The sequence below is a fragment of the Monodelphis domestica genome, chromosome X (genome assembly GCF_027887165.1).
Source record: "Monodelphis domestica isolate mMonDom1 chromosome X, mMonDom1.pri, whole genome shotgun sequence".
Lineage (NCBI taxonomy): Eukaryota > Metazoa > Chordata > Mammalia > Didelphimorphia > Didelphidae > Monodelphis > Monodelphis domestica.
In genome coordinates this window covers 73,126,656-73,198,110 of record NC_077235.1, presented here as the reverse complement: position 1 = coordinate 73,198,110, position 71,455 = coordinate 73,126,656, and the positions used below count along the sequence as shown (strand labels likewise).

Here is a 71,455-nt window from a genome sequence, read left to right as displayed (position 1 = left end):
AGTTGGGTACAGAGAGGGTGGAATGGAGTCAGGTCCTGAAGAACTAACTGTGGTAGCCATTTCCTGAGAGCTCCATCTTTTGCCATCCTTTTCATTTCAAATCACTCGATGCTTTCCCTGACTCTCATGGTTTGTCACTGTTTCACACAAAGAGGTGGTCTTTCCTTTTGTCAAGGTTGACACTGTTACATGCACAAATGACACCATTCAAACTGGTCTTCTTCAGCAGATTGCCCCTCCCATAATCCCCCTTCTCACTGATCTTCTGGCCCTACTTCCTACAAAAGCACTCATGTCTCCTCCATCTTCAAAACCCCTCACTTGATCAATCCATCCTTCCCTGATAGCTGTTGTCTCCTTTCTCTCCTCCCCTTTGTGTCTAGGTGCCTTGAGAAGGCCATCGACAATCTACGAGTGTCCCTATTTCCTTTTCTCCCATTCTCTTCCAACCCCACTGCAGTCTGGGTTTCATCCTCATTATTCAACTGGTATTACTCTCTGCAAAGTTGCCATTAATCTCTTAATTGGCAAATCCCATCTTTCCTCAGTCCCCATCCTTTTGGACATATTGACGGCTTTTGACACTGTCAATCACCATCTTCTCTTGGATACTCTTTGCTCTAGCTTTTCACGACACTGTTTTTCTCCCGAGGCTCCTCCTACTTCTATCCCAGCCTTCCTCTCTTCCCCCTTTATGCTATTTCACTTGGTGATCTCATCAGCTCCCATGGATTCAATTATTATCTCTCTGCTAATGGTTCTCAGATCTACTTATCCGGCTCTAAACTAACCTAATCTCCAGTCTCCCATCTCCAACTGCCTCTCAGATGTCTTGAACTCAATGTCCTGTAGACATCTGAAACTCAACATACCCCAAACGGAACTCATTATCTTCCTCCTTCCATCCCCGCCCCCTTAGCCTTCTGTCTTCCCAACTTTTCTCTTTCTGTGCTGGGGACTGCCATTCTCCCAGTCAACTAGGCTTATGGCACGAGTGTCATCCTCGAATCCTCTCAGGCCCCCCTGCCCTATATCTCATTAGGTGCCAAGTCCTGTTTATCTTGGTCACATCTGTGGCACAGTCCTCTCTTCCCTCCTGGGTTTCCGTCATTACCCATCACTCTCATCACATCATGCCTGGACTTTTGCGATAGCCTGCTGATTGTTTTCCCTGTCATAGATCTCCAACCTCCATTTGGCTATCAAAGTGACCTTCCTAACGTATGTGCCACTCCCCTACTTGATGAATGCCAGGGACTCACTATTTGGTATCCAAAGCCTTTCAGAACCTGTACCCTCCTCTTCTCACCCCCTGCGTACTCTGGGATCCAGTGACACTGGCTTCCTTCTTGTTCCTTGAATGAGATGCTCCATGCTCTGTCGTGAGCCATTTTTACTGACTATCCATGCATGGAAAACTCTCCCTCTTCATCCCTGCCTCCCTCCCAGCTTCCCTGACTTCTTTCAAGTCCTCCCTCAAATCTCAACTTCTCCAGGAAGTCTTTCCCAACCTGTCTTCATTCTCTCTGTTGGGTTCCCCTCTCCCCCCATTTATCTTGTATACACCTTGTTTGTCCATAATTATTTAACATTGTGTTGTCTTTCTAATTAGACTGTGAGCTTCTTGAGGGTAGAAGTTGGTCTTTTCCATTTCTTTGTATCCCCAGGGTTTAGCATAGGACTTGACAGAGAGTAGGTGCTTAATAAATGTTTGTTTTTTAAAAAGTCTTACCATCTTTCTTAGAATCCATACTAAGTATCCATTCCAAGTTAAGTGACTTGCCCAGGATCATATAGCTAGGAAATGTCTGAGGCCAGATTTGAACCCAGGACCACCCTTCTCCAGGCCTGCTTCTCTTCACTGAGCCACATAGCTGCCCCTTTACTCAATATTTATTGGCTGGCTATGGGTCACCCCATTCCTTCTCAGTGTCCTTTGCTGACTCTTCATAGGTTGTGTCTACTAACCATGGGTGTCTCCCAAGGCTCTGTCCAGAGAGCCCTTTTCTCTATCCTATTTTGCTTTCACTTCAAAGGCATATGACAAAGGCAGTCATACAAACATTTCTCCCCAGTGCCTTGGGCCCATAACACTCCCCTCTCCCCACCTTGGTCTCTGGGGATGGGAGAATTCAGCTTGTCTCATTTCCTTCATAGCGCAAGTCCCACCAAACTCAAGCATAAAGTCCATCCTGGCCCCCTGTCCTGGACTATCACATCAAGCCTGGAATCCTGGGCTCTTGGATCCCCATGGCTCACGCCCCGTATCCAGGACTCCACTCCCTCTCTGCACCTAGACTTGGAAAGGACAAACAGAGCAGACTAAAACTCAAGCCCTTTTCTTGGGGCCACCTGATCCAGAAGGACTTTCAGGGCCTCTTTGGGTGAGTGAGTTGTTCCCTAGCCCTGGCCTAGGCCAGAAGAGAGAGAGAGAGACCATATTTTTAAAGACTATGAGAGTACTGGCTCTACAGCCAGTAGAGAGGGAGAGGCTGAGCCCACCATCCAGTAGATGCCCATTTTGGACCAGTCTTTGCATCTCCCCAAAGCAGGTCTCTGGGGTCTCCCATGTCCTTTTTTTAAAACCCTTCCCTTCTGTCTTGGAATCAATACTGTGGTAAGAAGAAGTGATAAGGGCTAGGCAATGGGGGTTGAGTGGGGGGTCACACAGCTGGGAAGTGTCTGAGGCCACATTTGAACCCAGGACCTCCCGTCTCTAGGCCTGACTCTCAATCCACTGAGCCACCCAGCTGCTGTGGGTGGTCCTTTTGCAGGTGATTTGGGCCTGTGACAAAGCTAGGTTCACTTGGGGCTAGAATTCCTTATTTCTGGCTGCTTGCAGTATTTTGATTTTCCCTGGAAGCTTTGGGTTTGAGCTCTGCCATCCCTGGGAGTTTTTATTTAGAGCTTTCTTCCAGAAGGTGATCAATGCATTCTTTCTATTTTCACTTCTCCAGCTTGTTCTGATACGGCTGGGAGATTTGCTTTCATGATTTATTAATTATGGTAGTCAGGCTATTTTTGGGGGGGTCATAGCTTTTAAGTAGTCCATTGATTCTTTTTTTTAAACCTAACCTTCTGTCCAAGAACCAACTCTAAGATAGAAGGGCAAGGGCTAGGCAGTCAGGGTTGTGACTTGTCTAGGGACACACAGCTAGAAATTGTTTGAGAACACATCTGAACCCAGAACTTCTATCCCCAAGGCCTGGCACTCTGTCCACTGAGTCACCTAGGTGCTTATGGGAGTTTTGGAATTATTCTCCTTTTCTAGGTTGATGTCTTGGGATTCTTGACATCATAAAAGCATATATATACATATACATTTATTTTTGTTTACTCATTCTTGGTGATTGGGCCTGTGGCTCCCCTCCATACTTGAAGGATGAGTCTCCGATCCCTTCTCCTCTGGGGACTGAGATGGGAGCTACAGCACCTAGGCCTGTTCCTCACCTGGGGCCAAGGTCCAGATTTTCTCCACTAAGGACCAGGATCAGAATGACCACCATGAGGCCCTATCCTTTGCCCGAGGGGAAGTCATAGATGTCCCCTTCTCTGGAGATTATGATCAGAGCTGAGGCCAGTCCTTGTCTGAGAGATGAGTCCTAGATCTCCCTGGAGTCCAGTCTTGGATCTCCCTTCCTGCCTCCCTGCTGAATTCCGGCTTCTCTTCTTGGGGGATTGGGATCAGCATGGGAGTGACTGCTGTCCTCAGGGGACCAGGCTCAGTCGAGGAGTTACCTTGCTACTCTCTAGGGGGATCAGGATGGCCCCACCAGTACCGAAGCTCCAATCTTCACCTGGGTGGGGGGTGAATCCTCACTGGATCTCTCTTCTGGGCATGTGATAAGAGGACTATTGAGTCCCCACTTCTTCCTGGGGTCAAGTCAAGGATCTCTCCTACTATAGGACCTCCTCTAGGATCAGACCTTGCTCCCCCACCCCAGGGGACCACAAGGAGCTTCTGCTCCCAAGATCTTACTTCTCACCTGGGGGTGATTTTGAGGATCCGGAATTGGGGCTATTTCAGCTGCTGCCACTGGATCCCTCCTCTCTGCTTGGGGATTGCGATTGTGAACTGGGTGGGAAAAGAGCAGCCTTGCTATGGTCCTTTTTTTCTTCTTGAGGGGCTGAAGCTGTCCCTCAGGGGTGGGAATCCCAGCATTATAGACTTGTGAGGTGAGTAGGGGGGAGGCAGCCAGGCCACACTGCTTCCTTCTACTCTCCCACCTTGCTGGTCCTTGTGGAGGAGTTTTGAAAACATGGTCCACATCCCCAATTGGGAATAGTCCTTTGGGGTCTTTGGCGAGACAGAAATCTCGTCCTTTCCCTTGCTTCCCCAGGGCCATGTAGGAGGCTCACACAGCCAATGTAGCATGGTCTTTTGTAGTTCCACATGTCCAAATAAGAATCACAATTATCCATCCCCCAATACAAAGCTTTTTAGATGCCATGATCAAGGGACAAAATTTGCCAGAGATGACTAACTTTGCTTTGTACTCAGCAGATGCCTGATGATACCAGAATGGCTTTCATCATCTCCAAATCAAAAAAGCAAAGAAAATCAGCCTTCTACCTTGAAAAGATCCATATGAAGTTTCTCAGACCACATGGAACTCTCTCCACAGGCATTTAGGACCTGGGGCCATCTGTAAAACACCCTCTCAGTCTCCCTCAAGAAATCAGTGGTCAGGGACAGCTGGGTAGCTCAGTGGATTGAGAGCCAAGTCTAGAGACGGGAGGTTCTAGGTTCAAATCTGGCCTCAGACACTTCCCAGCTGTGTGATCCTGGGCAAGTCACTTGACCCCCATTGCCTAGCCCTTACCACTCTTCTGCCTTGGAGCCAATACACAGTATTGACTTCAAGACGGAAGATAAGGGTTTAAATATTAAAAAAAAATCAGTGGTCCTGGGGGCAGCCAGGTGGCCCAGTGGATTGAGAGCCAGGAGGTCCTGGGTGCAAATTTGATGTCAACACTTCCTAGCTGTGTGACCCTGGGCAAGTCACTTGACCCCCATTGTCTAGCCCTTCCTGCTCTTCTGCCCTGGAATTAAAACACAGTATTGATTAAAAGATTGAAGGGAATTCTCATGAAATCAAGAATTTCAAAAATCACAAAATGACTGGCTTGTGAGGAAATAAACCGTGGAAAAAAGAACTGTAGAAAATTATAGCTTCCTTTATTTTTTGCCAATTTCTCAAGAATCCTATAGACGACTAGGGCAGTAATGGCGAACTTTTTAGAGACCTTAGAGACCTAGTGCCCAAACTGCGACCCTCATGCCACATGTGAGCCCCCTTCCCACCTTCCCCATGCCTTGCAAGGGAGGGAGGAAGTGTTCCCATTGTACTGCTGAGCAGAGGGGTGGGTGATGGGAGAAATGTCCTCAGGCATGCGTGGAGAGGGGGAAGGGCGTGGCCCCCTCCGGCATGTGTGCTGTAGGTTTGCCAACATGGCACTAGGGGTAGCCCAAATTTGAAATCCTAGCTAGAGAATCTCTCCAGAAGTCTCCACAAATCCAGAGAGTCCTGTTTTATGCCAAGGTTCTCAGGTCCCCTGTGGGATTTGTACATGGTGTCTCTTTCTCCCTGATGATGGTCTGAGCTCACATCATCTGGGCACCCTCCTTGTCAGGGGACTAGTGATCAGTAGTTCTCTGGTGCCATTTACCTACTTAACACCGATTGGCTTTTAAAGGGATATTTACTTCACAGACAGAGCAAGAACAAGTGGACAAATATTTTTTCTGATCCCTCGGAGACACAATTCCCCATGTTCAATCTCAGTCTCTAAGGTCTTAACTGAGTCTCTTAATTTAGTTCCCATGCAGCATTGGTCCCCACCAAGCTCACATCCAAAGCTGGCCTCATTGCCAGTTTCTGCTGGGCTGGAGTCCTGCCCCCTTGTTTCTCAGGGGATTGATGCTAGGCTGACTGATCCAGCCTAGATTCTTGGATCTCTGGGGCTCATTCATCTGGATCAGATTGAAGATTCCACTCCGTGCAACTAGAACAGAAAATAGTAGCCAAGAACCAAGCCTTGTTTGTCAGGGGTGGAACTGGAGGTGGTGGGGAAAGGCCCCTCGGCCTTTCTGACAGGGTGATTTGTTTACTGGAAGCCATTAGAGAAGGAGGCACTTTGCCTCCTCAGATCTGAACACAGCAAAGATAAGAGACAATCATAGGCCAGAGCAGAAAGCCTGCTCCTCTTAGTTCAGGTTTGATGGAAGAATGAAATGAGGCACCGGAGCAAACATTTACAAAGGAGCAGGCTTACTTTGTGCGCACAACAAAGATCTACGGTATACTATTATGGTGGTCTCTGGCTGGAGGGGCCAAAGAGGGAAAGGGGGACCTCATCGCCAACTGGAACAGCGACTCTTGTGGTCTCCAGCACCTGTGAACTCTGAGAGGCCCTGAACCTACTTGGCTTTGGCCTTCTATTGGCCCTCCCAAGGCCAGGAAGTTAGGTCAGAGGAGCTGGGGCCAACTGAGTTTTGGGAAGAAAGTAAGCTTCAGCAGGGAGTCTGCTAGGGAAGCTGGAGTGGAAGGAAGTTGTCCAGGGGTTGTGTGTGGGGAGAAAATTGTGTCCAGCAGAGTTACATCAGGGAACTGTTCTCCTACCACCTGAGTTCCAAGTTACAGTCCAGTTTCAGAGCCAATGAAAAAAGAAAGGCTCCTTCCATTCATTGGGGTTGGCCAGCTAGAAACAGTCACGGAATGTCTACACCATTCACATTCCATTCTGTATCTCCAAGATACTTATCTTACACAGCATCACGATGCTCGCTAGCATCCTCCATGTGGGAGAAGGCAGCTTAGCAAAATGATGGGTCCTCACACAGGTTCGATCCTCATTACTTTTGCATTATTAATGTGTCTTATTTGGAGTCTTCCTTATTTTGGACCAAGTCTGCATTCCCGGTATAACTTGAACCCGGCCGTTCTAAGATGCCGTAGCTTATTTGCTATATTTCTATTTTATTTAATTTTTTGACATCACTATTCATCCAGAGAGGTTGGTCCTTAGCTTCTTTCTCCCACTCTGTCTCAGAACCCCATTTGTAGCATAAAAAGAGGCTAAAAGACTTCTTTTCTTAGTAGTGCCAACAATTTATGTGATACTGGAACTAATTGTTCTTTGAATGTTTTTTAGAATTCATTTGTAAATCCATCTGATCGTGGAGTTTTGTTCTTTGAGAGTTATTTTATGGTTTGTTAATTTCTTTTGCTCAACTGGCTTATTTAAATAGCCCAATTCTTCTTTGGCTAATCTGGGCATTTTATATTTTATACGTATTCATCCATTTTCTCTAAGTTATCAATTATGTTAGTATATAATTAGACAAAATCATTTTTGATAATTTCCTTTTTTCCTCTTCGGCTGTCACAAATACTCCTTTTCTATTTTTCATATGAACAATTTAGTTTTCCTCTCTCCTTAAAGTCCAATTAGCTGTTTATCTGCCTTATTAGTTTGTTTAAAAAATGTGAGCTCCCAGTTTATTTACCAATTTAACATTCTGGCTTCTAGTTTTATTCATCTGTTTAATTTTTACAATTTCTACTTTGTTACTTAATTGAAGGCTTTTGATTAGTTGCCATTTGAGTATTTTTAGTTGAGTGCCCATTTTACTGATTCTTGCTTTTATTATGAAAGCGAGATATCTCCTGCTTTTGCTCCATTTCATAAGTTTTGGTATATTGTCTCATTATTGTATTCTCTTTGATGAAATTGTTCATTGTTTCTATAATTTGTTTTTTAGAATTATGTTATTTAGTCTTTTTTTTCAAACTCTCACCTTCTGTCTTAGAATCACTACTGTGTATTGTTCCCAGCTAGGAAGTATCTGAGGCCAAATTGGAACCCAGGACCTCCCATCTCTAGGCCTGGCTCTCTATCCACTGAACCACCCAGCAGCCCCCTAGTCTTTTTTTCTTTTATGCCAAATTTGAACCCAAGACCTCTTGTCTCTAGGCTTGGCTCTCTATCCACTAAGTCATTTAATTGTCTCCATCTTTTTTACTAAATCCTCACCTTCTGTCTTAGAAGCAAGACTGTGTTTTGGTTCTAAGGCAGAAGAGTGGTAAGGATTAGGCAATGGGAGTCAAGTGATTTGCCCAGGGTCACCCAGCTAAGAAATGTCTGAGGCCAGATTTGAACCTGGGACCTCCTATATCTAGCCCTGGCTCTCTATCCATTGAGCCAACTAGCTGCCCACTCCCCTGTTACTTTTTAATTCATTCTTTAAGGGCACTTTATTGAATATAATTTGTATTGCATTGTCTGTGCTGAGTATTTCTGATTCTCTGAATTTTTTAGTGAGGTCTGTATCTCAGACGGTCAATTTTTGTGAAGGTGCTTGTATGGTCGGAAGAAGTCTGTAGATTCCTGGAAACGCGGGAAGGGATCAGGTTTTGAGGGTCTTGGAGCATTAAACAGGATTCCATTGGATCCTGGCCCCTGGAGTTTGTTGAGTAGGAGCTGGGGGTGATATGGTTGGATATTCGCTTTAGAGAGAGCACTCTGCCAGCTGCTGAGTGTGGCATGGACCCATGGACTGGAGTGCAGAGATTTATGGCAGGGAGACGTGCCAGCAGGGTATTGCAGTAGTCTAGGCATGAGATGCTAGGCCTGTCCCAGGGCAGAGAAGAGAAGAGGGGAATGCCTGACAGATGTACATGACAATGAATGGGATATGAGGATGGGGTGAGGGATGGGTTGAGTGAAGATTTGGGAGTTGTAAGCCCAGGGGGTCTCCTTGACAGCTATAGGGAGAATGGGAAGTTTGGAGGGGAGAGAACGAGCTCCATTTGGGACATGTCAAGTTGAAGATGTCTGTGTGACACAGCCAGTTGGAGATGTGAGCCCGAAGATTAGGTTAGGTTAGAGTTAGACCATTAGCAGAGAGGTGCTAATTGAATCCATGGTGGCTGATGAGATCACCAAATGAAATCACATAAAAGGAGAAGAGGGCTTAGATCAGAGGTAGGAGGAGATTAAGGGGAGAGCAACTCAGAGAGAAAACTCAGAGGGAACAGAGAGGGTCCTGGAGAAGAGGGCGATTGACAAAGGGTCAAAAGCTTTAGGATGAAGACTGAAAAAAGCCATTGGATTGGGCCATGTAGAGGTCAACGAGAATTTGGGGAGCGAATGGTTTTTATTTGAATGATGAGGTTGGAAGCCTAATGTAGGGGGAGAGAGAGAGAGAGAGAGAGAGAGAGAGAGAGAGAGAGAGAGAGAGAGAGAGAGAGAGAGAGAGAGAGAGAGAGAGAGAGGGAGAGAGAGAGAGAGGGAGAGGGAGGGAGAGAGAGAGAGAGAGGGAGGGAGAGAGAGAGAGAGAGGGAGAGGGAGAGGGAGGGAGAGAGAGAGAGAGAGAGAGAGAGAGAGAGAGAGGGAGGGAGAGAGAGAGACAGAGAGACAGAGAGAGAGACAGAGAGACAGAGAGACAGAGAGACAGAGACAGAGAGACAGAGAGAGAGAGGGAGAGGGAGGGAGAGAGAGGGAGAGAGAGAGGGAGGAAGGGAGAGAAGGAAAGAGAGAGGGAGAGATAGAGGAAGATGGAGAGAGAGGAAGAGGGAGAGAGAGAGAAAGAGAGAGGAAACAAAAAGTGGAGAAATTTGTAGCTTGTAGATGGCTTTCTCAAGGAGCTTAATGACAAAAGGGAGCACACACACAGAATAAAAGGGAAATTTGGAAGGCGGTGGGTTTCTGGGGAAAGATAATAAGTTCAGTTTGGACATGATGATTTAAGATGTCTATGAGACATCCTTGTTTGAAATGTCCAGTGGGAGGTTGAAAAGAGACTGGAGATTAGGGCTAGCCAAGGGGATCTGAGAATCAGCATAGAGAAATCATTGAATCCATGGAAACGGATGCAAACTCTAAGTGAAACAGCCCAGAGAAGAGAAACTCCTTATCATGGCTCCTTGCTTTCTACCCCAAGTTGTTTTATAATCCTCCTGGCCAGAATACCTTTTCCAAGGCTTTATGGCTTTACTTGGACTTGTGGTGTCACCTTCTTCCCAGGGGTATCCTATATGGGTTCTTCCACCCAAGGGATCTCCTTATGGTTTGTTCATTTCAGCTGTCTCAGTGTCTAGGTTGAGGAGCCTTTGCTTGGCTTATGCTCTGCTTTGCCCAGCAGAATGACCCTTTTTCTCCTACTGTTACTGGGACTCCTGGACCACCTCCACACAGGCTCTGCTTCCCTCATTGTCACAGAGATTGAGCTCTTTCCTCTTTCCTTTGCAAAGGGCAAAATCTTTCCCCACATTTCCTCAATTCTCAGCTGGCTGTCCTACTCTGGGACTTCTCTGCCTCACTTGTTGCCTATGTCCCAGGAAGCTCATTTTTTGGGATAACTTCACCCACCTTTGAGATCTCATCAGCCCTGGTCCTCCAGGACCTCATCACTATCTGCCTGCCTTTCTGACTGGAGGAGGCTGGGACCACAGACTCCAAACCTCCCTCTATTCAAGGAGACATTTCATTTTTCACCTGGTTGCACCACTTTGGAACTTCTCCCCCTTGTCTCTTTTTGTATATTGCCTCCTCCTTGTAGACTGTCAGCTCCTTGAGGGTAGGGGCTCTCTTTCTTTTGTGTATTTAGAACCTTGCGATTGGCGTTGGGCCAGGTCCATACTAGGCACTTGCTAAATGCTTGTTTATTGATCGAATCATATGTTCCATCATCTTTATAGTTTTCCTAATGCTGAGCCAACAATTCATTCTTAGTATAAATCCAAATTGTTCAGAGGGAATAACCTTGGAAATACGTTCCTGCCACCTCTTCACTAATGCTTTAGCATCACCATTCATTCATAAGATATTTATTTCTCTGCTTTGCCTCTACAGAGCCACATTGTTCTTATAGTATGGATTCAGTGGGGGTAGTTATTTTATTTTTGGAAACAATTTTCTAGTCTTCGAATTTTTTAACCCCTTCCCTTCCATCTTGGAATCAGTGCTGTGTATTGGTTCTAAGGCAGAAGAGCAGTAAGGGCTGGGCAATGGGGGTGAAGTGACTTGTCCAGGGCCACACAGCCAGGAAGTGTCTGAGATCATATTGTAACCAAGGACCTCCAATCTCTAGGCCACCTAGTTGCTTGTATTCTTTCAATTTTGTGACAGAATTCAATCGTTAATCATTGTGGACAGTGATGTTTTTTCTTTGGGAATTTATTTGTGGTTTTTCATTCTTTTTATTAGGTCAGGTTGTTTACATTCCTTCATTATTCTATTAATTTTCCAAATTTATAGTTTTGCAAGAATTCATCCATTTCATTTGGTTGCTAATTTAGTTGGTATTGGCCAAAATAGCTTTAAATTCTTTAGTTGTTGTGAATTCTTATTTATTTTTCATTTTGGTGACTGGAACAACCTCCAGGAAGTGATGCAGAGTGAGAAGAACAGAACCATGAGAACATTTTACACAGAGACTGATACACTGTGGTACAATCAAATGTAATGGACTTCTCCATTAGTGGCAGTGCAGTGATCCAGAACAACTTGGAGGGATCTATGAGCCAAAGACCACTATCTACAGTCAGAGGAAACACTGTGGGAGTAAAAACACAGAAGAAAAACAACTGCTTGACTACATGGGTCGAGGGGGATATGATTGGGGATGTAGACCCTAAATGAACATCCTAGTGCAAACATCAACAGCATGGAAATAGGTTCTGATCAAGGATACACATAATACCCAGTGGAACTGCGCGTCGGCTCTGGGAAGGGTGGGGGTAGGGGAGGAAGGAATAGAATATGATTTTTGTAACCAAAGAATAATGTTTGAAATTGAACAAAAAGATGCAAAAAAAAAAGAAATTTATTTGTGGTTGGACTTGAATATGAAATTGGTGATTGCCAGGGATTTAATTTCTAATCCCAAAATGAGTTACTAAAGTAAAATGTAATTTATGGTAGTTTATTTACAATATAGGGAAGATATTAAGGAATGAGAGAGAGAGAGAAAACTCCGGCTTCCTCTGAGCCAGGTAGAAATTCTAAGGCCCTAATCAGGGAAAAGAGTCTCAAGATGATGGGCCTTTCTCGGAGGTTCACACCTCCAGAAAGGCAGGGAAACTAAGTCAGCCTTTCACTCACCACAGTGGCCATCTAAAAGGAAGCAGTCTGAGGTCTCCTGCACAAGCTCCTCCAGTGGTTCAGTTCCACAGCCAAGTCTAAGTGTCTGTCTTCCAGTCTCTCCTCTGAGTGACTCTTCTTCACTCCAAACTTGAGAGACTGATCCTCCAGTCCAACTCCAAGTCAGAGTTCTTTGATCTATCTTTTCTGGCCTCTGTGGTCATCTATTTAAAGATCTTGTGTCACCTCCTCTAAATTTCACGTCTACCAATCACAGCAGACGCTCTCTCCAGGACTGCCTGCTCTTTAGTTCACAACTTTTTTGGTTAGATTATACCTTTTTTGGTTCTATCACACCTTTAGTAGTTAGTTTGCACCTTTAGTGGTTAGTTATTTTTTTGTAGATAAAAATGGGTAGATCTACTTTAAATACTGAGTTACCACCTTTTTGGGGATTAAAATCTAAAATTAGACTGGGGATTACAATTTTATCTTCCCAGTAATGGAATTTCTAAGTACCTTCATTTTTACAATCAGGGGAGAGCTAAATCCAATCTTCACACAGTGCTTAGTTGTGTGACCCTGGGCAAGTCAAGAGGTGAACCCTGCCTCAGTTTCCTCATATGTAAAAGAAGGATAATAATAGCACCTACCTAGAAGGTTTTTTTTTTGGTGTGAGGATCAAATGAGATCATCTTTGTTTAAAGGGCTTAGCACCATGCCAGGCACATCATTGTTCAGTTGTACCTATCTCTTTGTGACCCCATGGACTCTATAGTGAGTCTTCATTCTACACTGGAGTGGTTTGCCATTTCCTTCTCTAGTGGATTAAAGCAAAAAGAGGCTAAGTAATTTGTCCAGGGTTACATGGCTAGTAAGTATCTGAAGGTTGGATTTGAACTCAGGTCTTCCTGACTGCAGATCTGACCCTCTATCCCTCGTGCCACCTAAATGCCTAAAAAGGCTTCAAAGGAAATGTTCTTTACCTTTTTTATGTTCTGGATCCTTAGGCAATTTGGTGAAGCCTATGGACCCCTTTCTCAGAAAACTATTTGTAAACACACAAAATAAAATACATAGGAATACTAAGGAAATCAATCATATCATATAATATCATATCGTATCGTATCGTATCGTATCATATTATATTATGATTATATTATATTATATCACATTACCTTATCTTATCTTATTATATTGTGCTATGTTGTTATGTACTGTTAGAAAACAGCATACGGTGTAATAGGTCATCTAATATATCACATTACGCTAATATCATATATCATGTGACATATTATGTAAGAAGCACAGCAAGTTGTTGTGGCTTTTTAACAAATGCTGCCCTTCCACCCATTCCCTTCCCTCAGACTCGTGCACATAGCCCAGGACCCTACATGCAGGCTGAGTTCTGGGAATAGCAGCCTTCACAGGAGGGAGAGGGACGAGAGAAGAGAGCTTTGTGAGAAGGAGCCCACCATGTCTGCCACTGCCAACCCCAACTGCCAGCCGACTTCCACCAAGCAACTGCTACAGACTACCAAAGCCCTTTCAGTTCAAGCCTCCACCGCCATCGCTCTTGGGAACAACCCGAGTGGGGAGGTGACCTGGAAACTCACTACAGGGGCTTCAGCAACTGCCTCCAGCAAAGTCACAGGTACTAAATGAGTCAGCCACTCAATAAACACGAAAGAACAATTTCATAGCTAGAGTGCCAGTCCTGGAGACAAGAGGTCCTGAGTTCAAATTTGATCTCAGACACTTCCTAACTGTGTGACCCTGGACAAGTCACTTCACCCCAGTTGCCTAGCCCTGACTGCTCTTCTGCTTTGGAACCCATACACAGCATTGATTCTGAGATGGAAAAAACACAAATTAAGTGCATACTATGTGCCAGGCACTGTGCTAAACCCTAAGCATACAACGATGGCCCCAAAGCAGGTCCCTGCCCTCAAGGAGCTCACAGTCTAATGAGAGAGACAATATGCAAATGAAGATTAGTCCCCAGCAATATTGGGGTAGTCTCAAAGGTAAGCACCAAGATTAAGAAGGACTGAATGGGAAAGACTTCTTGTAGGGAGGTGGGACTGTAGCTGAGATTTAAAAGAAGCCAGGAAGTGAAGATGAGGAGACAGAGAATTCCAGGCAGGGGATCAGTGAGTGAAATTGTCCCAATCCTAGGTGAGGAATGTCATGGGGCAAGTCACTAGATGGAAGAAGAGTACACAGCAGGGAGTAAGGTGTAAGATGCCTGGAAAACCAAGGGGGGACTAGGTTATGAAGGGCTTCTGACCTCTTTTTATTCATTTAAATTTGATCTTGGGGGTAATAGGGAGCCACTGGAGATTATTGAGTAGAGGAGTGACATGATCGATCAGATCACTTAGGTGGCTTGGGTGGAGGACAAACTGGAGAGACTTGAGGCAGCAAGACCCACCAGCAGACTTTCACAATAGTCCAGGCAAGAGATGAGGAAGCCCTGGGCCAGGGTGGTCACAGTGTCAGAGGAGAGAAGAGGGCATATTTGAAAGAAACTGCAGAGGTAGAAATGACAGGCCTTGGCATCAGAGTCAATATAGGGCAATGAGAGAGAATAAGGAATGGAGGAAGACAATGAGGCTATAAGCCTGGGTGACAGGAAGGATGGTGATACTTTCAACAATCATCGGGAAACTAGAAAGTTGGGGGGGGGAGAATAATGAGTTCAATTTTAGACATGTTGAGTTTAAGCTATCTATATGACAGGGGCAACTAGGTAGCATAGTGGCTAGAGCTCCAGGCCTGAAGTTGGGAGATCCTGGGTTCAAATCTGGCCTAGCTGTGTGACCCTGGCTAAGTCACTTAACCCCAACCACCTAGTCCTTGCTGCTCTTCTATCTTAGAATTCATACTAAGAAAGAAGCTGAGGGTTAAAAAAGTTATCTATGTGACATCCAGAATAAGATGTTCAATAGACAGTTGGAGATATAAGACTGGAAGAAAGGAAGAGTTAGTACTGGACAAGTAGATCTGAGAATCATCAGCCCAGAGAGGATAAATTGAATTCAGAAGATCTGATGAGACCACTAAGTGAAATAATGTAGGCAGAGAAGAGGGCCCATGATAGGGTCTTGGGGGAGATACCTTCAGTTATTGGGAATGACTTGGAGGAAGATCTAGTAAAAGATACTGAGAAGGAGCAGCCAGAGAGGTAGGAAGAGGCACAGGAGAGAACAGTGTCACAAAAACTTAGAAAGAGAGATTGTCAACAAAGAGAGTGATCAACAGTGTCAAAGGCTGCTGAGAAGACAAGAAGGATGAGGACTGAGAAAAGAATCAGTTTCTTATATATCTTGGAAATGAGATTTTTGTGACAGAAATTTGCTCTAGAGATTTTCTTCCCAATTTCCTCCTTTCCTTCTAATTTTGCCTGCATTTGCTTTGCTTGTGCAAAAAATCTTTTTTGTTTTATATGACCACAATAGTCCATTTGATCTTCTGTGATCCTGTCACTCATTTGATCATGAACTATATGCCTCTATCTATCTGATAGGCCATTTTGTTCTTTATTCTTCCAATTTGTTATTGATGTCATACCTTATGCAGTGTCATATCTAGCATACTGGACATCCCGAGAGGACCATTTTTAAACCCCTACCTTTCATCTTAGAATCAATACTGTGTGGTTCCAAGGAGGAAGAGAGGTAAGGTTGGGTAATAGGGGTTAAGTGACTTGCCCAGGGTCACCCAGCTAGGAAGCCTCTGAGGCCAGATGTGAACCCAGGACCTCCCCTCTCCAAGGCACCTAGCTGTCCTGAGGATCATTTTTTAACACCCCTCCCTCTTCTTTATGACAAAATTATTTTCAGTAATAATGAATAATAAAAATGGTCAGAAATGAAACACAGTGAAAATGTTCTTTTATTGAACTTCATATATAGTATAATTATGCCAGTAAAAAAATAAAAATAAAACTAAAATAAATATTACAGTATAAAAAGGAAAAATTAACAGATTAATACTTTTTAATTGCACTAATGTATTTTTTTGAAAAAAGGAAAAAACTTATACCTATATATTAGTCTGTCACAGTACTGAACGATAACATTACAATTTTTGTTTTTGAGCCTTAGCATCTACAAATTTGCCGTTAAATTTGTGAAAATTGATCTTCTCATGTTCACATTCAATAGACAGAATAGACTAGCTTGTCAGTCTATCTGTACATGTAGCTGATTGAGGAACACTTTTTATTGATTTTAATTTTGAAAAAGTTCTTTCACGTGAAGGAAAAGCGACACAAATAGGGAAAATCTGAAATGGGTGGGCAAGTTTGGCAGAGATTCATAAAACCTCATTTCCCAGGCAAATTTGAACAAAATGGAAATGTCTGCAAAAGGCACAATTTAGGCATCTTCTAAATCGTACCACTGAAACAACACTTTCTTTTCTTGATTCCTTCGTTCATTTTAAAACAGACAACAGACAATTAAAAGGGAAGAATACATTGAAATCTCAAGATATGATTCAAATTCAGGAAAAGATTTCACAGATGAACAAAAAAAATATTACACTTCGCAGTTCGCGCTACTTCACTGTTTTAAGTTTTAAACACAAATCAAAACACCAAATTTTCACATCGAATGACAGGATTGAAATAACTCAAGTTCTGTTTGTCTCTACAATCACTGTGCTATCATCATATGTTTTGAATCTACTGTTTAAACACAGGAATATGTTGTATCACGGAGGCCAGAGACATGAACTGCGTCTGAAGTGAGCTCACAAGATTCTAACTAAACAAACACATATAGCTGAGTCCGCAAGTGTCGGGAGGCCCGATGGCGGTCAAATAGCAATAATTGAGAACTTAGACAACTTAAAGCAACAAAGATTTTGGAAGGGAGGGAGGAGTATTTTACCACTGACAGTGTAAAGAATTGCCAGTGCAGGAGGAGAAAAAAAGCAGATTGATCTTTAGACTGTTTTGTTCTTGTTTTTAAATTCTCTACAGACAATGCATGTCATTATTGTCTGCATCTGGGCCAGACTGCTCCCATGGCCCAACCCTTGGTATGCTGAAGCATTTATGTCTAAATCATGTATCCATTTGGAGATATCTTGGTATATGGTGTAACATGTCAGTCTATATTTAGTTTCTGCCAGACTGTTTTCCAGTCTTCCCAGAAGTTTTTGTCAACTAGTGAGTCATTACCCCTGTAGCCAGGGATTTTTGCTTTATCAATCTCTGTTTGCTCCTGGATGTTATGTACCTAATCTGTTGTATGGATGGATCTCTTCATATCTTACTCAATACCGAATATTTTTAATTATTACTGCTTTGTACTCTAGTTTGAGATCAGGTATTGTTTAACAATACCTTCTTGGTTTTCTTTTCAATAATTCCTTCCAAATTCTTGACTTATATTCTTCCAGATGAATTTGCTCATGATTTTTCCCCTAGTTCTACAGAACAATCTTCTGGTAGTTTGATTGGTATGGCACCAAATAAGTAAATTTATTTAGGGACAAAATTGTCCCTTTTTGTTATATTGGCTTGGCCTACTCATGAGCAATTTCCCTTCAGGTATTTAGGTCTATATTTGTGTAAAGAGTGTTTTGTAGTCGTATTTATATAGTTGCCATGTATCATAGTAGGTATACTCTCAAGTATTTTATACATTTGGTAAGTTATTTTCATTGGAATTTCTCTTTCTGTATTTTCCAGCTTGGTTTGGATGGTAAATATACAGAAATGCTGATGATTAACATGGAATTATTTCATATGCATTTTATATCTAACGTTGCTAAAATTAATGTTTCAATTAATTTTTAGTTGATTCTCTGGGGTTTTCTAAGTACACCACTCTATCCTCCACACAAAGTGATAATGCTTTTTCCTTCAATTTTTGTTTGTCTTGTCATTGCTGTTCTTAGCATTTCTAGTACTCTAGTACTATTTCTAGTACTCTATCAAGCGGTAATAATGGACATCCTTAGTTTACCCCTGATATTATCAGAAAGGCCTTTAGTTTATTCCCATTACATATAATTCTGGTTCTGGACTTTATTTTATTTTATTAATTATTTCTTTAAAAACCCTTACCTTCCATCCCAGAACCAATACTATATAGGTCTTGGTTCCAAGGCAGAAGAGCGGTAAGGGCTAAGCAATGGGAGTTATGTGACTTGCCCAGGGTCACACAGCTAGAAAGTGTCTGAGGTCAAATTTGAACTCAGGAACTCTGATCTCTAGGCCTGGCTCTCAAACTACTGTACCACCTAGCTGCTCCCATGGTTCTAGATTTTAGATAGCTATAACCTATCACATTAAGGAAAGGTCAAATTATTCCTATGTTTTCTAGTTTGCTTTTAAAATCAGAATAGGCCTGGTTTCTGTTCAAAGGCCTTTTTTATATTAAATTAAATATATTATATCTTCTGATATAATCATATAATTTTTGTTGTTCTTATTATTAATGTGATTGAGGATATTGGATTGTAGTTTTCTTTCTCTGTTTTAGCTTTTCCTGTTTTAGGTATCCAGACCATATTTTTATCATAGAAAGAATTTGATATCATCACTTCTCTTACTTTTTCTACAAACAATTAGAAATGATTGGTCTTTGAATGTTTGACTGAATTTGTTTGTCAATTTCTCTGGCACCTGGAATTTTTTTCCTTTTGGAGTTCATTAATGGATTGTTCAATTTTTCTCCCCTGAGACTGGATTATTTAAATTCCGTATTTCTTGTTTTGTTACTCTGAGCATTTTATACTTTGGTGAATATTCATCCATTTTATTTAGGTTACATAACAGGACAAAATAATCTCTAATAATTTCCTTTATTTCTGTTTCACTTGTGAATTCTCATCATTTTTATGTTGGCAATTTGGTTTTTCTCTTTTTAAGAAAATTTCCCAACAGTCTATTTTATTAATTTCTTTAAAGCAACTCTAAGGTTCGTTAATTCAGCAGGTATTTTTTCTTAAAAAATTGTTAATCTTTTTTTTATTTTCAGAATACCTACTTTGACATTTAATTGGGATTTTAATTTTTTTCCTTACATTTTCTTATTTTTAACATGTTTGCCAAATTTGCTGAATTGTTCTTTCTTTCAGTTGTTGATGAAAGTGTTTAGAGATGTAACTTTCCCCCAAGGATTGCTTTGGCTTTGGCCTATTTGTTTCATTGGCACCTTTAATGAAATTATCTATCATTGTTCTGATTTGTTTTTTGCGTCAACAGTTTTTTAGGATTAAGTTAAATGGTCTCCAATTAATTTGGAATTTTTTCTTCAGTGACCTTTTAGTGAATGCAATTTTTATTGTATTGTGGGCAGTGAAAGTTGAATTTAATATTTCTGCTTTTCTGTATTTGTTTGCAAGGATTGCCCAATTCATGGTCAATTTTTGTAAAGGTGCCATGTACAGTGAAGAGTGTGTATACTCTTTTCTTTCCCTATTCTAGAATCATTAGAGGTTGATCATATCTAACTTTTGTAGAATTCTATTCATGTTCTTAACTTCTTTTTGACTTTCTTTTGTTGTCTTCAGTTCTCTCTGACCACTATTAAAACTTTTTGATGTCTATTCCTCCCAGTAACTAGTTTAACTTTTTCTTTAAGCTATGCCATTGTGTACATAGACATTAAGTATTGATACAAATTCACTGTCCATGGTAGCTTTCAGTAGGGCAGGAAAAGCAATAGCATTTATGTAGCCCCTACTATGTGCTAGGCACTGTGCTTTTACAAGTGTTATCTTGTTTTAATTCTCACAACAACCCTGAAAGGTACGTGCTATTAAAACCCCCATTTTACAGTTGAGAAAACTGAAGCAAACAGAGGCTAAATGATTTGCCTAGTGTCACACAGCTAATAAGTGTCTGAGGCTGGATTAGAATTCAAATCTTCCTGACTCCAGGCCTAGCACTTTATCCACTATGCCACCAGCTGACTCGGTATGATGTAGATTCCTTGTTTGTTTCTTTTGATTAAGTCTATTTTTGCTGTTGCCTGGTCTGAGATCAGATGGCTAAGCTTGTTTTCGAGGCCAGTTGAAGCATAATCTATTTTGTTCTAGTCCCTTATTTTAACTCTGTGAATCTTTATGTTTCAGATGTGTTTCTTGTAAACAACAGATCAAAGGATTCTGCTTTCTAACCAACTTTACTCACTTCTATTTTATGTATGGTTCTCTGATTCACATTCTCAGTCATGACCACTGATTGCGCATTTCCCTTTATTCTATTCTCTTATACTTTTTTTTCCTTTTTTCTCCCTGCTACTTCTTTACAAAGAATATGAGAGTGGTGAGAGAAGAGTGGCCTAGACTCCATACAATCTACTTTGGTTCCTCTGTCTCTGGTCCTTTTTTCCCTCTCACACAGACCCCAATCACTAGTTCTTATCTTTTCTATATTTTATAGCTTATCTTTCTTTCCTTTTAAACCTGTCTTCATGATCCACATTCCAATAGTTAAAGTGCGTTTTGCTAATTCCTCCCTGAATATTCCCTCCTTATTTCCCCCCTCTCCCCTCTCCCAGTTCCTTCTTGTTTCCCTGTGGCGTTAAATGTATTTCTCCATCTAACACACCTCTTTGTGTATTCTACATGCTTTTAACTAGATCCAATAAAAGCAAGGTCCATGTATCTCCCACCCCTGAGTTCCTCAAAGAGAAATCTTTGATTTTATATTCTTCTACAAGTGCAACTGGATTGTGTGAGATAAATTGCTCCCTTTTCATACTCTTATGTCTTCCTTTTTCTTTCCCATCCTTTCTTCTAAGACCATAAAAAACTCCACTCCTAGGACTCCTGTCTTATTTAACTCCTTCTATGACCCCTGCTGACATTACGGTTCTGTGGAGACACTTATATTATATCCCCTGATATATAAACATTTCATCCTTGTCTAGTCTCTCTCTGTTGCTCACACATTTACCTTTTAATCTCTTTCTCTACTCATATATGTATTTCAAGGTTTCTAGTTCACTCTGTTTTTTCCATCAAGAATACTTAGAAGTCTATTTCATTAAATATACACTACCTTTCTTGTAAGATTATATTCAACTTGTATGGGTAAATTATTCTTGATGGCAAGTCCTTCTTTTTTTCCTTTTGGAACATCACATTCCATGTTCACTTCTTCTTTAGAGTCGTAGCTGTTAAATCTTGTGTGATCTTGACTGTGGATCCTCAGTACTTGAAACTCTTCCTTTCTGGCTGCTTGTAATATATTCACTCTGAGTGGAAAACTCTAGATTTTGGCTATGGTTTTCCTAGGAATTTTCATGTTGGGATTTCTTTTTCAGGAAATGATGTGGCGGATTCCTTCTTTTTTCACATTCTCTCTTGTTCAGTAGACCTGAGAAATTCTCTTTCATGATTTTCTAAAATATGATGGTTTTTAGGCAGTACAATGATTCTTAAATAATCTGTCTCTGATCTGTTTTCCAGGGCAGCTGTTTGTCATATAATATATTCTGTATATTTTCTTCTATTTTTCCAGTCTCTTGGCTTTGTTTTCAATAATTTTTGTTGTCTCGTGGAATCGCTAACTTCCATTTGGTCCATTCTAATTTTCCAGAGGTCCATCGCATAGGTAAGGTCCTCATGTACTAAGCTTTTCATTCTCCTTTCATGATGACATCTATGCCTGGAATCTGATTCCTTCCTCAGTTTGCACTGAATCTACCACCTAGCTCTGGGATACCATTGCCAAACCTGCCATTTGGGTCCTGCTCCTATTTTCTGTACAGTGAGTGTCAAGAGACTGTCCCTGATGTATCCCAAATGACCGATTTCCCTAGAAAACAGCCCTAGGCCCCAGGAAGGCTCTGTAAGGGAACTTTCCTGCCTAGGCCTTGTCCTCCACATCCACAGGTTGCTGCTTGCCTCCCTATGCTAACCAGAACTGGAAAAATGATTGACTGTGATTTATCCTTGATCTCATTCTAAGTCTTTGTTGAAGTCAATGCCAGAAGGAGTTACTTTGTAATGCGTCCTCCTACTCTGCCATTTTTGCTGTTCTCTCCCTGGTGCTTTTCTTTTTATTTATGGCCTTTTCAGTCCTCTTTCTGAAATTAGTTTGTTTAGGTTGCCTATTTTCTGTTATGTCGATTGGCATATTTTATAGTTTTGTAGCTCTTTGTTGTGATTTCCTCCTAATTTTTAAAATTTGGATAATCTGATTTTTCTCATTCTTTTAAAAGTTACAGTGGCTAGCCATATATCATATTATTGTTGCCCCTAGATTTTAGCAAATAACTTGGCAAAGTCTCATGTGCTAAGTTTCTAGACAAGACCAAGAGAAATGGGACTCAACAATGTTCCTTTGTGACAGAACTAGTTGACCCAAAGAGCAGTCATTAAATATCAACTTGGAAGGAGGGGTTTAATGGAGGCCCCCAGAGACCCAGATCTTCTGCTACTGAATATATATATTTTTTTAAACCCTTACCTTCCGTCTTGGAGTCAATACTGTGTATTGGCTCCAAGGCAGAAGAGTGGTAAGGGCTAGGCAATGGGGGTCAAGTGACTTGCCCAGGGTCACACAGCTGGGAAGTGTCTGAGACCAGATTTGAACCTAGGACCTCCCGTCTCTAGGGCTGGCTCTCAATCCACTGAGCTACCCAGCTGCCCCCTGCTACTGAATATATTTATCAGTGTCTTGGAAAGCAATCTGAGAAGGGATGTTGCTCTGATTTTTAGATGACCCAAAGGTGAGAAGGGTAGCAAATCCTGATGGGTAGAATGTTGGTCCAGAAGTGATACAATTACATTTGCCAGAGATCCACACTTATGTAAGGCTCCAGAAAGCAACCTCATAAGCACAAGGTGGGGAAAATGTGGCTAGACAGTGAATCTTCTGAAAAAGTTCTGGTATTTCTAATGGGTTGTAAGCTCAGTATAAATACGGTATGGAAGCCAAGACAACTAAGGAAATCTTTGGCTACGTTAGGAGAGACACAATGCCTAGAACGAGGGAGGCGAGAGGTCCATTGTATTTTGTCCTGGCTAGACCACATCTAGAATTGTGTGGTCACTTTTGGGCTCTCCTTTAAAAACAATTTTTGTGGATATTTTGTTTTTATATCACCCTCGTTTCCATATACATCTTCTCTTCTCCTCCCCCCAGGCTCCATCCTTTGTAAGAAAGAATAAAAAAAGAAAACGAAAAGGCAACCCAGCAAAACTAATCAACACATCAATGGAATACAACAGTGCATACCAGGTCCCCCATCCCCCTATCATGCCACCCAGTGTTGGAGTTTAGTCATTGTTGTTATATTCCCATTTATATTGCTGCAGTGACTGTAAATTGTTTCCCCTGTTCTCTTACTTTGGTCTGCATCAGTTCATCTGTCTTCCCATGTTTCTCTGAATTCTTTAGCTTCATTGTTTCTTGCGACATAGTAATATTTCACGACATTCATGCATTACAACTTGTTTAGCTATTCTCCAACTGACAAGCACCTACGTTGTGGGTCTTTGTCACACAGAAGAAGCGCTGTGATAACTATTTTCGTGGACATGGAACCTTTCTATGTATCTTTGTAGGTGCCACATTTTCAAAAGGACATCAGTGGGCTGGAGAGAGTGAAGGGGAGGGCAAGGAGGATGGAAAAAGAGCCTCCCAATCATCCAAGGTGGAGATTGGTGGAAGAAGATGGGAACTTTGAGCCTGGAGAAGGCAAGAGTGACAAAAGATCTCTCTGGAATGATTCTCTGAGCCACCTAGCTGCCTTTGGCATCCTTCCTCAAATGTGAAGGCCAGAACTGGCCACAATATGCCAGGCATGTTCCCCCCAGATTGGTCCACTATGGAATGGCCACTTCCCTCGGCAACGCAGCCCAAGATTGCATTCTCTTTGGATAATCGCACTGCTGGCTCACATGGAGCATACAGTTTGCTAAGAAAACCCTCTGGCCATTTTCTTTTCTTTTCCCTAAATATTCTCTTACTTTGTTTTCACAACACCAACCAAAGTCTTAGTAGGTTCTATTATTATCCTCATTGTCCGGACAAAGTAACTGAGGCCCAGGGCCAGAGCTAGTCAATGTGTGAAGCTGGATTTGAGCTCAGATGTTCCCGATTCCAAGCCCAGTGCTCTGGGCACTGTACTTTTTTTTTAAAACAAGAACTCTTCTCCGACCATCTCTTCCCCCTCCATGTGACTGACTTGTTGAACCATAGTAAACCTGGCCCGCGCGCCTGTTAAATTTCATCTTATGAAGTCCCGCCTCTCATGCTAGCCTCTTAAGATCCTTTTGGATCCTTTCTCTGCCATCTGCCATCCCATTTTCATATAATCTACAACTGTGCTAAACATGCCATCCACACCTACGTAAGCCAGGGATGAAAAAAAGGTTGAAAGAGGCCAGGGCAAGAAAGAGCAGGAAAGATTGTCTAGTGGATAGTGTGCAAGACTTGGAATCGGGAAAACAGGCTCCATTTTATCCTGGATGCTCCACTGTAAGAGAACAGACAAGTCGTTGGACCCTCCTGAGCCTCAATTTCCCCATCTGTAAAATGGGGATAATAATGTCTGGAAGGAGATGTTGTGAGACTTAAATGAGAGAATGTAAATAAAGCAATTTGTGGCCTTGAAGGTGCTGTATGCACTTCGGTTCTTTTTATATAGTAAGGACTCGAGAGCCTTGTGGCACACCACTAGGTTCCTTCCAAGTTGGTGCTAAAACAAACACAGTCAGCAGCTGGGAATCTGGAATTTGGAGAAGCTTAGCTTATAGTCATGAGGAGGCTTCTGACAACACTGATAGAAATGGACAATAATATTGATCATTAGAACGACTGACTCTCCCACTAAAACCAGGTGGGGACGATGGAGAATAAAGATTCTGATTCCAACACAGGTCTGCCTCCCCAGCAGCCTCGACCTTCACCACCAACCTTCCTCCCCGAGGATGGCAAAAATGGCGCCTTCCTTGTTGTTGCTGTTGTTTTCTCCAGAAAATGTTTGTTACCAATTTAATCTGCCAATCTGTTAAAGACACTGAGTGCCGGGCCCCTTCTTCCCTACGGGAGAGGGAGGAGGCCTGGCCAAAGCTCACGGCCACACCGGCCATGCCTGCTGGTTCTGCCCTGGCTCAACACTGCGTGTAGGAGACTGCGGATGTCTGCGTCTTCTCACGGTATGCATGCCTGGGTGTGTCTGTATGTGCCTGAGCCTCTGCGTATGTATGTGTGTGCGTGTTTGTGTGTGCCTTAATGGACTCCCATCCTCCCAGCCAAAAACCAAACCAAAAACCAACCAAAAAATCCAAAGAAAACACCACCACCATCGGGGGCCTTCGTCCTCCTTGTTGTCATTGAGTTTCACCAATCGCTCTCTCCCCAGAAAACTCCTGAGCTATCGCTTAGAAATATTGTCTGGACTCGCCAACCGAGTGCCCCCTTTAAGACATATCTGAGGGAAGAGAAAAAATCTCTCGGCAAACATCTAGTAAATAAATAGTCAGAGAGCCAGATGTGGGGTCTGGAACTGGCCTCCCAGCTCCAAGTTTCCCTCCCTCCCGCAAAGTCCTTCCAGACTCTCCCCTGAAAAATGAAATACACGGACATTCCTTCTCTGATAGGCTATTCCATTTCTGGTGCCCAGAATTCCCCCTAGGAAGTTCTCCTGGCACAGAACCATACCCACACTTCCCTCCCACTTCTCAGAACACACACACACACACACACACACACACATGCTCACACACACTCATACAAGCAAAACCACCGCCAAGTCGATGGCTGAGGTATGGCATGGTGATGTGGGGCCTCGAACATCTCAGTTCTAGATTGGCAGGTTTCAGATCTGAGTCCCAGATACCCCAAGAGCCGGCCTCTTTAGGGGTAAAGTATGGCTCTCGAACAGAAAGTTCAGGACAAGGTATAGAGGTGGATTTCCCTGACCTGGGTCTTGAAGGTCTAGGTTCTAGACCTGGTATTGCGTGGCATGACCCACCTGAAGTGGGAGGTTTAACCTCTTCAGTGGGGTTCAGTTTGTCCACAGACTGCTTCTGCTCTCTTTTTCGAGGAGACTCGAGGGCTTTCCTGAAGAGGAATGAGGTGGGGAGGAAGGAGGCGCGCACCGGTTCTAGTCACAGGTTCTTTGCTTGAGTCCCTAAGGATCCCCAGATCCAGGGTGTAGAGAACCGGCCCGGTGTGAAAAACTCCACTTCTAAGGCGACCCCAGCCCCAGCCTCGACAGAGCCGGCACCGAGTAGGCACTTCGAAAGTGCGTGCTGCCTTCAGATGTTGAGTTGCCCCCAACTCGGCCCCTCCAACCACAGAAGAGGCAGGGCATCCAGAACGGTGCCACCTTCAAATGGAGGCTTGACGATGAGGTCCAAAGGCCTTCCTGGTGGGTTCTGAGCCTTGGCCGTGGGCTCCACGAGTTGGGGCAGGAGACAGCAGTATCAACATGACTGTCAATACCTGGTCAATAGGCACGTTCAGATTCTTGCTGAAGTTTGGTTTCTCAAGTGGGTATAAAAGGTCTTTCCCCTTCCACCACTTTGGAGGGGGCAGGAAATGGCAAAAGGCTCTGGGTTCTTAGCTCTTGTCTCTTCGGATGAGGTATTGGGGTCTCCCCAGCTTTGGTGGAGTCCCCTGGGTTGGGGGCAAGCAATTCCCTAAGGACAGTGGGCCTCCGCCTGGGGATTGGCCAGGCCAGGGCCACCGTCCTTAACCTCCACCCCAACCCTCTGCCCAGCCCCATTCCTTAGGTGGAGTCCAATTCAAAGACTCCTTCACCAGTGGGAGTGGTGAAGAAGCAGGGAGGTGTTGGGGGGTGGCTCCCTTCCACTCCCTCACCACCCCTCTGGTCCCTGGGCCCCTCGCCCTTGAGCTTCAAGCTGTGCTCAAAGTCCAGCAGCTGCCCCATGAAGTTGAAGTTGGGGGAGATGTTGGACTTCTGCCGCTTCACCAGGTCATAGGCATCGTTGAGCGAGAGGTGAAGCTTCTGCATCAGATAAGCCACAGTGACGGTGACAGAGCGGCTGATACCCGCCAGGCAGTGGACCAACACGCCACAGTTCTGGGACACAGCTTCATCTGAGGGAGACAACAATGAGAGCAGTTTGGGAGGGGAGGGGGGGAAAGAGAGACAGAGAGAGAGACAGAGACAGAGAGAGACAGAGAGAGAGAGAGGGAGGGAGGGAGAGAGAGAGAAGGAGAGGAGAGACACAGAGAGACAGAGAGAGAGAGAGAGAGAGAGAGAGAGAGAGAGAGAGAGAGAGAGAGAGGGAGGGAGGGAGGGAGGGAGGGAGAGAGAGAGGAGAGGAGAGAGAGGAAGAAAGAGAGAGATAAGGAGAGGAGAGAGACAGAGAGAGAGAGATAGAGAGAGAGAAGGAGGGAGAGACAGAGACAGAGACAGAGAGAGAGAATGAGAGACAGACACAGACAGAGATGGAGGGAGGGAGGGAGACAGAGAAGGAGGGAGGGAGAGAGAGAATGAGAAAGAGACAGAATGAGAGATAGAGAGACAGAGAGAGAATGAGAGAGAAAGAGGGACAGAGAGAGAGAGGGAGGGAGGGAGAGAGACAGAGACAGAGAAAGAGAGAGACAGAGAGGGAGGGAGGGAGGGACGGAGATGGAGAGAATGAGAGGAGAGACAGAGAGAGAGAATGAGAAACAGACAGAGAGAGAATGAGAGAGACAGAGAGAATGAGAGGAGAGACAGAGAGATAATGAGAGAGACAGAGAGAATGAGAAACAGACAGAGAGAGAATGAGAGAGACAGAGAGAATGAGAGGAGAGACAAAGAGAGAATGAGAGAGAGAGGCAGAGACAGAGACAGATAGAAAAGCAGAAAGTCAGAGAGACAGTGAGAGAGACACACAGAGAATGAGAAAGACACAGAGAGAATGAGAGGAAGAATGAGAGAGACAGAGGAAAAGAGTCATAGAGAGACAGAGACAGTGAGAGAGAGAGAGAGAGACAGAGACAGAAAGACAGACAGAAAGAGACAGAAATACACAGAGAGAGGGAGAGACAGTGAGAATGAGAGTCAGAGGGAGGGAGGGAGGGGGAGAGAGATTTAGGAAGTCAGCTGATACTGGAGGTCCGTCCGTCTCTCCCTTCATCGTAACCCCCCCAACTTAGGTTGGCTGCCCCAATGTCAACATTACTGCCCCCCTTAGCCCCTTCTACAGAAGATTTAATTGTGTTCTCTTGGGAAACCCAATTGTCTAGCTTGGAAACTCAAGTTGGGCCTGTTGTGCATATTCACTGTCAATGACGATGGATGTAGGAGGGGCCCCCTCGCCCTACTCTCGTCTTTCCGATTGCTCTCCAGAGAATTGGTATTGGGCATATCTTCCTACTTCAGTACATTCATGTGGGACCTTCCCTTCTCCAACACAGATTGCCATCCCTTCTGCTTTGAGTAAGAAAACTGAGAATATCAGAGTGTGGTATAGAGTAAGAGGTTGTTGTTCAGAGATTTCTCATTCATGTATGTTTCCATGACTCCATTTAGGGTTTTCTTGGCAAAGATATTGGAGTGGTTGGCCATTTCCTTCTCTGGCTCATTTGACAGATGAGGAAACTGAGAGAAATGAGGTGAAATGACTTGCCCAGGGTCACACAGCTAGGAAGTACCTGAGGTTGGATTTGAACTGACTCTAGGTGCAGCACTCTATCCACTGTGCCACCCCAGACTTGTATTTGAACTCCAGCTCTGCTACGTCTATGAACCTAGGCAAGTCCGTTTCTCTCCCTGGGCCTCAGTTTCTTGTCCTACAAAATGTGGAGGTTAGAATAGATACACCCTGGGCTCCTTTGCCTCCCTGAATCTCAGTTGTAAAATGAGAGGATCTCACTCTGTAGCCTTGAAGGTCCTTTCCAACCCTAACTAGTGCAGACCTTCTCCCAGGAGCCCCCTCAACATCCCATTTTCTTGGCTCCAGTCAGGGCAGCCTCCTTCCCTCCTGGCCTCCTACCACCCCCTGATTATCTGCCGTCCTTCCCATCCTTCAAGGCCCAGTTCAAGTCTCACAGCCTCCAGGGAGCTTGTCCTGACTAGCTCAGGCCAGTATTCTGGCCTCTCTGAACTTGGGACCACGAGGTTTCACAAGGCATTGCTCTCCCATCATTTTGTGCTTGTGAGTCCTCGAGGAAACCAAAACGAGGCGAGAGACCAGGGAGCAGGGAGAGGGCTGCAGAGAAGAAGGGATCTCTGTCGAGCAAAAGGAAAAGGGAAGAAGGGAGAAAATGAGAAGAAAGTGAGAGGAGAGTGATGAACATATACACACGCATGCACACGCACAGACACGTATGAGCGTGGGCCAGAGGTTCTGGCATAACTGGCCCATGCTCTGCACCCTCCTAAGCAGCTCAGTAGAGACAGGAGACGTGGAGGGGAGAAGAGAAAGAGAAACGGGGAGAGACAGAAGGAAGTGTGAGGCTGGGGTGGGTGCTGTACTCTGGGCAGGCAGGGGTGCCTCAGGGGTGCAAGAACTCACCAATGAAGTCAATGGCCTCTGGGAAAAACTGGGAGAGATTCTGGCTCCAGTGGTCCGAAATGGGGATCTGTTTGTAGTGGATGTCGCCGTCCTTTTCGAAGAGATTGGGCAGGTTGGGGGTGACGTTGAGGATGTAGCGGATGCCCAGCTTGGCCAGCATGTCCATGTTGGCTGAGTCCTGAGCACTTCCCAGGTAGAGGTTGGGGAGAATTTGAACAGGTAAGGATGGGGGGTGTCCTGGCGGTGGAGGGCTCCCACCCTCTGACTCCAGGCTGTAGCTCAGGGTGTCCCGGTCTGGGTCTGACTCAGCATCTGAGCAGTCTGAGCTGAGGCACAGGCCTCCCAGGCCCACCACAGGTGCTGGAACAGGCACTAGTGAGTTACTGGCACATGGGGCATCAAGCTTCGTTTTGCAGAGGTGCGGCCACTCGGCTTGGAATTTGCTGAAGCCACCTGCAGTAAGGAGAGAGTGTAAAGAACACGTGAAGAACACGCTTTGGGAATACCTCAATTAAGACCTGGAGGGGGCAGCTGGGTACTTCAGTGGATGGAGATCCAGCCTAGAGCCAGAGGTCCTGGGTTCAAACCTGGCCTCAGACACTTCCTAGTTGTGTGACCCTGGGCAAGTCACTTACCCCTATTGCCTCAGCCTTACTGCTCTTCTGCCTTAGAACCAATACACAGGATTGATTCTAAGAGGAGGTAAAGGTTTAAAAAAAAGACCTGGAGTCCTGGGAAAGCACAGTGGGAGGCTGATGTGCCAGGGCCACAAGGGGTAAGGATGCCCACAATGGTCTGAAGCCCTTCCATGGAAGAGAGAAGCTTCATTCAGCAGTGACCAACAACAGCTGACTTTACTAAGAGAAGGTACCACATTGTACTTAGGGGTTTGGTTTCTCTGAGCTCCAGGTTGGATCGGGGAATCCGGTTAGACTTGGCAAACACAGCCTTCTGCCTCGGCATTCAGACAGCTGTTTTACGAGCTACATGCCATTTTTATGGGAAAAGCCATATTGACCACTTACTAGGTTAAACTGACCACTTCCTTGGATTCAGCAACTTAGGGCTGGGACGGGAAGAGCCTAAACAGCTGGATCTCTGCCTAGCCAAAGCACCCTGCCTCCCCGCCCGGTGGTAGCTACTCCGATTGTAGGCACAGTGCCCGGAAGAATCTAACCAGTCTCTAGAGGGCTGTGGTACAAATTCCACCCGATTAAGAGAAAGCAAACATTAGAAGGACTGAGTGGGGATGGAAGTTTTTGTTCCTCGTGTCCCATCTATGGTTTTTTTGAGCCATCTCTAACCCTGGGCCAAACCACTCCTCGCCCTGAAAGCCTTCCTCGTCTAACCCCGTCTGAGCCTGATCATATCACTTGCTGCCTTTGAGTACTTTCAGGGCCTTGATATGCTGACAGATGCACCAGTGGCAAAAGTTCTGTTCTTAAGACGATGATTATTTATTGAATTTGCCATTTCTGTCCTCATTGTTATTTTGGTTGTCATTTCAGCCATGCTTGACTCTTGGTGACCCCATTTGGGGTTTTCTTGGTAGAGATACAGGATGATTTGCCATTTCCTTCTGCAACTCATTTTACAGAGAAGGAAACTGAGGCAAGTAGAGGTAAGTGACTTGCTCAGGGTCACACATAGCTAGGAAATGTCTGAGGTCACATTTGAACTCAGGGAGATGAGTCTTCCCAACTCCAGGTCCAGTGCTCTAATCCACTGTAGCGCCACATAGCTGCCCTCTGCCCTCAGAGGGACTTTAGATAGGCATTTATTAAGGCTGGCTGAGTGGGTAAAGTGCTGGGCTTGGAGGCAGGAATGCCTGGTTCAGGACCCAGCTCTGATATGTGCTGGCAGAGTGACCTTGAGCAAGTTACTTAACTTTGTACTCAGTGTTCTAAGACTACACGTTACAGAAGAGTGGCTTCTTTGCTTTGCTGACTCTCCTCATCATGGCTTCCCTACATCGATGAAATCATGGGAATAAGATCGAGAGCCAGGAATCACTCCACTGGATTTATATGGCGACAGCCCTGACGGGGACAGCAGCCATCAGTTACACAGAATAAATGATTGGATGGAGAGCAGCTTTAGCTGCATGGTGGCCAAAGTCACACTAGAAAGGAATGGCTGTTTGACTCAACAGACCCTTTTAAGCACCTACTATGTGCTTAAAAACACCCTTTTCGAGGGGATACAACTGGGGGTGTAGACTCTAAATGAACATCCTACTGCAAACACCAATAGCATGGAAATAGGTTCTGATCAAGGACACATGTAATACCTAATGAAATTGCACATCGGCTACAGGAAGGGTGGGGGGAGGGGAGGGAGGGAAATAATATGATTCTTGTAACCAAGGAAGAATGTTCTAAATTGACTGAATAAAATTTAAAAAAACCCCTAACCTTCTGCCTTAGAATCCAAACTATGTATTGGTTTTAAAGTAGGAGAGCAGCAAGACCTGTGCAATGGAGGTAAAGTGACTTGCCCAGGGTCACCCATCTAGGATGTATCTGAGGCTACATTGGAACCCAGGACCTCCCATCTCTAGGCCTGGCTCTCTATCCACTGAGTCACCTACCAGCCCATTGTTATTATTGAAGAACTCAGTTCAGCACTGGGCCCATTTTAGGCACCTCACAATCCCTGTTCTTTCCTTCATAATTCCTTGCCTCCACATGAAGTTGTGTTGAGTGTGCTTTGTATATATTTGGTGTCTGCTTAGCCAGGTATGTGTGGCTTCCCCTAATAAAGTGTTAGCTTCCTGAGGGCAGGAAATCCTTTGTTCTTCTCTTTGCAGCCCCAGCACCCAGTGCACACCAGTGCTTGGGCTACCTCTCAGCCTGGGACTTGATGGTCTCCCTACAGAAACAGGGTGCTCTGGAGAAGGGTGGCTTTGGGGGCAAAATGCAATCCATTCCATTTTGGAGCTGTCTAGGGAAGACAAAAGCAGAGAAGTCCAGTAGGGAGGTGGAAATGTGGTGATGGAGACTAGGAGATTGAGAGTGGGTGTCATCTGCCAAAGAATGATCCTTTGAACCCATGGGACCTGATGATTTCAGCAAGGGAGGGTAAAAGGAGAAGAGGGCCCCAGGCCTGGGGGATCCCGGCACTTAGAGAGTGGAAAGAAAGTGATGGCTCAACAAAGATGAAAGAAAAGGGATGGTCAAGTAGTGAGGAGAAACACATGGAAAGAGGGAAAGGGGGCAGCTGGGTTGCTCAGTGGTCAGAGAGCCATGCCTGGAAATGGGAAGTCACGGGTTCTAATCTGGCCTCAGACACTTCCTGGCTGTGTGACCCTGGGCAAGTCACTTCACCCTGCCTGACTCAGTTTCATTTAACTCCCATTGCCTAGCCCTTCCCACTCTTCTGCCTCGAAAATCTCAGTACTTGGGAATGGTTCTAAGATGAAAGGCAAGGGCTTAAAAAGAGAAAGAGCAAGGGAGAGTATACTGAGGGGTGTGACAGGCAGTGTCTCAGGGAGCTGGTTAGTGCAGTTGCTCCCCAAAGATGTCAGTAAGAGAAACAGAGGACTGAAGATCTTCCTCCAGCAAGGATGGAGAGAAGGTGGAATGGCGTGGCAAATAGTCTTATATGAATGGTGACAAGGGTGCAGAGGCTCAGGGGGAGCCAAGACTGAGTAGGGTGCTCGCCAAGCAGGTGGGATTGTTTTCTTTTAGCTCTAGTGGCTAAGAGAAGCTAGGACAGCTGCTCAGGGATGAGGATTTCTTTTGCTTTGGTTTTCTTTGCTAAGGAGAACATTATTTGGATTGGAAAAGAGAATCCAAATTAGGTAGTTAATATCCAAGACAGAGGGCAGCTGGGTGGTACAATGGATACAGTGCCTCATCTCCCTGAGTTCAAATCCTACCTCAGACACTTCCTAGCTGTGTGATCCTGGGCAAGTCACTTCACCCTGTCTGACTCAGTTTCCTCATATGGAAAATGAGGTGGAGAAAGAAAGAGCAAACCACTTCAGTATCTCTGCCAAGAAAACCCCAAACGGGGTCATAAAGAGTCAGACATTTAGAAAGAGATCTTTGATAGATCCAAGTCACTAGGCCCAGAAAAATCATAACCCAGGACAAGCTAGAGCTAACTGATGAATATGAGAGCTGAGTTGCTATTAGTGAAAGACTATGGAGAGGGGTAGCTGGGTAGCTTGGTGGATTGAAAACCAGGTCTAGAGACAGAAGGTCCTGGGTTCAAATCTGGCCTCAGACATGTCCTAGTTGTGTGACCATGGGCAAGTCATTTAACCCCTATGGCCTAGCCCTTACCACTCTTCTGTCTTGGAACCAATATGCAGTAGTGATTTTAAGTCAGAAAGTAAGGGTTAAAAAAAAGACTATTGAGAACAAGGAAGATGAGACAAGGTTTCAGGACAATTGCTGTCTGGGTTTTCAAGAGAGAACTGACTGCAACTCAACAGAGGCCAGTGAATTTGACTTCAATTCCTGGGGAAAAATTCAGTCTGCATTGTTAAAGGGATGGCTAATGAAGAATAGAAAGGGAGGCAGTGATCCCAGAGAATCAGTTTTTCTTTGTCAAAAATAGATTATGGCAGACCAGCCTCTCTGCCTTCTTCCATAGGACTGATAGACCGCTTGATGGGGGAAAGATTTTTTCAGATGACACTAGGCTGGGAGGAACTTTCAACCTCAGATATCAGTCAGTGTTCCCAAAGATCCTGAAGGGCTCAAAGGTCAGATCAAATCAATAAGAATGAAAGTTCATTGGGTGCCTCCTCCCTGACCATCTTCACAAGTACAAAATTAGAGTACTGGGTCTAAATATCCATTCACTGGAAAAAGGTTTTCACATCCTCTATAGAGCACAGGTGTGTAAGGCTTATTAGTCCCAATTGTAATGAGATTTTAGATTTCATTAAGTACCACAGCTAGGTAGCACACAGAGAGAGCACCAGGCTTTGAGTTGGGAGGATCTGGATTCAAATCTGCTCTGGGACACTTCCTATCTGTGTGACCCTGGATGCGTCACTTAACCCCAATTGCCTAACTCTTGCTGCTCTTCTGCATTAGAACTGATACTCAATATTGATTGAAGGTAAGGGTTGGAAAAAATAATAAAAGAGCCACAGTGGAATAATCAGTCCATGGTCCTCAGCAAACTCTTACCTTCTGTCTTAGAATCAATACTTGTATTGGTTCCAAGGCAGAAGAACAGCTAGAGCTAGAGGCAATGAGAGTTAAGTGACTTAACCAGGGTCACACAGATAGGAAGTGTCCGAGGTCAGCTTTGAACCTAAGACCTCCCATCTGTAGGGCTGGCTTTCTATCACTGAACTATCTAGCTCCCCCTGTTGCCCCCTCAGGCAACACATGTTTAATGTGCTTAGATTCCAAATCCAGTGCTTTCCTGGAACATCCTACACCTAGTGGGCGCTATCATTCCTCCTTTGTTCTCCCTCTAATAGGGCATATTGCAAACCTGGGAATTTCCCCAGGGTTACTGATTACAGGTACGCACAAACCCATAAACACAAACCCAACCTAGTCAACCCTAGTTCCTTGGGCCTGAATGCCAATAATCAAATCAACGGTACACATAAACAGAATGCTTTTCCCAATCCTGAACAGCAATCACTGGCATTCAAAGAGGGGCACAGAGGCTGGCCAAGGTCTGAGTCATCAAAGAGTGATTCCATTCAGTCTAGTAAATTCGTGTTAAGTGTATTTGACCAATTTCTCAGGTTCTGCAAACTGGTTGTGTAGGAGAGGGATCTTTCTTATGTGTGTATCAATCTGTGCCACACCAAACCCAGGCCTGGGTTCAATTCCTTGGTGATCTGGGGATAGTACCTATCTCTCTGGCCTTAGTCTCCTCATTGGTAAAAAATAAGGGGACTAGATGCAATGAACTCTAAGGTACCTTCCAGGCAGCTAGGTGGAGCAGTGGATAGAAAGCCTGGAATCAGTGACCCTGGGCAAGTCACTGTGAAGATTAAATTGTAAACCTTGCCTATTTTTTAGATTTAATCACCAAAAGTGTAAACACCCTACTTACAGTAGTGGGGAGATCTGTCCATTTTTTAAAGATTTAATCACCAAAGGTATAAGCACCCCATTTCACCCATTAAGTGGGAGGTCTGCAACCCACATGTGAAACAGAGGGTGATGAATCAAAATCAACTGACTGCCCCTGGGCAGTCCTAAAAGCAAAAGCATCAACTGTGATTGGTGGATGTAAAAATTAGGGGAAGTGACGCAAAAGAAAGTGCCTTTAAAATGGAGTGACAACTGCCTGAGGGCAGTTCAACTTGGAACTCTCACTTGGAGTGGAACCTCCTGTGAGAGAGTTTTACTGGGAGCTCTACTGGGAGTTTGGCTTGGAGTGGAGGCTGATAAAGAATCTGCTGGGTGGACTGACATGTGATGAGTGAAAATCTGACTCAACTGCTGGGTTTTTTTCTGAAGAGGCCAGCCTCAGGAAGGACCTCTCTCTCCTCTTGAGAGACTTCCCTGGGTCCTTAGCTTTGCCACAGCCGGCTGAAACTAACTCTCCCTGCCCAGTGAGGGCTGAGAGTAAATTACTTAGTGCTTAGGCTAGATATCTTATCCTATCCTATCCTCTCTGATTTCCTACTTCATTCTTCTCTATATTTTGTAAATAAATCTCTTTGGAATCAATTAAATTCCTGGAGACTACTCTTAAATAATCAAGTCCAACCCTTTTCAAAATAACTCTTTTCCCCCCTTACATTTTATTTGGCAGAAAATGTCAGCTGTGACGAAATACCCTCCATCTTTCTACTTTTCTTGACTTTTTCTTGACTTTTGTGACTATCCATAAGTCAGCTTTTAATAGCTTCTTTTGAATCTACACAAATCAGCTATGGAGGTAAGTTCAATTTTTCTCTCTTTCTTTCCCCCCCTAAAAATAAATATAGCACAGCTGCTTTTAGTCTTAGCAGCTGGACCCTGAGGCCTCACCTGGGCTGTTTCTTAATTAGCTGTAAGGGCAAAAACCTGGGTAAAAATAGTACTCCAACTGCTCCAACAGAAAAATCTACTTTATTTTTCCAAATCTCACCATCTCTAGAGTTAAACTTAAGCGAGAAGAAAAACCTGGAGAAATCATTTAGGAAGAGTAGTGTTAAAGTAATGACAACAACAACAAAAAACTGCTCCTCTTTACCTTAAGAGGCTTTTACAGCCCAAATAAGGTAAAAAAAGTTATAAAAACCTTTTTGCCATGTGGCCAACTCAAAAAAGTGACTCAGAAGTTGTTCCCTGGAAGCACAATAAAAACACATGGTTCTGGTGTTTTCCCCCAGAGGGGAAAGTCAGCTGCTTCCCATTGCCTTTCCTATACTTAGCCTACAACAAAAGGAGTTAATCCTCTCCCACCCTCCAACCAAGGAGTTAATCCAATCAAGGTGTGATATTTCTTAAAGGGACCACACCCTTAGCTTTAATTTTCACACCCTGACTTTAACCCCTAACCAGTAGCACAGTCTATTGACAAAAACCAGAGTTACAAGCAATTTTACAAAAAAAAAAATATATATATATATATATATATATATATATATATATATATAAATTTTTTTAAATGGATGCTACTCTACATGAAAGTTTTCTGGCTTTTGAACAATTAGAAACCTTAAAAAATTTCAGAATGCCTACTATTCCTATGTTCTTAGGTAATTTTATTTTTCTATTCCTAAATATTGTGACAAGTAATGCTACCATATGAAAAATTAAAGCTAAAATGCAGGCAGGCACGCAAATTCAATTGGACAATTTCAAATACTTCTTACATGGTCAAATGACAAATACTGATCCCATCCAAAACATGTCTGATTTTTACAAACCTGTTCCTGAACCACTAAGAGAGAAAAATCCTTCCCCCAAAATAGAGATGGAAGACCCCTCTCCTATATCTCAGCTTCATAAATACCTCTCTCATGCTATGCAACTCTTGAATGTCCTTTCTTCCCCTGATCCTTCTCCTGAAATCCCACCTTCTCCTGTTCCTTCTCCCACCCCATGATCAATTCCAGCCCCAAGGAAATCTTGTCCTTCTAACAAAACTGTTCCTCCCCAAGATGACTCACCATTACCTAATTCAAATAAATCCTTTTCCCCTTAAGGGAAGTACTCAAAATAGGACGCAGTGGGATGTGGTGACCCTAAGACACCATATACCTTTTATTCCCCAAGACTTAAATGAATTGACACAAAATGTACCTACATATGAAGCAGATCCCTTTGTGGTAACGAAAAATATGGCTGACATATTTTTTCAGTATGATCTGTCTTACAAAGACATTGAAAATTGACTCCAGGCTTTCCTAATGGAACATGAAAAAAATAAAATAATTTCTCATGTTAATAAAATCTAGGGGTGAGATGCAGCACATTGGCCATTGCAGGATCCCAGATGGGACTATAACAAATCTGAAGATTATTTACAATTATATCGTTGTTTCTAACTGCAATGAGAGCACTTATTCCGAAAACATAGATAAATAGACAGAATTTGAAAAACTTAAGTAAAAAGATGATGGGACACCCTCCAGATTCATGGATAGGCTCATTGAGTTTGGGGGTCAGTACCTAGATTTTTATCTTTCTAAAGAAATTTACATAAGACAAATTAGATGACACTGTCAATAAATCTTACAAAGTGATCAGGGATTATTTTAGAACTCATTGCCCAAGGTGGCCTGAGATGGATCTTAATGAATTGAGAAAAACTGCTGTTTATGTTTCAAAAGGCAACAAAGAAAAAGAGGAAGAGACGAATGATTTAATGGAGATAATTGGGAAAGAATTAAAATATTTAAGAAATAGGATTGATAAACAGGAAAAAGGGCATGATACTCAACCAATGGCATTTTCCCCTTTCCAAAAATCTAACTATCGATCCATTCATTATCTGCCACTTCTGTGAGAAGGGGCACAGATGATAGAGTACAGAAATTTATTCAAGGCAATAAAAATAATATGCAGTTCAACAACTACAGAAATAATAACTATAGAAATGACCATAATAATTATTAAAGAAATCACAACTTTAGGACTGATAGAAATAACTATAATAATGATTATAATGATCGCAATTTTAGGACTGATAAATCTAGGAATAGAAATTGGGAAAATTATAACTCAAACCAACTAACCCCTCAACAGTATAACTTAAGTGGAACTCATCCATGAAATACTCAGGGTGCTACTGCCCCTCCACATGGGGCAGAAGGAGGTACCCCTTAGACTCTATTGTTTTTGTTGATATTAACCCTTTCCAGTTTTGTCTCCCCTCCACATAGTAGCAAAGAAGAAGAAATGGATTTTTGAATACAGTACCTCTGTGACTAAGAAATATATATTTTTAACATTTTTGTTTTTTTTTCTACATGTGCCATACAGTATTTGAATTTTTTATCTTTTTTTTTGCATTTGAAGCATGTCACCACTATTGAGATTTTCTTTTAACTTTTTTTATTTGTGCAATAGCATAAGCGAAGATGTCCATTTGCTTAGCATATAAATGCATACCCAAGAGCTTTAGACTATGGAAACCTGACATTTATTGATAAATGTTATGGGACTATGATTAATGATTGTATCTTATTCTAGGAAATGGGATCAAAAAAGGAGCACAGACTTATCTCTACAGTGCCATAGATGCATGGACTTAACCTGCATAGTGCCAAAAAAAGAGCACACAGGTCAAAAAAGAAACCAATCCAAGTGGGATTGATGGACTTTTTTTTAGGCAATGGGGGTTAAATGACTTGCCCAGGGTCACACAGCTGGGAAGTGTCTGAGCCCAAATTTGAACCCAGGACCTCCTGTTTCTAGGCACTGGCTCTCAATCCACTACCCACCTGACCCCCCCCCCCCCCCTTTTCCCCACATATCAACATTCTGCTTTATTGAACTTGTTTGCATTCCCTGCTCCACTTGCAAAGCTTCTGGGTCCTTCCAAAGAGAGCAGTCACCACTAGGAAAATAGTGATGACCACCAGGGAGAGACTCACCCACAGCAAAGGTTTAAGAGTCTCATTCCAGGAGGATCCTTCTAGATTGATAAACTTCTACATCAATATGAAAGGACTTGAACCTAGTGTGAGACTCGAGGTTACAGCTCTTGGTATATGTTAAAATGCAGGACTCCTTGAACCACACTCCTTGTAAAATACTTTCTATCAAAGTACCTAACAATTGGTTGTTCTGGCTCCCCTATTCCTGAGAAATGATGAAAGATTAGACCAGGGAATGGCACTTCACTTTTATACAAAAATCTAGTCCTTTTTTCTCTCTTATAGTATGGCAACTTCCTGTAGCTCTGGCTTATAATATTACTGCTTTCCCCCCCCTACAGATTTGTGAAACAGAATTTTACTTTAATTAGACCCTAATACAAGGGCCTGTTATGAATTTATTCTTTTTTTATTCAGAAATTTTATATACATAGTTTTGATACTTTGATTCTGATTTTGAATTTTTTATTTCTCCCAAAGTTTAATTTTTCTTCTATTTATTTTTCTTTTTTATGTTTTTGGTTTTCCTTCTGATAATTGACTCATACACCCCATAACTCAACCATGTATTTTGAGTTGATCCAGGTGTTGGTGAACACCCTTTTCAGGGAGGATTGTATTGTATTTTCATAAAAATCCAAGATTTAAAATTTTGTTTGAGAAAAATTTCAGGAAAAGAAGCTTGCTAACTCCTTGAATCCAGAGAATGAACTATTTGGAGAAAGATGCCTGCAGAAACCTACAGAAAATCCAGAATGAACTTTTGAATGCAATTGATTGAACTAAAGGGGGTTGAACATTTATTGTAAATGTAAACTTTTATGCCAAAGGGGACTGCCCCCAATTGGTTTTTTGTTAATGAGCCTAGTAAACATTGGTTTTGCTTTTTCTGTCTCTCTTATCTGTAACTATTGTAGTTTCCTCTTAGGAGGTGCAATATTATATACACCTGTAGTTAGAAAATTTTTAAGGGTACAAAATGATTACATTAAATGATCAATGGGGAGACTAGTCTCCCAATGATCATGGGGGGGATTATGACTATTAAATTTAACTCTCCCCTGATTATAACAATGCAATTAATTAACTCTCTCCTGATTGTGAAGATTAAATTGTAACCCCTGCCTGTTTTTTAGATTTAATCACCAAAAGTGTAAACACCCCATTTCACACATTAAGTGGGAGGTCTGTGACCCACGTGTGAAATAGTGGGTGATGAATCAAAATCAACTGATTGTCCCTGGGTACTCCTAAAAGTAAAAGCATCAACTGTTGTTAGAGCCTAAAGGGGGGAGAAGAGGAGCCCCAAAGGCTCAGACCAGGGGCCGAGGGTCCCTTAGGAAGGAGCAAGAAATAAAAGTCCAGAGAGATAAGAATCTTTTGGGGTCAGAAGGACTGCAGAGCTGATTACTACTGTAGCAAAGTTTATTGAACAGGGAAAGGGTTTATAAAGGAAAAAAACCATAGGAATGAATGAGCAGGGGGCATGAGTACATATGGGGTTCAGCAAGTTCATGGTTAAATGGGTACCAAAACATATTCTGTCTCAAGATTATTTTTCTGGCCATCTGTGCCACTTCCTAAGATCTTTAGTCTACTGGGATAGGGGAGATATTCGCATTCCAATCTTTGTCCTTAGACATCGAATATTATTTCCAAAGTTTGGACCTTTGCCTAATTTCTTAGACCCCAAACTTGCTTAGTCTCTGTCAAACTGTGATTGGTAGATATAAAAATTAGGAGAAGTGACGCAAAAGAAAGTGCCTTTAAAAGGGGCCTGAGGGCAGTTCAACTTGGAACTCTGACTTGGAGTGGAACCTCCTGTGAGAGAGAGAGTTCTACTGGGAGCTCTACTGGGAGTTTGACTTGGAGTGGAGGCTGATAAAGAATCTGCTGGCTGGACTGACATGTGGTGAGTGAAAAGCTGACTCAACTACTGGTTTTTTCTGAAGAGACCAGCTTCAGGAAATACTTCCCTGGGTCCTCAGCTTTGCCACAGCCGGCTGAAACTAACTCTCCCTGCCCAGTGAGGGCTGAGAGTAAATTACTTAGTGCTTAGGCTAGATATCTTACCCTACCCTCTCTCTGATTTCCTACTTCATTCTTCTCTTTATTTTGTAAATAAATCTCTTTGGAATTAACTAAATTCCTGGAGACTACTCTTAAATAATCAAGTCCAGCCCTTTTCAAAATAACCCCCTTTCCACCTTACATCTTTTATTCCAGTTTGCCTCAGTTTCCCCCTCTGTAAAATGAGCTGGAAAAGGAAGTGGCAAATTACTCCAGTATCTTTGTCCAGAAAACTCCAAATGAGGTCACCAAGAGTCAGACACAACTAAGAAGTGACTCAACAAAAAAAGTTTTAGAAAGCTTTGAATGCCAGATTACTGATTTTGGATTTTATATATAAGAAATAGGGAGCCATTCAGGAGTCTGGAGTAGTATCACAGACTGGTGAACTCTGTGCTCAGGCAAATGGCAGGAGTGCCCACAGAGAAGGCTCTGAGTGCCCCCTCTGGCCCATGTGCCATAGGTTTGCCACCATGTGTATAGAGTTATGCCAATTCCTTCTCCAGTTCATCTTTTCAGATTAGGAAACTGAGGCAGATGGGATTAAGTGACTTGCCCAGGGTTGCACAGCTCTTACATGTCTGAGGGCAGATTTGAACTTAGGTCTTCCCGACTCCAGGTTCAGTAAAATTGGCATCACCTTATGTTTTCTACTTCCTCTGATTCTGCTTCCTTGATTGCTTCAGTTCAAGCCAAATATGATTTGATGTTTTCCCCAAATGCGATTCGTATTTTCTCGCCTCAATGTCTTTCCTCCACAATATGCCCTGTGCCTGAAATGTCCTCAACTCCTCCCATTCTCTGTTCAGTTCAAACTTATCCTATAGCCCAACTCAAATACCTGTTTCCGGATGAATTTTTAAGCCCTTACCCTGCTCCCCCCCAACTGCCCCAAATCCTTACCTTCTGTCTTAGAATCAATACAAAATATCAGTTCAAAGGTGAAAGAGTGGAAAGGACTAGTCATTTGGGGTTAAGTCACTTGCCCAGGTTCACACAAGTGTCTGAAGTCACATTTGAACTCAGGACATTCTGTCTTTAGGTCTGGTAATGTCTCCACTGAGCTTCCCCCAAACCCTTACCTTCTATCTTAGAATTGATAAAAGTATTAGTTCTAAGGCAGAAGAGCAGTAAGGCCTGGGCAATGGGTGTTAAATGACTTGCCCAGGGTCACACAACTAAGAAGTATCTGAGGCCAGATTTGAACCCAGATCCTCCTGACTCCAAGTCTTGGTGCTCTCTCCACTGAACTGCCTAGCTGTCCCTATATAGTAAGCATTTAATAAATGTTTACAGGATTGGTTCCCTCCCAGTTAGAAATGACCTCTTAAGCACCCTCCCCGCCATCAAGTCCCACATAGCACCTTATTCTCTTACACATAACAGTACAGTTGAGGTATTTGTATATACAGATATCCTAAGTCTAGACTGTAAGTTCCAGGAGGTCAGAGACCTCATATAATAAGGAGCAAGAAGTTCTTATTAAACATTTGGAGCTTGCCCGTGCCCTGGGCACAGCTCCGCACACAGCACACCCTCACGCGGTGCTTGTTAAATTGAACAGCTCGAACAAGCAAGGGCCATATTGGATTGTAGTGCTCTTTGCTTCCAGTTAAGAGGAGCCTGCATGGGAAGCTCCAGCCATCTGAGTCCCTTGGAGGGAGGGGGTGCTGGGATCGGGCTCTCCAGATTGAAGCCCCTAGTCGATACTGCTCGAACCCCAGTAACCAGTTTACTGTCTGCCTCAGGTTTAGAACAGAAAAGGTCCTAACTGTGTAGTTCATGCTATTCAAAAGCTATTCAAAGCAGGGGGGATCCTTAATGCTCTTCTTTGGGAAATGGGAACATCTTATTTTAGGGAGAAAACAAATTCGATCTTGGGGGGGCACATCACCACCTTGTGGCTCTCTAGAATACTGCTGCCAAAGGCTTTTAAAATATGGCACTCCGTAACTGGGAGTGCATACATGTAGATAGCTGCACATATGTACAATCTCTGTTGTCGTGTGTATATACATATGTCCATAAGTGCCTGTTGTCAAGTATACATGAACACATATTTATAAATCTCTCTCTGTCTCTCTGTCTCTCTGTCTCTCTGTCTCTCTCTCTCTCTCTATATATATATATATTTGTTATTGCTGTTCAGTAGTTTCAGTTGCATTTGACTGTGATTTAACCTCTCCTGGGGGGTTTTCTTGGCAAAGACACTGGAGTAGTTTGCCATTTCCTTCCCTAGTTCATTTCCCAGATGAGGAAACTGAGGCAAATAGGGTTAAGTGACCTATTCAGGGTCATACAGCTAGGAAGTATCCAAGACCAGATTTAAATCCAGGTCTCCTTTAAAAAAAAAACAAACACTTACCTTCCGTCTTAGAATCAATACTGTGTATTGGTTCTAAGGTAGAAGAGTGGTAAGGGCTAGGCAATGGGAGTCAAGGGAGTTACCCAGGGTCACCCAGCTGGGAAGTGTTTGAGGCCAGATTTGAAACTCAGGACCTCCCGTCTCTGGTCCTGGTTGTCAATTCACTGAGACACCCCGTTGCCCCCCAGTTCAGGTCTTCTTAACTCTAGACCCAGCATTCACTGTGCCATCTAGCTGTGTTGTGTATATCTATGTCTATGTCTGTATCTATCTCTATATCCTGTTGTCAAGCAACCTCTGTCTAGGAAGAGGGGACTGAACTTAGTTTCTCAGGATCAGATTTGCAGATCTAGGCTGAATCTGTGATATGCCTGAACTTCATCTTTGTTAAGATCTTAGTTGATGTTCTGGAGTAGCCTAGAACCCAACTTCTTAAGAAAGGCAGACATACCACACAAACTCCTCATTGCTCCCCACCCCCAGAGGATTAGCAGCTATAGCCACTCAGAACAGAGAGAAATCTGAAGGAACGCTAGAGCTCATCTGTCTCAATGGAGAGCCTTACCTTTCTGCACACTCCCTGGAAAGGATCACTCAGGATCTGTGGCATTATTATTCACTTGCTGACTCTCTCCCCTAACCCAGCTGCATACAAAGTTACTGGAGTTTATCTCTACCCCATAGCTCCATCCAGCTGGGTACCCTTGCTAACATTGGTATGTTAGTGACTCAGTGACTGCCTCATGAACCCGATGAAATGATGGAGATGGCATAGTGGATGGGGCACTGCACTTGAGTCAAGAAGTTTTAATAGCTGAGTGAATGAGGGCAAGTCATTTAACCCCTCTGTTCCTCAATGTCTTCAGCTACAAAATGCAGGGGTTGGCCTCAATGAGCTCTAAGGCCTCCTCTAGCTCTGGGGTGTGATTGGTATGCCAGATATACCACACAGAGGAAAACAGAAGATCAGATCATCTGTGGGAACACCCTACTCCTTCCTCAGCCATTGTAGACCAACAAGAATGCACCTTGTATGAGAGTCCACATCTCTGATCAGAAAATTAGGGGACGAGGCCTCCATTTATCCCAGGATTCTTGACTTTATAGAAAGCCTAGAACAGGATTCCTTTAAGTTGCCAGCTTCCCCTTTGCATTTAAACTATAATTTGATTTTTCAGAAATCTGATTTAAGCAAAGGACAGCTGATTTCAATTTCTCGTGGAAAACCTCCCCCTAGGCCATAGCTGGGGGGGCAAGTCTGGGCAGAGTGGGCTGGAGCAGGGTACAGTCCTGAAAAACACAATTAGGGAGATAAGATCTGGCAAGCTGGATAGGGTAGAGGGAGCCTAGGCAAGGTTTGCCAGGGATTTTGCTCTGTGACCCGTAAGGGAGGCAGGGTAGGCAGGCCAGGGCACAGGGTCTATTCTCTTCTTTTCCAAAGGAGGCAACTGAGTCTTGTGCAGTCACTGCCTGATGGAGCTAGGGCTCAAAGCTTTTCCTCAGCATTCCCCGGAAGGTCAGTGCTCCTCGAGGCACCAGCGGCCAGGCCCCCGCCCCAATCCGCCCGGAGCCGCTGCCCTGGTCCAGGCACCTACCTTGTAGATAGTAGGCAGGGTGGCCTTCCTCTTGCAGCTTCTGGAGCAAGGTGGCTAGTACTGATTGGGCCGCCTCCGCTTCTTCCTCCGCGACACATCGGCCTTCATCATATAGTAGGATGGGCAGAGGGGGCAGCGGCCGTGGCTGCTGGGGCTGCCGCTGCTGGTGCAGGGGGCTGGGGAGCAGGGAGCCCACTGACAGATTCCCCTTCCTCAGCCTCCGAAGCAGCAGGGCTGGTAGGGCTACGCTAAGAGCCCCCTGGACGTGACCTGACTCATAGAGTTCCCGGCTCCGGCAGTCCAGGAGGAGAAGCTGAGGCTGCGGGGCAGCCAGCTCTCTGCTCAGCCACAGGGGTGACCTTCCAAGCCCCTCCATGACGAAAGGTGATTCCTGAGCTCCCTCTGATCTTCGCAGAGGGGCCAGGGATGGGTATGTGCATGACCCGGGGGCCAAGGCTGGTTCTCTGTCCCTCCTCTGTCTGTGGCAAGCAACTCAAAGGAGAAGGGAAGGATGAGTGCCAGGGGCCATCCCTACTTTGCTCTCAGCCCCCTCTCTGAACAGCCCGGGGAGTCGCTCAGCAAGCCCGGCTAGGTGGAAGGCAAGTGTAGGAATGTGGGGAGGGAGGGAGGAGAGTGCAGGGTTGGTAGGAAGTGGGAAGAGACGGCAATGGCACTGAAGACAATGTTTTTGTAACTTAAAAAGGGATGAAGAAACGCATCCTCTGTCCAAAAACGGCTGCCTCTGGATCCCAAGGGCGAACGGAAGCCTCCTCCCTTAGGAAGCCTCCCAGCTCTCCTGGCTAGGTCCACACTTCCCTTTCCGACCAACAGAGCAGCTTTGGGAATGGGCTTGGTAGCCCCAGGGCTATTGAAGAAGCGCCACTCCCCCCAGGCTCTGGCCAGAGCCCCAACTCCTTCCACCTGCCACGTCCTTAATCTGCCCCCTCAGCTCCAGGCTCCACCAAGGGGGTGGGGAAGAGGCCGTCACCCAGAATCCCAAACTCAATTCTCCAGTGGTATGAGGGACGTGCCAACGGCCAGGGCCCCTCTACTGGGGTCCAATCTGAGGGCCCTTCCTTTGCAGTCCTTTTCTGGACTTCAAGTTCTCTGTAAGGCAAAGAATAAAAAAATCGTGCGTGCCTGCCTGCCTGCGTCCGTGCGTGCGTGTGTGTGGGGAGCAGTGGAGGGAGGCTAATTCTCAAGGCCAAGGGAGTGGGCCCAGCAGCCCCTGATCCCACAGGAATACTGCAGAGGGGAAATGGGGCCTCAGAGGCCACTGGAGAGGGAAGAGGAGAGACTGTCTTCTCTCAGGGGGAGGGAATGTGACCCTTTGACCACAGGGCCTTAAATAAATTTGATTGGAAAAGTCAGTGTTTTCAGGGGACTGAGGTCTCTCTAGAAGTTTGTTAGACTTCTCTCCCAGAGCCCACAAGAGGACTAAAACTCGTTGGAAACTGAGTCCGGGCTAGTCTGTGGCTTGCTCAAGGGGAAGATGTCCTGAGAATTGGGGAGGGGGCGGTCTGGACCTCTGGGAGGTTAGGAGTTGAGGAAGGGGAAACTGTCCTTCCAGATGTGCTGCAGCTGGAATCGAGGGGAGGGAGAGCCACGCAACAGCCAGAGGCAGAAGGATGTGAGGTGGCTCAGGGGCAGGATTTCCTTCTTCCCCCTAGTCTAGGCGCTGGGGTATTGTTTTTCGAGGTGATGGGGAGTCCAGGGGCCCCAGCGGGCTGCTGGGTTATCCCAAAGCACTGGCAATCTGAGGCGGGATCCGAGGGGAGAGGCGCCAGGTGGCTGGGCTCTCAGAGCTCGGCTGGGCTCTCGGTGGACTGCATGGCTCCTCTTGGAGAGGCCACCCACCGAAGCAGCGTCCTTCAGTAGCCCCCGACGTGGCGACTGAGGTGGGAGGCTGGAGCCAGCAACACTGACCTGGCCCACAGCGGAGACCTGGAGAGTTGGAGAAAACAAGGCAGGAGCTGAGGTCAGCTCCTCCATGAGAAAAGCAGTAGGTGAGACGGGAGGGGGGCGGGGTGGAGCCCAAGGCTCCGGAATTTCCCAGTTGGCTGGGAAAGGGGGATGGGGGAAGATAAAAAGAGGAAGGAGCCTTGGCTTCTGGATGGGCGCAGATACGTGTACAAGTTTGCATGTGCTTGTGTATGTCTCTGAAGTGTGGTGAGGGACACACGCTCACACACACTCCCATGCGGACCCATCTGGATCTGTGTGGATCCATGTGCATCTACATGTTCTTCTTGGCGGGCAGGGGGGACATGGATGTGCTGGCATGTACAGATGTGTGTGTGTGTGTGTGTGTGTGTGTGTGTGTGTGTGTCCACGGGCCTCTGTTTCCTGGCACCCTGCCATTCAACTTCCATCCTGGAAACTATTTCCTTTGGACACTGGGGCAATTTTCAGGGGGGTGGGGGGTGGGGAAGGACAGAGGAAGGGAGTCAACCTGTAGAAAGGGGTGTTGAATTGGAGTGTGAGGAAGGAAGAGGTGGCCAGCCAAAGGCTGAGGCTTCCATGGAGGCAGGGGCTTGGGGAGGCTTCCCCACAAGCAGGTCTGTGGCCCTTCGTCCCCCCCCCCCCCCCCCCCCCGGTTCCCAAGCATAAAAATCTCCTCATCTCAATGACATGAGGATGGATGGCTAAGTTTGTGAGAAACAGACACACACAGACTAAGGCAGAAAGGAAGGAGAGACCGAGAGAGACAGAGGCAGCAGCACAGACCGAGAGAAACCCTGAGGCATCTTTGACTTCCCCAGACACTCCTCCTGCCTTGCTCCCCCGCATGGCTTTCCTCCCACAAGCCAACGCTAATGCCCAGCCAAGGGGCTTTGGGGTCTGCTGCATTAGACAGGACCCGGGCTTGGGGAGTCCAGAACCCAAGGGCCATGGCCAAGCGCACCTCACACCCTGCCTTAGCAGATCAGATGAGGGCACAGAGAGGGGGAGGGACCTGCCCAGGGGCCCTCAGTGATTCTGTGGAAGATGTGAGACCAGAAAGAGCTAGAAGGGTCTCTGGAGATCACCCAGCCCAACCTCTCCTTGCTTCAGAGGGGGAACCTGAGGCCCAGGGATGGGAAAGGCCTGATGCTTCTTCCCCAAGGCCTGACCATGGATGTGTATGAGGAGGGCACCTTACGGATGTTTTAGGGGAGCCCCCCCCACTCTGAATAGAGTGTGTGCGTTAACATTGGAGGGGCCTGCGTTGGGGGTGAAAGACTGTTTGGAAGATGGAGGATGTGAGTGAATAGTAGGGTTGCAAGGTACTCTGTGCATTGTGGGGGTGTGCCGTGGGGGCGTGCGTGCTTGGGCACGGGGCACCTGGGCTCCGAGCATGTGTGGACGTTTGTTGTCGGTGTGGATGTGCTGGGAGATGCGGGGGTATGGGGGGAGCGGTATTGGGTTTGTGTGTTTGAGTGTGACGGTTGGGCTGGGGGGTGTGTTTAGGGGTGTGCGCTGAGGGTGTGCGTTGGGGTGTGTGTGTGAGAGAGAAAGAGTGGCGCATGCATGTGTGTGATGTCGGGGTGTGCAGAGTGCGTACTCTGGGGGGTGTTGGGTTGTGTCGAGGTGTGGGTGTTGGGGTTGAGGCTCCCGCGAGTCGTGGTTATGCAAGCAGCTCCCCTTGCCTCCCGCAGCCCCGCCCGCTGGCCACCGAGCTCCTGGCGCCCCAGACCCGTAGTGCGCGGTGGGGTTTGGGGAGACCCCCAGTGGTTGCCCGCTGCGGAGAGGGACTGGAGTAGGGGGAGGGGAGGGAGGGGCCGCCCGGCGCGCGCTCACCTTGGTGGCTCCGTGCAGAGCCGCGCTCCGCCGCCGCTGCCGCCACCGCCGCCGCCAGGGGGAAGTTTCCTAAGCCGGGGGGTGGGCGCGCTGCTGCCGCTCTCCGCCGCTGGCACCGGGGCCGCTGCTGAGGGGCTCCGGAGCTCCGGGCAGCGGGTGGCCTCGCTCCCAGTCAGACGAGAGAGTGAGCTAGCTAGCAGCCCACAGCCGCCGCCACCACTGCCGCCTCTCCCGGCTCGGCTCGACTCCGGCTCCTCCTCCGCACCTCGGGGAGCAGCGACCCGCACCGCCGCCGCCGCCGCCGCCGCCGCCGCCGCCGTCGCCGCCGCCGCCGCCGCCGCCGCCGCGGGCACACGGGCTGCACTCGGGCACTCGGGCGGGCGGGCGGCCAGCCTCCGGCAGCTCCGGCTCCCTCGCGCCTCTCCCGGCTCTCCGCTGTGACGCTCAGCCGAACTGTCTCCCACTCCTCTCACTGGCTAGCTCCGTTCTGTCCCTCGCTTTCCCCTTGGTCTCCCCCACCCCAGTCTCCCTTTCCCTCTTTCCTGGTCTCTCCTTCCCTTCTCACTCTCTCTTTCTGTCTCTTTCTCTTTTGTCTGTCTCTTCCTTCTAGGACTTCCTCTTCGTCCGGGTACCCTTCTCCCTATCTCTCACTCTTCTCTCTCTGTCTGGATCTCTCTCTCTCTCTCTCTCTCTCCCTCTCTCTCTCTCTCTCTCTCCCCCCTCCCCCTCTCCCTTTCCCTCTCTCTCTCTCTCCCTCTCCCTTTCCCTTTCCCTCCACCCCTGTCTCCTCTCCCTCCCTATCCTCTCCCTCTCCCTCCCTCTCTCTCTTAACGCTCCTCTCTATGCCCCCCTCCCCGCCACTTGCCACTGCCACCGCCCCCTCTCTAGAGGGGGGTGGGGGGACCTGAGCGAACAGTTTGAATCCTGCGGAGGCTTCTAGCTTTCTTCCAGTTATATCCCCCACCCCAACTCCACGTGGGCACTGCATTCAGCACCCGGCCCGAGCCTCAGAGACCTCCCCATTCCAGGCTCTGCTGAGGGGCGGCGGGGTCCCCAATGTGGGGGAGGGCTCCATCCCATCCCCAGCGCCCCAGGCCCAAAGTGTGAGTGTGCGTGTGTGTACAGGCAGGGTTCATTTTCTAGCCCCCCGTGTGGTCACTGAATGGGGGCAATGCGCCATCCCCACTCCCTCCTCCCCAGCCTCCTAGGGCTGGAGGGGTGGAGGAGTCTCGGACAGCCGGCTTGGCCAGGGTTTGAGACTGGCCTGGGGTCGGGGTCCGGCTTGGTTCTGCTACTAGGGCATAGAGTGGAACTGACTGGCCCACCCAGGGCTCACAAGTGACCTTGGGCTCATTAGCCCTGCTCTTACAAGGAAGCCATGCAGCCACTGCCCCCCTCCTAATGCCTTCCATGTGCACAGTCCACTTTGGGCTGAGCTGGGACCCCAGACCAAAGCGGCAAGTCAGCAGAGATAACGCAGAACGAATGCTTTCTGTCAATCAATCGCTCCTTCGACACCCCCTCCCCTGGGGAGCTTCGCGGAGGGCAGGGGGAGGCGAAGCAGCGGCCCAGGAGAAGGGAGGGCCCCCCATTTCCTTGGAGGGAAACTGGAGCCTAGCCCACTAGGAATGAGCAGCCGCGGGATTCGAACCTAGGCCCTCTCCCTCCCCACCAGCATTGTCTGTGCCGCAGCACACTGCTGAGCTGAGAAGATGCTTTCGCATTTGAGCATCAAAGCTGACCCCATATCTGGGGCCTCGCTGTTGCTAGGACAGGATGAGGGAGGGAAGGGGAGAAGGTGGCCAGCCAGCAGGCTTTTTTCTGTGACTAATCCCCCTGAGTCATCATCGTTCAGACATGCTCAAGTGTAGAGAGGCAATTTCCCAGCTACTGTCCCAGGTCCCAAGGGCCTCCTCTGTCATTTTCTACGGGGCTGGGTGAAGAGACACACCGAGCCCCTACGGGGGAGGACTTGCAGGGGCGGGGCGCCTGTCCTGAACGAAATATAGCAGTCTGGGAGTTAGGAAACCTGGGTCTGCTCAGAGTGAGCTCAATGTGTGGCTTTTGGTAAGGAAGTGGATTCCTTGTCTGGGACTCAGTTTCTCCATCTCTAAAAGGGGATCGTGTGTTACTTGGGCCCTGACTGACTACCCTTTCTGGGCCCTGCTGAGAGCATGCCTGTATTCCCTTGTCCCCTCCCCCACCGTGGAGGCTCAGTTCTGCCCCCTCCCCTTTCCTCCGCATCCCTTTGGTGTGCCCTTCTCCCTCCTGCCTGTCAGTTCCAACCTTTCTTTTGCTTCAAGGCCCAGAGTGCAGACCCCACCTCCTCTCCGAGTCTTCCCTGCTTGTCCCAGTGCCAAGGGCACTCTTCCCCCTCTCCAGGCACCCATTGTACACTCTGCCTCGCACTAGGCTCTCAGGAAGGCTCTTCTGGGGAAGCCTTTCTCTCTAACTAGCCTGGGTGCATTCTGAAGGCTTCTCCCTGGTCTCCTCCAGTGCCTGGGAGGCCACAGCCAGAGACTCACTGCAGATGACTAGGGGGAATGGAATTGCCCGGCATCGCATTGGCAGAGATGGGACTCAGAAAGGAGTTGGGTGCCCAGTGCCGCCCCCCCCCCCCCCATCTCCAGCCAGCAACGAGGCTCGCTGGCTAGTGGCTGGTGACTCAGGGCTGAGGAAAGGGGAGGGAGGGGGGAAAGGTAAACTTCCCTGAGCTGCTTTTCATTAAATAATCCAGGCCCTCCCCCACCCCACTGTGCCAGCCCTCCTCCCATCTCTCCAGTCTCCCTGGTAACATGAGGGACCACTGTCACAGAGAACACACTCACACACCAAACAGCACGAAGGCGTCCAGTCCAAGCGCGCCGTGGGATCCTTAAAGGCACCGGCCTGCCCGACTGACTTTCCCTCCTCTTTCCCCTACTCGTTCCCCTAATGGGTTTTTCTTGGAAGGCAGGTCTTGGCCTGGGACGGGCTGGGGTGTTAGAACACGCTACGACACAGCCGGGAGGTGATCGGGACTGCCCGGATGATGCCGGGAGTCGCTCTTTTCTGGGTTTCCAGCTGAGATGACTTTGGGCGCTTCTCATTGGACTGGCCGGCCCTTGGGCTAAGCCGATTCCAGGGGACTACGCCAGACTCTCTGGGGGCCTGGGCCCGAGGCTGAGGGCCCTAAGTAGCTCCGAGTCAGTCCGAATCAACTCTGCGCTTCAGCGCTAGAAGTGGCAGCCTTGGGGGAGGGGACATCAAGTTCACCGGCCTGCCCCTCAGGCTGGCCGGCAGCGGCGAGGGAATGGTGCTGGAATCAGATCTGCCCCTACCCGGCTCTCCCTTGGCCCCCCGGAAAGCAAGGGGATGGGGGCCCCGATGGGGCGGGTTCCTCTCACCTCCCCCTGGGGCTAGAACATTATTCCAGCATCTCTGCTGGGACAGGGGAGAGTCCATACATTTCTACATTCCTGAAATTACAAGGACCCACCCTGTAGGAGGCAGGAGGCAGAAGGCCTCAGGGAATTGGGGGTTGGAGAGGCCCTCCTCTCTTCATCAGCCTCATTGACCCAAAGCACCCCGATTTGGGATCGATTTCTTTGGCTCAAGCTCTGCTCCCTGCTCCCCAGGAAAGGGCAGCACTCCGAGCTCTGCTCTTCTTCAGGGGATGAGCAGACAAATTCCAGGACGGCCAGCTGCCAGAGTATAGGGCATAGAAGGACAAGTTTGGATGGGGGACGGCTGGGTGTAATATGGGACATTCCTCTCTGCCTGAGGGGCTTCAGGGACCCGAGAGTGCTGGGGTACAGGAGAATGAATCCACACAGAACTGAAAACCAGATTCGGGGAACCGCAGGTCTGAGAATGCCTTTGAGATGATCAAGTCACAGAACCGCAGAATGGGACTTCAAATTCAGGAAAACTTTATTATTAAAAAAAAGGACTAGGACTTCAACATCATCTAGTCCAATCTTTTCATTTTACAGATTGGGAAACTGAGCCCCAGAGAAGAGCATAGGACTATACTCCAAGTCTGCCAGCTCCTTCTTCCACTAGGAAACTAGGATTCTAGCTCTTAAGCTAAAAGGGGTCCTCAGAAGTCACATAGTCAAACCCCCTCATTTTCCAGAGGGGGAAACTGAGTCTCCCAGAGATCTTGTGGTCCCACAGGTGGCAGAGCCAGGATTTGCTGTGGTCCTCTTACTACAATCTGCCCTTCACCTACAATTCCGAGTTTTCTCAGGGGCATCGTTAGGGGCACAGGGGAAAACCCTGGCTAAATGCCCCAGTGGGATGGTAGCGGTCCCTCTGGTCTAAGCATTTTTCCCAGCCAAAGTGTGAGTCTTTTTTTTCTTAAAAGCATTTTATATGCAGCCAGTGCCCTCCTGTCACCAACCTTCTGCCAACTTCTGAAGCTGAAAACATCAAGCCATCTTTCACCCGAAAGGGAAGCTGCTTCAGGAACCTCATCCCCTTAGGATAATGTGTCCTGGGAGAAATGTTTGCTATCAATTTGTCCATCACTCCCACTGCCTGGGCCTCTGAACACATGCTCACAGCTAGACCCAGCCCAGGCAAGGCAAGTGGAGCTGGGAAAGATGGAATCCTCTTCTTCCCCTTCAGGAGATGTCCAAGGCTCCCTCCCTCCCTCCCTTCCTCGCTTCTGTCCCAGCAGACCTTCTCAGGTCTCAGAGAGTTCCCTGCTCATGAGGGCTGGGGACCATCTGCTCACATGGCAAACTCCCCACCCCCAGATCACAAGCTCCAGGACAGACTTTGGGGTTCAGCACAAGCACGTCCACTTCAGGAACATTCGGGACTCATTTGGAAATGAACTTGATGGGTTCTCCCAGCGTTCTAGACCCACCTTGGGGACATTCTAGGGGGCTACCTCCACAGGCCTTGCCACACCGCCTACCTTTCCAAGTCCCAATGGGACATTCGCTTCCTAACCAACATCTCCCAGCTCCCCAAAGAGGACACACCCAGGCATTGTTAAAATGTCCCTGTAAGGCAATCTGATTCTGAGGAGGTTTTGGGAGGCCAGAGCAGCAAGGGTAACACAGTATTCAAGGAGCTGAAAAGAGACCACCCTGGAGATCTGGGCTTCAATAACATCCTTCAGAAAAAACCCTCCCTCAACCTAACTGCAGTGCCTCCCCCTCCTCCTGCCAGGCTCTCTAAACCACTGTTTCTCTCTCTGTCTCTGTCTCTCTCACCCCCTCCCTTCTCATTCTGTCTATTCCCCCTCTCTCTGTACCCCCCTCTCTGTATCTCTCCCTCTTTTCCCTTTCTCTGTCTCTCCCCACTGTCCTTCCATCTCTATTTCTTCCCTCCCCCACCTCTCTCTCCCTCTGTCTCTCTTTCTCTCTCTTCCCTTTCTCTGTCTCTCCCCACTGTCCTTCCATCTCTCTCTCCTCCCTCCTCCAGCCTTCTCTTTCTCTGTCTCTCTGTCTCTGCCTCTCTTTGGATATACATTACAGATGATATAATCCTTTTAAAGAAAGAGATCCATCCAAAGGCCCATTGGCTGGACAGGCAAAGGATGGCTGGGGCAGAGGAGAAGGATGAGAGTAAGACTCTCATTCCAGAGACTGGTAAAGCAAAGGCCTGGCTTCGTAGTCCAGCTGGCTGATCAATCTTTCAAAGGCCTCAGCCCCCACTTAAGAGAAGGAGAAGAGAGGATAAACAGATGACTTCATGGCTTGGCTGGGATGCTGATCCTCCATTAGCCTCCTGGCTTAGGGATATGTTCATTCCCGGCTGTCCCATGGTCCTCTCTTGCTCTCTCTGTGTCTTAGTCCAAAGCTCAAAAAGGAATTTGTGTGACTGGGTGGGGGGGGAGTACAGGAGGGGAGGAACCAAAGGAAGAATTCAATTCAAGAAGGATTTCTTTTACAAGATACTGTGCCATGTATGTATGGGGGAGGAGGGGGACAAAGACAGGAGTGAAACAATCTCTGCCCTTAAGACTGCTTACCCCACTCCCCAACACCCTTCCAAGCCTCCTTACTCCTCTAGAGGAAACTTCTTGTGCTTCCAGTCGTTCCTCCCCCTCTATCATCATCCCCTCCCCTCCCACAGTCCATCAGTCACCAAGTCTTGTTCATCTGACCTACCAAACATCTCTCCCATCCTTGCCCTTTTCCCCCTCACACAGAGGCCACCACCTTAGTTTAATCCCTTACCACTTCTTGCCTGGACTACTGCCACAGCCTCAACAGCCTCCCCATTGGTTTGCCTGCTTCAGGTCTCCTCCTCTCTAGTCCATCCTCCAGATAGCTACCAAAGAGATTTCCTAAAGCTCACATCTGACCATGTCACTCTTCTGCTCAATCAACTCCAATGGCTCCCTCTTATCTCTAGTATAAATGGCAAACTTCTCTTCTTTGGCATTTACGGTCTTCAAAATCTGGCTGCAATCAGTTGTTCTAGCCTTCTCATATATTCCTTCCCTTTATGCATTCTTTGGCTTAGCTAAACCAGCCTTGCTGTTCCTTATGAATGGCATTTGATCTTCCCTTTGTGGTCTTGTACGGGCTACCCCCTTGGAGGTTCTCCCTCCCTCCTCTCCCTCTTAGAATGCCTAGTTTCCTTCAAGACCTTGAAGTACCACCTCCTACCAGAGACCTTTCTGGAACTTTCTACTGGCTTCTTCCACCCCCACCCCCCAATTGCTTTGGATTTATTTTGGCTCCTATAGAATGTAAGCTCCTAGAGGGCAGGCAGGACTTGTTTGGTCTTCATCTCCCTAGAGCTTAGCACAGGGCTTGGCACCTACTCCAATACTCTAGTGAATCTGTGATCTGTGCTGATTTCAGGCTTCCTTACAATGGAGCAGATTGCAGCCTATTCTGTGGGACTCTGGTCCTTGGCCTCTCAGTAAGCTCACCACAAGGGATCCACCCGACGTACTGGAGGCCTTCTTCAATTTCTTTTTTTTTTTATCAAGAGTGGAGTACTTGGACTGTCTACCCATCATCCTTTGCCCTTATTGTGGAACCAGCCTATCTTCTCTTCTTCTTCTTTTTTTTTTTAAACATTATTTTATTTGGTCGTTTTCATACATTATTCACTGGAAACAAAGATCATTTTCTTTTCCTCCCCCCCCCCCCCCACCACCTTTCCCTCTCCCATAGCCGACGCATGATTCCACTGGTTATCACATGTGTTCTTGACTCGAACCCATTTCCCTGTTGTTGGAATTTGCATTATAGTGTTCATTTAGTCTTCTCTTCTTCTTATACATTTTCCCTGAAAGCATCATTTACTCCTATTAGTGTTCAAAGTTCCTCATTGATCTCAAGTTTTGGCTTGCTCATGCCATTCTTCTTTTTGTTGTCCTCCATGTTCTAGGCTCTTGTGTTCCATGTACACAATAGCCCCAGAAGAATATTGGTATTGTAAATATAAGCCTTTGTTTCTGTGTGAATTTTAGAAGCATTAAAGAGTTTTGTAATTCCCCAAAGTCAACTGAGCCCAATCTTCTTCTCTTGTTTAATTCTGGGCCCAATTTGTCATACTCATTGTAATCTGAAAATAGACATTTTTCATCCACTTTATCTTTCCTATGTAGATGGTCAGGTCAAATTCTTGTGAGTGGTCACAGATCTCTTCCAGGATGCTCAACATTGTTTTAGGGCTAGATACAATTAACACAATGTGACCCACTTAATAAACACTTGATTGATACTGGTGTTGAGGAAACTAAGCCTTTGTTCAGTCATTCCCTAAAATACCATTCTGCCACCTTCTCTCCATCTTGTCCCAACTATCTGTTGTTCTCAGCTCAAGTCATACCTCCTCCAGAACATCTTCCCTGCCTATCCCATCTCCCAGGATTGGTAACTTATGTGTCTCAGTGGATAGTCTTGAAGTCAAGAAGGCCTCAGTTCAAATCCAGCCTCAGACACCATTTGGATGACTCTGGGCAAGTCACATAACTTCTGTTTGCTTCATTTTCCTTTTTTGTAAAATGGGGATGATTATAGCATCTGTCTTCCAGAACTGTTGTGAGGATCAAATGAGATGGCATTTGTAAGACATTTAGAACTGGGCTTGGCACATAGTAAGCACTATATAAATATTAGCTATTATCATTATCTCTTCATTCAATCTCCATTGACCTCACTATTTGAGGAGCTCATGTTATTCTTAGCATATGCCCCTTGTAGGTTTAGTTATTTCCTTCTGCACATATGGGAGAATGGACAGAAGAATCCTCTTAGGTCCCTTCCTTTAAAAACTTTTTTTTAACCCTTAACTTCTGTCTTAGAATTGATACTATCAGTTCCAAGGCAGAAGAGAGGTAAGGGCTAGACAACTGGGGTTGTGACTTGCCCAGGGTCTCCCAGTTAGGAAGTGTCTGAGGCCGGAATTGAACCCAGGACCTCTTATCTCTGGGCCCATCTCTCTATCCACTGGGCCACCCAGCTACCCTTGTCCCTTTCAAAAAAAATAATATCTCTCCAAATAGACTAGAAGTTACTTCAGGACAGAATGTCTTCTTTCTTTGACACTTAACACAGTGCCTTGTCACTGGGTGGAGTAGAAAGAGCAGGCTCAGGGTTGGAAGGCCAGGGAGTCTAACCCAGAAACAAGCTGACATTCTGCAACATCCCAAGGAACAGAGGGTTTAAGCACTGCCTGAAGGTCTCCAAATGATAGCGAGCCCATTCCATTTTTGGACAAGGGATTGTTTTCTCCTTACTCGGCCTCTGTGGAACTTCCACCCATGATTTCTAGTTCTGCCCTAAGAGGTTGAGTCTTTCACACTCCCCCGGCTCCCTGAGTCTTCTCTTCTCTCAGCTAACCCTTCCTATTTCCTCTGTCTGTCCTTCCTCATCTCTTTCCCCAGAGACACTCCTGCTTCGTAGCCCCCTTCCTACAACGTGGTGCTCTGAACTAAAGGCATGGCCCTCTGGACGTGATCTGATGAAGGCAGAGGACAGCGGGCTTAGCGCTTCCATCATCCTGGACATCACGTTTCCCTTTGGACAAATGAAGATCCCAACATGGAATCGGAAGATCCGAGTAGCACACGCTGACTTGGTTGCTTGGGGCAAGGTCCTTCTCTTTCCCAAGCCTCAGTGTGCTCATCTCAAAAATGAGCCTAACAATGCAATGTAGCACCTATATTGTAGGAGCATTCTGGGTATCAAATGAGGTCACGCGACCGATCAGCGCGACGATGTCACAGTAAACGCTTTATAAATGGCACGTATTTTCAGAGCAGACACTCCATTACTAGGGGAAGATCCAAACGACTTTGGCTGCTTTTTAAAGGCCTCTGTAGTCTGGCCCAAACTATCTTCCTCTCCCGACCCCTGGAAACTCTCTTTTCCAGAGAAGCTGGTCCATTTGGTAGTCCCCATACACGATGGTCTAGCTGCTATCTCCGCAGCTCTGCCTAGAATGTAGTTCTATTTTCTTTCCAGCTCTCGGAGTCTCTAAGTGTCTCAAAGTCTGTTCAAATGTAGCCTCCTGCATCCTTGATCCCAAGCCAGTAAGCGCCATCCTCTGATTTGTATCGACTTTGTACAGATTTTGTATTGGCATCGTTTTCCTTGTTGTTTCCCCCAGGAGGACTCCCCGAGGGAGTTTTGTGTCTTTGTATCTTTACTGCCTAGCCAAGCTCACAGTCCATACATGTAAGCTGTGCCTCAGGACCCCTCAAAGACTCGGGGCTGACGTGGACCAGGTCCGGCCAAGCTTGGGGCACTGAGGCACCGAAGCTGGTCAGCTTCTCTCTCTGGCTCATGTTCCCACCTGGAAAACCTTAGGAAAATCTCGAAATATGCTCTAGGTATAACTCGTGTCTAAGTTTCCTCAAATGTGGGTAACACGGTCCCCCAGTTCCTACACAGGCACTCAATGTATTACTTTATATTGGGTGTGGGATAGCCTTTATCCCCCCCCCCCCAATGCATGACACTCAGGACTCACAGGAGCCCATGAACAGATATCAAAACATATGATGTGCTAAATTAGACTTCCTCATTCGCCTTGAACAACTCATAGCAGTGACAAGGATGGTTGGTCTCCTGGTCTCCCATGCCATGACTACTGCAGATGTTCAGCTGAAAGAGTCATAATGATGATCGCCTTCCTTCTCCAAGAAGCAGTTGTGGGGGCATCTGGGTAGCTCAGTGAATTGAGAGCCAGGCCTAGAGATGGGAGGTCCTGGGTTCAAATCTGACCTCAGACACATCCCAGCTGTGTGACCCTGGGCAAGTCACTTCACTCCCATTGCCCAGCCCTGAACACTCTTCTGCCTTGGTGCCAATACACAGTATTGACTCTAAGATGGAAGGGAAGGGCTTTTTAAGGAAAAAGACCTGGGTGAGGGCAGCTGGGTGTCTCAGTGGATTGAGAGCCAGGCCTAAAGACGGGAGGTCCTAGGTTCAAATCTGGCCTCAGACACATCCCAGCTGTGTGACCCTGGGCAAGTCACTTACCCCCCATTGCCCACTCCTTGCCACTCTTCTGCCTTGGAACCAATACACAGTATTGGTTCCAAGACAGAAGGTGAGGGTTTAAAAAAAAGAAGCTGTTGTTCAGGACATGTCCCTCTAGGAGGCTGGTGCCCAGATGCTTGAACTCAGGCATTCTCAAACTTGAGGCAACTCCCCAAACCGGTGCTGCCCAGGAAATCTCCTTTCTCTGACTAAAAGTGTAGTTTCTAGTCCTGATGCTTGGAGAATGACAAATCCTCCCTCTCCTACAAAAAGAAGGAACACTGTCCTTGAACTCTCCTCCCAGGTGGTGTGGAAGAGAGCTCATTCAGTCAGCGCCCTGTGCCTCACTCTAAGTCATCATTATTGTTCCTGGGCAAGCAGGGGAGGAAAATGATCCCTTTTCTTTTTCCGTATTTTATTTTCTCACCTAACAAATATTTCTTTTCACTCTATCTTCTTCAATTGGGAAAAGGAAAAGGAAAGACAAAAACAAAGCCTGTCTCATTCTGCATCTTTCTGTCAGGAGGTGGATAACGTTCTTCATGATGGGTCCTCTGCAATTGTAATTGGTTACAATTAAGATTTAAGTTAATATTTCTTACGTCTTTCAGAGTCTTTGTTGTTCTGTGCTGATTCTGCCTCCTTTATTCTGCATCAGTTAAAGCAAGCCTTCCAAGGTTTCGCTGAAATTGTCTCCTTCGCAATGACTTCCAGCGCCATCAAATTCCTTTCACTGATATATCACGACATGTTCAGCCACTCCCTAACTGATGGGCATCCCATCAGTCTCCAGTTCTCTGTCACCACAATAAGAGCGGTTCAAACTGTTTTTGCACACGAGGATCCTTTTCTTCTTTCTTTGATCTCTTTGGGGCATAGAACCTAGTAGTGGGTCAAAGGGCATTTGCAGTTTACTGACTGGGGACATAGTTTCAAATTGTTTTTCAGAATGGTTGGACCAGTTCACAGCTCCACAAATAGTGCATTAATGTCCTCTGCCAAGGCATATACTCACTGTGATGGAATCAGAGCATAAGGCTCAGAGGCTGAGTCAAGGCTGGCTTCAAAACCACTGGCAGGGGCAGCTGGGTGGCTCAGTGGATAGAAAGCCAGGCCTGGAGATGGGAAATCTTGGGTTCAATTCTGGTCTGGACCCCTTCTGGTTCTGTGACCCTGGGCAAGTCACTTAACCCCTATTCTTTAGCCCTTTCAATTCTTCTGCCTTAGAAGGTGAGGGTTAGTAAAAATATATATACCTCAAAACCATTGTCTTTGGTTCCTTCTTCTACCCCGTCTCGGTCATCTCTATGCCATACTACGTGCCCCTTTGACATCATGCCAAGCTCCCTCTTCTCTGTCTGGTCCCCCTCCACCAGAAATTTAGACTCGACTGCTGGGATATGATTATGCTGGGTGAGGTCTCACCTAGGGAGCATTCAGCGATCAAGATGATACCTTCTGCAGGTCACTCCCTGGACGCGTCTACCCTCTGCGGACCCCCCATGCAATCTTCCTCGATTCAAATGTGGGTTCCTTGACGGTAGGGACTGTCTTGCTTGCATTTGTATCCGCAGGGCTTGGCACAGTGACTGTTAGAGATCCATCTCGCTCTAGCTGCTTCCCTTTTTGCCACTCCGAGAGGGAGAATCTCAGAACTGCTTTAATTTGTAATTTCTTTAATTTGGCACGCTTTTTATCTGGCTGGTGCTAGCTTGATTTTCTTCCTTTGAAAACCATCTATTCATATCCTTGGACCATTTCTCCCCAGAGAATGGCTCTTGTTCTTACAAATTCGAAACAGTTCTCTGTGTATCTTGGAAGAAATGAAGCCTTTAGCAAAGAACCTTGCTGCAAAGATTTCCTCCACCTCGGCTCACCATTTCCCTTCGAATTTCATTGCGCTGCTTTTATTTGTGTAAACCCGTTTTCATTTTCTGTAATCAAAATGCTCCATTTTATCATCTGGGATCCTCTCTAACCCTTGTTTAGTCATAAACTCTCCCCTCTAGCCATAGATTGGAAAGGTAATTTCTGCCTTGCTCCTCTAATTTGTTTATGACGTGACCTTTTCTATGATGTGTCTGTCATGTGTCCATTTGGAGCGCATCTCAGCATAGGGGCTGAAGTCTTGGTCTAAAGCTATACCTCCTTTTCTGTCAGACTGCTTTCCAGTTTTCCCAGCAGTTCATGCCCTGATTTCAGTCTTTGGCTCAATTGGACACCAGGCCATTTGAACCTAGTATGTGGTGGTGCCTGCCTGATTTGTTCCAGTGATGGATCTCTCTATTTATTAACCAGTGCTAAATAATTTTCAGCATTGCTTTGTGGTGCAGTTTCAGATCTGGGGTTGCTCTGCTTCCCCCCTCTCCACTTTTTGAGAAACCTCTTTCCCCTTCCAAGCAAAGATATGTTCTGCTGACTCTGATCTGGCTGTTCAATGGAGACCTAAGTGATTTCTTCCTGAGCAGAAACAAATGAAACCAGTTCATTCTAATAGACCAGTGATGGCGAACCTATGGCATGGGTGCCAAAGATGGCACACAGAACACTCTCTGTGTGTACTTGGCTGCTCCCCCCCAACATAGTCCCCCCAGTTTGTTATTAGAGAGGCAGAGGGCCTCGGGCTGAGCTGCTCCCCACCCCCTCTCCACTGGGCCTCTTTTCCTGCCCCTCTGCCCAGCAGCTGCTAAAAGTATTATATTTAATGAGGTTTATTAAAGATTAAGAAATAGAGAAAATACAAAATAAGAAAGCACGTGTCTAGGCTCAGAGAGCCCATTCACAATCACTCACTCTGCATCCTGCCTGGTAGAGCTGCGTGTGCTCAGTTGTGGAAGCCAAGAGAGTGAGCCTTTGGAAGTGGAAGCAGGAAGAGAGCTCAGTCAGCTTTACCGCCAGTTTAAATAGAAATTTTGATCTCGCACTCAGGGAGATTCAGGGAGATTAGAGGGCATCTTGGAAACTAGAGCAAGGACTTCTGGGGATTGAAGTCTGGGGTTCAAATCTCCATTTTTACACAGCCCAATGGGAGGGCACAGGAGGTAAGGTGGGTGGCTCACAGGCAGCAGAGATGGAGGGAATTGGAGTATTTGGGCCACTCTCTTCCCCCTCTCTACATTCAGTGAGGACATTCCTCACTTTTCTTGCCCCTAAGCCCAATGGGGGTACTTCCTCCCTCTCTTGTGTGGGATAATGGGTGGGGGACCCTGCATGTGGTCTTGTGGGTGGGGTAGGGGCAGGGTCTAAAACTCTATCTCTAAAAGGTTAGCCATCACTGTAATAGAGCTTGGGGAAGAGATGGTTCTTCTGGCAAGAGTCTTTCTCCTTTGACTTTCGTTGTTCATAATTTTAGAGGCAACCCTAGTCACTGGAAGTCAGTCAGAGGAGTTAGCTGGGGCCTTTCCAAAGGCTTTCAGGGCATACTCCTACCTTCTGGATAAGTGCCCTTTAATGTCATCATGTTGTTTGGGACACTGAACAAACTGATCAACTCCTGTTACACATAGGGGGTGCCTAATAAGAAAATGTTGGATATCAAATGAATGAATGAATAGAGGAGCCATGAGGTAACATTAGTGTTTAAGCTTTTTTTTTTTAAACCTTACCATCTTAGAATCAATACTAAGTATCAGTTCCAAGGCAGAAAAGCAATAAAGGGCTAGGCAGTTGGAGTTAAGTGACTTGCCCAGAGTCACACAGCTATTTGAACCCAGGGCCTCCCATCTCCAGGCCATGGCTCTCTATCCACTGAGCCACCTAGCTGCCCCTGTTAGTGTTTAATCTTAACAAGAACCATGGCATTGTTGCTGATCTTTCATGGAAACCCCTCCACCTTCCCACCACACACGTACACTGCCCAAGGGAAGTGGGCCCATCTAGCCAAGAGAGATGCTACGTATCCTTGATAAATGTTGGCGATAATAAGGGAAAAACTGTTAGTTACCTCACTGCCCAGTCAATGAAGTGCCCAAGGACTGGCGAAATGGCTTTGGAACCCAAGCCTCTGGGATGCCTCCCCTTCTGGACAGAGGCAAAGATGGAGTCCCGAGATAAAGCCTGTTAGCAGCCTCATTAATACTTAACAGACAAAAGCGAATGAATGAATGCTCGTGGAAGTGAGTGGTTCCGAAGGTTCTCCCTCCCCCTCTTGGCCTCCTGGAGTTAGTTCTATGGATCTCTTTGAGGACCAGCTCCAGGGCCACCTCTCTCAGCCCCACGCTAGACAGGAAGCTCCACATGACCATTTCTTATTTATCTTTGTTTCTCCCCCAGTGCCTAGTATGGTCCTCTGCACACAGCAGGCATTTAGCAAATGTTTGTTGAATGAATGAGCTTAAAAGCCATAATGTGAGAAGTTACTATTCATGCAAGACTCATAAAGCTAGCTCCAGCTAGAGTGTGGCACGCCTGTTCGGGGTGCCTTGTTTTAGAAAGGACATTGACAAGTTGTTGGAGCATGGCCGGCTCTGGAAAGACGCTAGATACCGCCCGCCATAGGGAGGGGAATGGGGGAATGGGGCGCGTGCCATATGGGGATCCATTGAAAGAAGAACCAGGGATGTTTGGCCTGGAGAGGAAAAGGCTTGTGGGGGCTGGGGAGGGCGGGGAATATGACAGCCCTCTTAAAGTATTTGAAGGGCTGTCATATGGAAGAGGGGCCAGACTTGTCTCAGTTTGTCCAAGAGGGCAGAACAAGGAGCAAGGGGTAGAAGGTAAAGAGAGGCAGGTTTCAGCTTGATCTAAAGAAAAACTTCCTAATAATTAGAGTTGTCCCAAAGTGCAATGGGCTGCCTGCCTCAGGAGGGAGTGGCTTCCCCCTCATTTGCAGTCTTCAAGCAGAGAAGGGGAGTCAGCGCAATTATAGAGGAAAGAGATTGGACTTTAAATGCTGCCTCGGATTTTAACCCATGGGACCATGGGCGAGCCAGTTGATCTCTTTGCTTGCCTCAGTTTCCTCCTTTGTAAAATGGCCTCTGAAGTTCCTCCCAGATCTCGAGCAAGGCTCAGAGGCTAGATGATCACATTTGGCAATGTAGGGGAATTCTGTACTGGGGATGAGCGGGACACCCACGGAGTAGTAGAAAGAGAGCTAGTTGGACTGGCAGTCAAAGGACTCAGGTCTGTCCTGTCAATGATTACCTCTGTGGCCTTGGGCCACTTCCTGGCCCTTTGCAGGCCTCAGGTTCCTCCTCTGTAAAAGGGGAGAACTGGACAAAGTGACTTCTTATGACAAGATGCTGCTGCCAGCTCGGAGAGTCAATGAAGCCAGTGGGAACACCCCTCAAACTGGATCACTTGTTGCTCTGGACATGGACATTTGGCCTGTTAGAAATCAATGAGGCTTGAATCCATCATGGAATCATAGCGTTCTCATCTGGAGAGGCCCTCTGAGGACATAGAGGGGCAGAAAATATTGGCCCTCGGCTTAAATGATCCTGGTTTAAATCCTGTGTGATGGGAGCAGCTGGATGGCTCAGTGGATTGAGAGCCAGGCCCGGAGATGTGAGGTCCTGGGTTCCAATCTGGCACTAGACACTTCCTAGCTGGGTGGCCCTGGGCAGGTCACTTAAGCCCCATTACCTAGTCCTTACCACTCTTCTACCTTGGAACCAATATACCATATTGGTACTAAGATGGAAGGCGAGGGTTTAAAAACAATCCTGTATGACCTTCTGCTAGTCATTTCATCTCATAGAATCACACATTTAGTGCTATAAGGGACTTTATAAAGCCACTGAGTCCAACTCCCTCATTTTACAGATGAAGAAACTGAGGCAATGGAGAAGTTGAGGAACTTACACAAGATCATCCAGCTGGTAAGTGTCTGTGGCCGAAGTTGCACTCGAGTCCCTTCTAGTCTGTCTCTGACCCTATGGTCCATCTTCCCCTGTTTCTGAATTGTGATAGGAAAGGTGGTCAACCTCCTAAGGATGGTTCCCAAACTACCCCTGTACTCCCTGTTTTGCAACACGTGTCACGCCCAACAATTTTAGATTGGTCTCATAGCTCCAGCCCCTCAATGCCTCTTATGTCCCTTCCCCTCCTTTGAAGATTTCAAGCCCCTTATTGGAAGACCTGGAGACCAAGGCCCAGGGCCTAGCACATGGCTAGGCACGTAGTAGACCCAGATGGATCCTCTTGTTCCCCCAATTCATAAGGCTCAGAAATATTTCTGCAAAATCTATGGGGACTTTTCCCCTGTCTAAATTTAGAGAGCAGCTATTATCCCTTCAGTGCTGGCTTCCCACACTGGGAGCGGCTTTGCATCCTGGGAATGCAGATGGGAGGAAAAAGGAATCCCAAAAGCAGAGGCTGGCATAGACACTGGGTCATGTGACCAATCCCCCAAACCCAACTAGCCAGGAAGGCACTAAGGAGGGAAGAAGAGAGGATGGAATAGATGGAGGAAGGGAAAGACAGAGACAGAAAGACTTGGGGAGAAAGAAAGAAACAAAGGAAGGAAGGAAGGAAGGAAGGAAGGAAGGAAGGAAGGAAGGAAGGAAGGAAGGAAGGAAGGAAGGAAGGAAGGAAGGAAGGAAGGAAGGAAAGAAGGAAGGAAGGAAGGAAGGAAGAAAAAGAAAGAAAGAAAGGAAGGGAGGAAGGGAGGGAAGAAAAAAGAAAGGACACAGAGAAGCAAAGGAAAGTCACAGAGACAGAGAGAAAGAAAGAAAGAGAGAGTCAAGAGACAGAGACAGAGAGGCAGAGAGGGAGAAAGAGGAAGAGACAGAGACAGAAAGAGACATAGACCAAGAGATGGAGATAGGGACAATAAGGCTACGTACATACACAGACTGAGAGCAGTATATGGACAGGTACAAAGACTTTGAAAATTTGTCTTGAGGGCTCTTTGCCAACATCAAGAAAAACTGTGAGCAGTGAGTGTGAAATGAAATGGGATCCTTGGTACCGATTTGGGGCAGTTGGGTGGGCAGGGAAGGCCCTCCCATTCCATTATGTTTTCACTACTATGCATTTCAGAAATAATATCTGGCTTTGACATGACACTTTTTAAAATACTCAGTTTCTGTCTTAGGAACAACTCTAAGACAAAAGAGCGGTAAGGGCTAGGTAATCAGGGGTAAGTGACTTGTCCAGGGTCACACAGCTGGGAAGTGTCTGAGGTCAGATTTGAACCTAGGCCCTCCCTCTAGGCCTGGAGCTCTATTCACTGTGTTATCTACCTGTCCTGCATTTACATAAGGAAACTGAGGCACAGAGCTTCCATCCAGTGGAGTTTGGACCTCGCACTTCCAAACTCCACCATCCTACGCTATTTTCTAAAGCTCATGGCTCTGGCCGATATTGGCAGTAATATCCCTCAGACCAAACAGAAGCTCTTATGGATGGAGCTATGGAGAGGAATCATGGTGTATTGACTCCTGGGCTGCACTTGGGGTTAGACAGCCCTAAGTTGGAATCCTGCCCTAGGCATTTGCTGATTGGGTCATCCTGGACTTGACCCCTCTCATGCTCAGTTTCCTCATCTGTAAAATGGGGACAATCCCATTCTTCCCTCCTCGGGTAGTTGGGAGGCTCAGAGGAGACCACCTGGCCTGAAACGCCCTCTCTTCCCTCCAGAAGCACTGCCCCGTTTGGCTAACCCCTCCCATTTCATTCACTTTACTGAGCCAACAGGGACCTTACAATGGGAGACAAGGGCCTAGGGATGTGAGCTGGTCCAGGGTCCAACTGCAGCATGATCCGACCGCAGGTCCCCTGCGGGGCAGGCCTTAGTTGGAGTTTCTACCCTTTCCAGTTGCCTACGGAGGTGATCCTAGAACAAGGCTGGGCACACAGGGCAGGGGTTGTGGCACTGCCAGCGCCTGGCTGATGGACCGGGTCAGAGGCCCGAGTATGGGCTTTACGGGGTTGCTGGGAATTCTGCTGTTCCCCCCCCCCCTCGCCTCTGTTCCCCTCCTTTCAGCTGCGCCATGCTACCTGGCCCTTGCTGGGTCTGAATCATGCATCATGCTCCAGCCTGGGCTATAAATAGAAGACTCACTCTCTCTGGCATACAACTCAATCCAGCCTAGGCCAGCCAGAAGGCAGTTTGAGGGTGCTCTTCATCTCTCCCCAGAGAGGCTGGGGCCCCCTTCTCCTTCTTGGGCTCTGCTTCCACTGGCCATTTGGCATGGTGGGGGGGCCTGTGCTCACCCCATCTAGGTGGATAGGTAAGTCGAGTCTAGGGGAATGCCAATGATTTCCCTTTTTGCATGTGGCCAAAGGTATGGGAGGCTAGGAGCAGGACCATTTGGGCTACTTTGACTTGGTTACTGTGTTGACTCCTCTTCCTGAGTTCAAATCCAACCTCAGACACTTCCTAGCTGTGTGACCCTGGGTAAGTCACTTCACCCTGTTTGCCTCAGTTTCCTCATCTGGAAAATGAGCTGAAGATGGAAATGGCCAACCATGCCAGTGTCTCTGCTCAGAAACCCCCCAAATAAGGACACAACTGAAATGACCAGAGAACAACAAAACCTTTGCTGACAGCACCACGGTACCCAGCCAACTCTCCTCTTAGGTAGGCCCTATTCTCCTATTCTACACTGCCCATTCCCGCTGTCCCTGCCTCATGTTCCCCTTTACCTGGATTATTGCAATAGCCTCTCACCAACCCATAGGCATCCCTGTCAGGAAAGGCTTCCCAGCATCCAATTCTGCCCACATTTATACAGAAACCTTCTGGGATTAGTCAATGGTATGCAAGACAAGTACAAAACCCAAAGCCTCAAACCCAAAGGTGGCTCAGTGCATGGAGACAGGAGGTCCTGGGTTCCAATGTGGCCTCAGTCACTCCCTAGCTGTGTGACCCTGGGCAAGTCACTTAACCCACATTGCCCAGCCCTTACTCCTCTCCTGCCTTGGAACAGATACTTAGTGTCGATTCTAAGACAGAAGGTAAGGGGTTAAAAAACCAAGGCTTTCTACAATCTAGCTTTCCATTGTTCGTTCTCTTTAAAAAACCCATTACCTCACCACAGGGATAGAAAGAGGACTATTAGGACTAATATTTGATCTGGTATCATACTAGGTTTCTGTCAAAGCTACTTTAGCTGAATTATTTTTCTTTGTCACAAGGAAGGGATCTTGAGGACAAAAATGATCAATAAAATGTTTTTTAGAAAAGCAACAGTACGAAATATCACTAAAACAATCAGATTTGCTTACTAAGGGTTTCATCAAATTAATTATAATAAATAAGAATGCCTAACATTTATATAACTCCTACTATGTGCACTCTTCTAAGTGCTTTATTATTGCTATTATCTCATTTGGTCCTCACAACAACCCGGGGAGGTAGGTGCTACTATTATTCCGTTTTATGCATGGGGAGAGAGGTGAAGTGACTTGCCCAGGGTCACATAGGTACTAAGTACTGAGGCTGGATTAGAACTCGGATCTTCCTGCCTCTAGGCTCAGGGCTCTTTCCACGGTACACTTCCCCAGCATGTGTGCACCTCTTATCTCTCAAGTAGGCTGTGAAGTTCCCAAAGGCAGGGCCTGTGTCTCTTTCTTCTTTGGTTTCCTGCACAATATGGAGGCTGAGTGCAGAAGTGGAGCCATGACAGATGCCAGCTAGAATAAAAGGAGCATTTTGAACTCTAGGATTGTTAAGGGCCTTTCTGGTCTCAACAATTCATCCATGAACCTGTCATCCTTCAGATGTGTTCTTTGGCTAACCAAAGGTACCAAAGGGAAAAGCTGTCATCTTCATCACTTTGTCCTCAACAATAGTCCCTGGCCCCTGGTGCCCAGTCCCTCCCAACACAATAGCTCACTGGTGGCACATGTTGGTTATCAGTGAAACCCAAGCAGGGGAAAGTTTTTGATGGACCTCAGGAGCAAAGAGATGAGCAGAGCCAAAGTGATGGGTGTGTGAGTGTGTGGGCGTGAGTGTGTGCATGTGTGGATGGGTGTATTTCTTTTTGCTTGGGGGCAGAAAAGGATATTAATTTGGAAAGTTGGCTGATTCCCAAGGAGGTGGGAGAGGGCCTTGGGGGTGAGACATGGAACTAGTAAAATATCTTAGAATTATAGATTTCCAGCCAGAAGGGATTTAGAAATCTTCTAGTCCAACCTCCTCATTTTCCAGAAGAGGAAACTGAGAACCTGGGAGGAGAAGGCAGTGGCTCAAGGGTCACACACCCTTGGGAAAAGGAATTAAGGGTTGAAATTGAGGCTCTTTGAGCCCAAGTCTTGTGCTTGTCCCTCTTTTCTAGTAATGCATAGCCTTCTTTCAGTTATCTAGCCATGCTGCATCCTCTTTGGAGATGCCCATCTTCAACCTAGCATTGCGCAGTGCAGAGAGACTCATTTGAATATTAGCCCACGCCAAGAAGCATTACAAAGGCCAAAATAGCCATCGAATGCATTACATTGGCACAGTCGCCAGGTGTAGTGGAGATTGGAGTCAGAAGATCTGGCTCCAAGCCCTGGCTCAGATGGCTTCCTAGCTCTAGGCAACACAATCCAACAAGCATTAATTAAGTGCTTACTACAGACAAGGCACCTCATATAACCTCCCTGAGCCTCAGTTTCTTCCTTTGTAAAAGGGGCCCAACAATACTCAGAAGTGTCTACCTCACTGGGTCGATGGGAAGAAAACTCCTTGTAAACCTCTGAGTGCTACAGGAATTGGAGCCATTGTGATTATAAAGGCCCTGGAGACATAGAGTTTGTGCTAGCCTCTAATTTTTTCTTGTCTGGGACCATTGGGAGCACGAATAATTGAAAACCGGCTCTATCTACTCAAAGAGACATGCTGAGACATTGACATATGGAACAATGAAGACACAAAGACACTCGGACACATACGCATCATCTGATACACTGTAATGAAAGAGTACAGTGGATGGAGTGTGTGACTTAGAGTCAGGAAGAAGAAAAGATACAAGCTGAGGCAAGATGATGGGTGTATGAATACATGATCATATATGTATGTACGTAGTATGTATGCACATATGTGTTTGTGAATTTGTATTTGCTTAGGGGAAAGCAAAAGAAGGTTTGAATCCCTTATGACACTTACGGGTTTGTAACTATAGGCCCCTCTGAGCTCCAAATTCTTCATTTATAAAAATAGGGACAAAAATACCTAGAAATTAAAGAGGTTTTGCACAAACAAAATCAATGCAGCTAGGATAAGAAGGGAAGTTGTCAAGTAAGAAAAAAAAACTTCACCTGAAATCTCTGGTAAAAATTCTGATTTCCAATACACATATGGAATTAACACAATTGTCCCAGTAGATAAGTAGTCAGAGGATATGAACAAAGTCTTCAAAAGAGTCACAAACTATCAATAACTCATGAAAGAATGCTCCAAAACACTAATAAGAGAAAAACCAAATCAAAACAATACTACTATTTCTCCTCATCCAGAAAATTGTTAACTATGACAAAATATAGGAATAGTTAATAATATAGAGGAAGATTAGCACACTCATTCACTGCTGATGGAGCTGGGAATTGGTCTAAACATATTGGAAAGCAATTTGGAATTATACAAAAAGAGTGACTAAAATGTCCATATTCTTAGACTTTGAGATCCTATTGTTAGGCATAAGGAGGTCAAATCAGTCAGTAGGTCTAATTAAAAACAAAACAAAACATGTATTATGAGCTTACTATGTGCCAT

At 46.2% G+C, this 71,455-nt stretch overlaps 1 protein-coding gene across 1 annotated transcript; it reads right to left on the bottom strand.

The window, feature by feature from the left end:
* Positions 1-15,966: 15,966 nt before the first annotated feature.
* Positions 15,967-47,442, bottom strand: DUSP9 (dual specificity phosphatase 9). Its single transcript, XM_056809643.1, has 3 exons — positions 45,596-47,442; positions 29,545-29,997; positions 15,967-27,133 (listed from the first exon to the last, which is right to left on the bottom strand). Exons 1-3 carry the CDS (start codon positions 45,969-45,971, stop codon positions 26,802-26,804), a joined length of 1,161 nt encoding a protein of 386 aa, XP_056665621.1. The 5' UTR covers positions 45,972-47,442; the 3' UTR covers positions 15,967-26,801.
* Between the last annotated feature and the right edge of the window lie 24,013 nt (positions 47,443-71,455).

What these genes read in the sequence shown, in the direction of transcription:
- DUSP9 (XM_056809643.1), bottom strand. Translation starts at nt 45,971, where the DNA reads ATGGAGGGGCTTGGAAGGTCACCCCTGTGGCTGAGCAGAGAGCTGGCT. An exon ending in CCCTGCCTACTATCTACAAG is followed by an intron (nt 29,998 to 45,595) that starts GTAGGTGCCTGG and finishes TCCTTACTGCAG; the next exon opens with GTGGCTTCAGCAAATTCCAA. An exon ending in AGAGGCCATTGACTTCATTG is followed by an intron (nt 27,134 to 29,544) that starts GTGAGTTCTTGC and finishes TGTCTCCCTCAG; the next exon opens with ATGAAGCTGTGTCCCAGAAC.